The 72,089-nt window shown below is 42.0% G+C and overlaps 2 protein-coding genes across 3 annotated transcripts; one reads left to right on the forward strand and one right to left on the reverse strand.

The window, feature by feature from the left end:
• Positions 1–20,924: 20,924 nt before the first annotated feature.
• Positions 20,925–29,675, forward strand: LOC131736896 (cytochrome b5-like). Its single transcript, XM_059022541.1, has 5 exons — positions 20,925–21,162; positions 23,962–24,090; positions 24,531–24,560; positions 24,984–25,018; positions 27,736–29,675. The coding sequence occupies exons 1-5, from the start codon at positions 21,028–21,030 to the stop codon at positions 27,815–27,817; spliced, it is 411 nt and encodes a 136-aa protein (XP_058878524.1). The 5' UTR covers positions 20,925–21,027; the 3' UTR covers positions 27,818–29,675.
• Positions 29,676–45,817: 16,142 nt separating this feature from the next.
• LOC117399760 (uncharacterized) lies at positions 45,818–53,686 on the reverse strand. Of its 2 annotated transcripts, none has more exons than XM_059022540.1 (8): positions 53,668–53,686; positions 51,355–51,478; positions 50,975–51,119; positions 50,600–50,713; positions 49,515–49,659; positions 48,959–49,107; positions 47,904–48,043; positions 45,818–47,258 (listed from the first exon to the last, which is right to left on the reverse strand). In XM_059022540.1, exons 2-8 carry the CDS (start codon positions 51,458–51,460, stop codon positions 47,107–47,109), a joined length of 951 nt encoding a protein of 316 aa, XP_058878523.1. In that variant the 5' UTR covers positions 51,461–51,478; positions 53,668–53,686; the 3' UTR covers positions 45,818–47,106. The 2 variants fall into 2 exon arrangements, with proteins under 2 accessions (XP_058878523.1, XP_033855019.1); XM_033999128.3 differs by lacking the exon at positions 53,668–53,686 and adding an exon at positions 52,578–52,721.
• Positions 53,687–72,089: the final 18,403 nt, after the last annotated feature.

Here is a 72,089-nt window from a genome sequence, read left to right on the forward strand (position 1 = left end):
ACCATTAGTAATCATAGTTGTAACTCATGACCGTTAAGTGGGCCCCGAAATATAAACATATTTGTATTTTTACAGGATATAAAGCAATGACCCAATGGTTAAGTTACAAACTAAGTAATTTAATGTATTGTTTCGGCATGGTTGTGAAGGCACCAAGCCTGGTTAGGGTTAGAGACCATACCAAAACATGTTTGGTTGATTTCAGGTTACCTTGAATCAGTGTGTGTCCAGCCTTGTTCCAGTTTGTGTCCAGTTTAGCTGTGAGTGTATAGGAGAGTGTATAATGCTAATGCGGGCAGCCTTTTTTTATTATTGTTTTTTGCTGTGTCTGGTCTGTCATGTTGTATATATTTTGTGGGATTTACAGTTCTGTATAAAACCACTTATCATGAACTGTGTTATGCCCTTGTTATTGTATTAAAGCAGCTGTTTGAGAATACCCTTGTTGTAAATACTACGCTAAAGTTAAACACGAAGAGCAAGTGAGTTGCTTAAATGTAAAACAATTAATTCCCGTCCTTTTTTTGATCCCAGCTATGTTCAAAGACAACGCGTGTCTGCCTTCCACGTTAATAAATATAGTTTGTGAACTGGATGTCATAAGCCAGCCAGCTCGATCGCCCAAAACAGCGCAACAACATCCTAGTTGTTGATGCCCTCTCAGAACTGACCAAATAAAATTGCAAATGAGCGTATTGATTGTGTTTTATTTGTTTGCATCATTAACATTTAACACAACAGTAAATCCAACACAACTTGTAAGAAAGGAGAGAATCTCTGACAACACGAGCCTCAGATCGCTGCTGTCCGATTGAAACTGGCGGCTGAGGTAACTTTCCCATTTGCCAAGTCCGCTTATAATAAGTGGGATTGGGCTTGTTTTTCAGAGTCGCGGGTTGGATTTTGCATAACCACCCATACTCTAACATGGGTTGCGCTTGTTTTGGGCTTGTTTAGAAAGGCAGTGCCGCTTTGTTTTGTCGCGAGACTTGTCAACACTGTTAACCTTCCCCGTGTGTCTCACAGGCAGCCTGATTCCTGAACACCTCATTCTGTTGTTGACAGGATTTTGTGCAGGATACAGCAGGCAGTGGCAATTTTGGCAACAAACTAATGCACTTCAGTCCGTTTCATCAGTATCAAGTGCCCACTACCCGTATTTGCTCAAGCGTGATGTTGAATGCTTCCTCAGCAGCTGTCAGCCGTCCGATGGGCAGGGTTTCTAAGCCAGGGTAGTAACACAGCATCACCTGATCCCCTATATGCTGTATTGCCTGAATGAAAGGGATATATATATAATGTCTCCAACGGTTTTCAGGCATGGTGATCTGCAATACCTGTTGGTCAGTTTCATTTTATACTCATTTTCATTTTTAATGAATGAGTCGTAAGATAAATTAGTTGAAACAGTATTCACTACTAACGACATGACACCACGCTAATGACACTTGAAAAACAATTTGGGCAAGAGCAGTAAAACAAATTATTAACCAACCCGGCACCAGGTATTTTGCTTTTTGCAACTTAGATTAACTCGTGTACCAGCTCTGTGCGCATGGATTTTCACAAAATTTCACAAGTAATCTTCAAAAACAGCACGAGTTCTTTACGCATAGCTAATTTACATGTCAACCCCCACCTTTCCTATTTATTTGCATGATGTCGGGTGAAAAGCCAGGTTTACTCGAATAAAGTAAAATAAACTGAGCGAATGGAAACCCAAAAAAAGCATTTTACACGAGACATTTTTCTCGTGTAAATGTCTCGAGTTAAAAAAAAACAAAAAAAAAAACACTTGCATGGAAACCCCATGAATGATGTGCTAAACTTATTTTCTATCTTCTACTGTTTGAGGTACTGGTTTGTATCGCTATGCATTATTATCTGTGAAGTGTACTTCATCAGCAGAATAAATCGGTTCCTTACTGTAACATCAACAAAGTAATAAATACTGTATCCTCATCTCATTCTTTGTAGCCAGCTGGCGTCCATTTTTTATTTCCAGCTGTGCTATGTATGGATGGGCAGGTGTGTCAAGCACATTTCTTAGACTGCTGCCATCTGCCAGACAAAAACAAAACTGCAGACTATTATACAATAGTATTATTTATTGAGGTATGACACAGGCCCGGTTTTTGGGATGGAACCGCATAACAGTCTCGCGTTTTGATTGGTCCATGTCTGTCACATGAATATGTCGTCACACGAGTGGAAAAGCGTGCAGGCATTTTTAACATTGTGATCAGATAGAGAGAGTGATCTGCTTTCCACAACCTTACCATTAAAATATAATGTGGTATTACACTGTACTGATATAACAAACTATGAGGAATTACTTTATATAAATTATCATGTTATGCACGAATGTAAGAATTGGCTTTCTGTGGTGGTGTACTTTTTTCTTTCAAGTAGCATATATCTATAATCGTTTTTGCGATATATTTTAATATAAAACATATACGCTATTGCAGTTTTGTTACAGGATACATTAGTTTATCTCTAATGTAATCACAGTTTTACATATAGACTGCCCCTGTTTTCATTTACGTCGCAAATTCTGGGCCGCTTTACTTTTCAGATAATGTCCCAAATTCTGGGCCGATTTGGTTTGCAGATAACATCCCAAATTCTGGGCCGCTTTGGTTTTTAGATAACGTCCCAAATTCTGGGCCGCTTTGGTTTTTAGATAACATCCCAAATTCTGGGCCGCTTTGGTTTTTAGATAACGTCCCAAATTCTGGGCCGCTTTGATAACATCCCAAATTCTGGGCCGCTTTGATAACATCCCAATTTCTGGGCTGCTCTGGTTTTCAGATAACGTTCCGAATTCTGCATTTTCGAATTCAGGCCAGTTTTTGAGATATTCTGCTGAGCTGACAGCCGAGTTTCTAAGTCATGCATGCACAGTTTACCATAAACTGGACCGTTAATTCATTTAAGAGTACATGAATCAAAGTTAATGTATTTTTTACTTTCCTCAGAAAACATTTAGGAACATGGTATACCAAAAACAAAAAAAGGTCATCTCATTTGCTTATGTAATGTCCATCAATATATAGTGAGGCATAGGGGTTTATCAGAACTTCTGGGTTTAAGAGACCAGTGCCCTTCAACAACTTCAAATAAATCCTATTGTATTGTATTAGTCAGCATTTCCCTTATCTATTCCTGATCATTTATACTGTAGGTCCGGGGTTTTCAACCTTTTTTTGAAACTGTACCCCTTCTATCTGGAGGTTTCAGCTCGAGTACCCCTTTACAATTTTCGCTCAACTGAATGGTACCTCAGTTACAATAAAATGGAGAATAATCTGATGACCCCCCCCCCCCCCCCCGTTTATTTAATAAATCTGGGTGACAAACTGCTGGTTTAGGACAGAACAACAAACAGTAAGCTTAATTCTTAAAACTTTTAACTACAAGTATTTGGATGCACAGAATTAAAAAGACAAGTATTGGGTTAGGAGCACACCTATTTTTTTGTAACTTTGACGGCCTTTTGTAAAAGTTTGAAGGCCTTTTGATACCCAGCATACACTGCAATACCCAGCAAAGTTATACACTGATATTCTGATAGCACAGCAATTCAAATGAAGTTTTTAATTGGTTGTGTTCCTCAAATACACAATAAAAAGTGATATTTATAGGGTATACAGTTATACAGCGATACAGTGGTTTCGGACATCTAAGAACAGGTACTGCGAGCATCTGGATTCATACTCAGAGGTACTCTGTAGCCTCCTGGGACATTCACAGCTTGTTTGACACCCTCTTGTAGTTGCCCGTTTCTGCATATAAAGCAAAATGCTGTTTGTCAATCTCTCTTTTTTCTTATAAATCAGTCTTTGCAAGAATCATTCCAAAAACACTTGAATCAGTTAGACACTACAGGCCTTTAAATTGCAGTACCAATTTGCAAGTTGCTAAGTGGTTGCGTTCCTCAAATTTGCACTGCAAAGTGATATCTTAAAGAATAGGGTATATAGTGCTTTTTTTCGCCTCCCCTCGCTTTTGGTGCAAAACTGTGCTCCGATACACTCAGGCTGATACTATGATCACAAAACACTTGGAATGGACTTAAATTGGTGCTTCTGTACTCTTTTTAGATGCACAACAATCTTAGCTAAAGAAAATGGGTTCCTTCGAGTTCGTAAGACCCACGACCGCCATTAGCTGAGCCTTACCCCGATGGTGTTTTTATAATGGGATTTGCCATAGGGAAGGGGGTGGTCTCTTATCGTACCCGTATCTCCACGACCCCTGGGCCAACAAACTCAGAAGGACATTCTTTGCGTGCACAAGAGTCTTAGCTAAAGAAAGACATCAGCCACGAGTTCAAACGCCACCCCACCGCCAGATGGTGGGCGTTGCCCCAAAGGGGTTTTATAATGGTATTTCCCTTAGACATTTTTCAGGGTGCTGTATCTCGGGTTCCGGGGGTCCCCAAGACTTGAAAATCGGTATGGAGGTCCACCTCGGGGCCCCTGTCGATCCCTCCAAGTGACATGTCCCCAGCTAGAAAGGACACCAGTTTAGACTTTTTTTGCCAACCTGGAGCTCAAAAGCTATTGGAAATGCAACCTTGACATGCCATCATGCTGAAAATGTGAAAATTTGTTGAAAATGTAGCATTTGAAAACGGGTGGCTCCCTGTGAAAGAGGGCCCCCAGACATGACCCTAGGAAGTTCAACCCGGTTTCTAGGCCCCGGGGTCATGGAGATATGACCCCGAAAAGGGTAGTTTTTGGACATTTTTGACAGGGCGTATCTCGGGTTCTGTGGGGGTTAGGAACTTGATTTTTTTTTTTGCGTTGGGGCCCCATGGGGCCCCACACAAGGAGTCACCATTTTCATGGTTCAAATGCCAGGACGGCTTGGCAAAGTGAATTTTTTCGTCATGACATGAGTTTTTGGGTGAACCACCACACCTTTTTAGGGGGTGGTTTGGGGTGCTCCCCTGAGTCTATATCACTTTGAATGATGGTTCTACGTGCTCGGGTTCGAGAGATATGCCTGAAAATGTGTTTTATAACACTGCCATAGACATGAATGGGGCTGAATACCCGAAAATATATTTTGCAAAGAATTGCTACGGTGGGTGTATGCGTGCAGGGGTTGCATGGTGGTGTGTGCGTGCAGGGGTTGCATGGTGGTGTGTGCGTGCAGGGGTTGCATGGTGGGTGTATGCGTGCAGGGGTTGCATGGTGGGTGTATGCGTGCAGGGGTTGCATGGTGGTGTGTGCGTGCCAGGGTTGCATGGTGGTACACGTGTGTGGAGGGGAATTGGAGTGCAGGTTTTGCGCAAAAGAGGGGCGGGGAAAAGACTGGGAAGGGTAGGGTAAAAGAAAAATTACTACAATCATTTATTTTCACTTTCGACTCCCAGTCTCCTTTCCCTCACTTTATGATTTTATTTTGTGATTATTTAATTATTGTCAAAATAAACGGCCTTCATCTACTCACAGTTGCAGTCTCATTTCTGTCCAAAAAGAACCTGAAACACTACAATATATTGATGGACGTTACATAAGAAAACGAGATGTCCTTTTTTCGGAATACCATGTTCCTTCCCAAAAATGTGTTTTAATATTAGCCTTTAATAAAGGAAAACGACTGCTTAAATTAATTTTCATGTATCTATTTCAGTGCAATGTAGTTTCTTCATGTAATAAGAAATACGTTTTTTAACATTTACATTTTTGTTTTTTTCATAAAAAAAAAAAAAAAAAGATTTCTGGGGAGAGTAAAAAATACATGAACTTTGATTAATGTACTAAGGGTTACTCTCAAATGAATTCACGATCCAGTTTATGGTAAACTGTGCATGCATGACTTAGAAACTCGGCTGTCAGCTGAATTCGAAAATGCAGAATTCGGAACGTTATCTGAAAACCAGAGCAGCCCAGAAATTGGGATGTTATCAAAGCGGCCCAGAATTTGGGACGTTATCTAAAAACCAAAGCGGCCCAGAATTTGGGATGTTATCTGCAAACCAAATCGGCCCAGAATTTGGGACATTATCTGAAAAGTAAAGCGGCCCAGAATTTGCGACGTAAATGAAAACAGGGGCAGTCTATATGTAAAACTGTGATTACATTAGAGATAAACTAATGTATCCTGTAACAAAACTGCAATAGCGTATATGTTTTATATTAAAATATATCGCAAAAACGATTATAGATATATGCTACTTGAAAGAAAAAAGTACACCACCACAGAAAGCCAATTCTTACATTCGTGCATAACATGATAATTTATATAAAGTAATTCCTCATAGTTTGTTATATCAGTACAGTGTAATACCACATTATATTTTAATGGTAAGGTTGTGGAAAGCAGATCACTCTCTCTATCTGATTACAATGTTAAAAATGCCTGCACGCTTTTCCACTCGTGTGACGACATATTCATGTGACAGACATGGACCAATCAAAACGCGAGACTGTTATGCGGTTCCATCCCAAAAACCGGGCCTGTGTCATACCTCTATTTATTCACTGGAGACGTGTTAAACTTTGCAGATGCACATTACTATGGAAGGCCATCTGGGTCAAAAACGTGTGCTGTTAGTACACGTTTCAAATAAATTACTTCGTGTAGTACTGCGACACACTACACGTTCTATTTTGTTAACTACACATACTATTTTTACTACACGTACAAATGTGGTAAATATCAGCCAATTAATGTAAAGAAAATAGTATGTGTACTAAATGATCCAATGAAAAGTCGCCTCACATTTTCCATGCTCTTCCAAAAGTGATCAGGGAATCTGAGCCTTTGAATATTTTTAAAAGCCATCGCAAAACATATTTTTAACTTTTATTTGTACAATGTTTTTATATGCCTTTATCTTTTTTTTTGCACCAAACTTCCAATAAATCGCCAGGTCTTTTTTAAACGGCGAGTTATGAATAATAATACATGCGCGTTATACTGGATGTGGTTTTCTTAGTGGATTTATTGTTTTTATTGTTATTAACAGTGGTAAGATGCCGTTCAGTTTTTCAATTCAGATTCGTTCTTCTGCTTGTTCATTTTCTAACGTTCTGCATATCCTTGTTTACTTTCGCTTTATACTTTGTTGGTGTACAATACAGTGGCATTGTTATAAAATAAAACTGTTACTTAATACCCACTGATACAACCTTTTAATGATATTGCAACCACCAAGAAAAGGTGGAATGTTGCAATATAGTTATGGTAGTGCTATAAGGTTGTATGTTAGTGGCTTCTCCATGATTGCATCTGAAGTATTTGAAGATGTTAGTGCTGTTACATAATAAACTGGGTCTCAATAGTCGGCGGGACTTCTGGCAAATATTGTAAAGAAACGCCCCCGGCGCTATACATAATAATAATAATAATAATAATAATAATAATAATAATAATAATAATAATAATAACTAGAGTTGCTAGCAACTATAAAGGCTTCCAAGCAGTTATTGTGAAATGTAAGTGCATTGGTTATTATAGATGAAACGATATCATCACAACTGTGCTAACTGTGAATTTTGGCACAAATATGAGAATACTTTTGAAAATTCCCCGAAATTTTCATTAAATCTAAGATGGCTGCCACAGAAGTTATAGGCAGTTTTATAGCCAGGTGCGTATGTTGATGATGTCATACATCACCGTTTGACCTTAAGGAGAGGTCAGAGGTCACGGGTGATGACATTTTTTTCATAGAGCACATATGACTTCCTATACGTGTTATATTATAACTTTGACCCTGTCGGCACGCCCTAGGAGTTAAAATTTCAACGTAAATTCCAATATGGCCGCCACGCCGTGTGAGCAATCGGTTTCAATCTTCAGCAGTTATTACTTTCCAACGGTCTGTACAATTGTCTTGACACTGAAGAGCATAAGTGTAACAGTGTTCTTGTTATGGGTTGCAAAAGTTTTTTTACAATTATCAATATGGCCGCCAAACCGTGTGACCAAAATGTGTCATTTTCATATCACCAGTACTTTACGTGAGTCTTTATGGTCATATAAAGTTTCATGACTGTAGTTTATTGCACCTTGGATTTATGCACGAATGTATGAAAATAGAGCCGTCGTGAAACGGTTATTTGCACGCCGCAGCCATGTTTTTTAGTGAAAAAGCATGGATTTTACGAAAGGTAGAAAGGACCTAGTCATGAACATGTGTGCCAATTTAGGTGTCGATTGACGTTGTGGTTTAAGACAAGAAGATTGTTGAATATTTGGCGCCAATCCAGCGTAGTGGGCAAAGTAATTGTTTAATCGACCTTGATTGAGCATATGTTTTTTATGATTTCCATTACACGAGAGTAGATGTTAAAACTTCATGCTGATTTGAACTAGGCTCTCGCCAAGATAAGCACCAACTAAGACGTAGCTTTACAGTAAACTAATGTGATCCATATGTGTCTCCATCCATTTACCTTTCCTTCCATATGATGATGTAGATATCCTTCTGTCTGGTGTTAATGGCTGAAGTGTAATGCTGGCTCCAGGGATCAGCTTATTTTGCCTCCCTGGCTCATCAGCACACACAACGGCTGCGATGCTGGCTCCGGGGATCAACCACAGTGCGGCCTCCCCAGCGCATCAGCATGACAACCGTCTGGATTGAGCTAAGTAGGGTACATCTCTGGGGTTTTCAAGTGGGCACCTTCCATCCTCAGTGTTTCGTCGACTAGCCCACGACACCTCAAGAGGGCTCGACGGTGATTCTGGCGTCCCAGCATCACCCCCCTCCGTCCCCCACTCAACTCAGCCCAGCTTACTTACCTGTACATCAGCGTTTCTTTCTTTCTATTGTGCTTGAGATCCCCAGCCAGAATCTTTCCGTCTCAACCACAGCCAGTTGCTGCTCCTCTCTGCTGCTTCAGATAAGTTCTTCACTGTGCGACGCAACTCTTGGCCACTGAATCCGACGTCTCTGAGAAACCAGGTTGTAGAGTGTGCCACAAATCCTCGACAACCCACTTTCACTGGGTAAACCCGAACTCTCCATCCTCGCTGTTCCGCTTCAGTGGTTAGTTGAGCATACCGCAGTTTCTTCCTCTCATACGCCTCATCTACAGCATCCTCCCATGGCACTGTTAACTCTACCAGGTGAACAAGGCGTGCTGATCCAGACCACAAGACAATATCTGGTCGAAGGTTAGTGGTGGCAATCTCAGGTGGAAAAATAAGCCATTGACCAACATCTGCCAGCATTTCCCAGTCTCTAGCAGCTTCCAGTTGTCCTGGGCGAGGATTGGTTTTAACACCTTTTCTTGGTGGTTGCTCTCCTGGGCGGAGGAATGTTGTCTTTTGTGTGTAATGTTTTGATGGAACAGGTGACAACTTATTGGTCATGTTACGCTTGTCTTCCAATGCTAAGGCCAAACATCGCAACACCTGGTCATGGCGCCAAGTAAACCGTCCTTGGCTAAGAGCCACCTTACATCCTGTCAAAATGTGCCTTAATGTTGCAGGTGATGAACACAAAGGACATGAGGGATCCTCTCCTACCCAGAGGTTTAGGTTCTGTGGTGATGGGAGAACATCATATGTTGACCTGATGAGGAAACTGATCCTGCTCTGTTCCATTGACCATAGGTCTTGCCAGCCAATCTTGCGTTGTTCCACACTCTCCCATCTCATCCATTCTCCCTGCTTGGCCTGGGAAATGGCCTTTATACACCTCATCCTCTCCTCCTGCTTTTGCACCTTGTTGACTACCAGCTTCCTCCTTTGAGCTGGGGCTGCCTTGTGCCATGTAGGAGGAGCTGAACTGAAACCAAGACCCCCTCTTCCATGCTGAACTTGCCCCATGATATCACCAATTTGAAGGGCAACCTTTGCATCTTCCACAGCTTTCTTTGCCGCCCACTTTCTTCCAGTTTTCAACACAGGTGCTGCCTCCCTTACGCATTTATCGCGTGACTCTACTAATGTCATTTCCAGTCTGACCTTGGCGCACTTAAACTCCTCGGTTAGAGCAGAGACTGGTAGCTGCAGTATTCCTTTACCATAAAGTCCCACTCTGCTGAGGCAGCGTGGAACTCCCAACCATTTCCTGATGTATGAACTGATTAAAGCTTCCAGCTTCTCTACTGTTGTCAAAGAAGCCTCGTACACAGTCAGTGGCCACAGCAACCTCGGCAGTAGACCAAACTGAAAGGACCAGAGTTTTAGTTTACCTGGTAGAGCGCAGCTGTCTATGCTCTTCAACCCTTCCACTGCTTGTTGTCTAACTTCTCCCACACGAACTGTGTCCTTTAGATCCCCGTCGTACCATCTCCCAAGACTCTTCACTGGCTTCTCAGACACTGTTGGTATTGCCTCACCATTAATGAAGAATGTTTTATCTACTACTTTGCCTTTAATTATAGAGATGCTCCTTGATTTAGTGGGCTTGAATTGCATTCGTGCCCATTCAATGTTATTGGTTAATTTGCCCAATAATCCATTAGTGCAGGCTACTGTTGTAGTCATGGTTGTCATGTCATCCATGTATGCTCGAATTGGTGGTAGTCGCATTCCAGAAGCCAAGCACTCTCCTCCTACTACCCATTTTGATGCCCTAATGATTACTTCCATTGCCATGGTAAAAGCCAGTGGAGAAATGGTGCATCCTGCCATTATTCCAACCTCTAGGCATTGCCATGTAGTGCTGAATTCTGAAGTTGAAAAACTAAATTGCAAATCTCCAAAATAGGCTTTCACTAAATTTGTTATTGTCATCGGTACACTGAAAAAATCAAATGCTGCCCAAAGTAGTTCATGTGGCACTGAACCATATGCATTAGCCAAATCCAGGAATGTCACATGGAGCTCCTTCCTCTCCTTTTTAGCTGATTGAATTTGTTGCCAGATCACATTGATGTGTTCTAAGCAACCTGGGAAACCTGGAATGCCCGCTTTTTGTACTGAAGTGTCAATGAAGCAGTTCTTTAATAGGTAAGCTGACAATCTCTGAGCAATAATGCTGAAGAAAATCTTGCCTTCTACGTTTAATAGGGAAATGGGACGAAACTGACTGATGCTTGTAGAATCTTTTTCTTTAGGTATAAAGACTCCACCTGCTCGGCGCCATGCTCTTGGTACAACCTGTTTTTCCCATGCCACTTTCATCAATTTCCACAGAATTCGTAGAACTCCTGAAGCACTCTTGTACACTCTGTACGGAACTCCATTAGGCCCTGGAGATGATGAAGCCCTTGCTTTTTTCACAGCTTGCTCTTTTTCTTTCCACTTAGGTGCGCAGTCCTCCATTTGGTATTCTGGTGGATTGATAGGTGGGATGTCTGACGGAATTGACATAGGCTCCTGCCTTTTTGAATCTGTATGTGTTTCCTCCAAATATCTCTCCAGCTCAACCTTAGATGCTTTTAGTGTGCCATTCTTCTCACTGGTGAATAACTTCTTTACAAATTTGAATGGGTCTTTATAAAAGTTACCTCTCGCACGCTCCTTCTTTTTGTAGCGTTTCCGTAGGCGCTCAGCTCTGCGCAATGTTGCAAGCTTATCTTTTATGACCCTTTGTAAGAGATTGAGTCCCTCCTTCTGACTTTGTTCTGCTCTTCTCCATTGGTTCCTCAGCTGTCTCCTTTCTCTAACTAAGCGTTCAATCTCCTGCTGCCGTCCAGACTTACCAGGAATAGTTTGTACTTTTTCCTTCCTTTTTTCAACTCCAAACCTCTCACTTCCATATGCGTAGATGATGTCCCCAAATTTATCCAGCTTCTTTTCAACTGTTCCACTTAATCTTTCCAATGCAACGCAGAGATCTGTGTTTACTGTGTCCCATGCAGTTTTCTCACAAGCTCTTGGCCATTTAACTCCAGGCTTGTGCCCGTTGAGGTTCTTTTCTCTCTTATGCTGGTTTGTCTGACCGGGTTCACAAGGATCATTAGGTTAATCACTAACTGTGTCCATGCAAGTCCTCCTCACGTCTATGACAGGGGTGCTGATATCCTGCAAACTGTGGTTTGCTTCCTGTCGCTGGATTTCATTCGACTGACTTGACTGACTTCGTAAGAAGTACTGATCAATGCGAGGCCCTTGCCCTTCTCCCTCAAGCATTTCATTCTCCCTTGATGAATCTTCAAACCCCTGACCGTTGTCGCCTTGCTCCAGCCGCAGACACAAACCTGGAGTTCCATGTCTTTGTTAACTGCAGATCTTGAACTAGTCTTTTGTGAAGTACTCTCCATACTCATATCCGTTTCCGTTCCTAAGTCGTTAACCGTGTTGTCCAACGTTGAGTCATCTTCCGCCCCCGCTCCCGCTTCTCTTTAATTTCTTAGAAGCCTTGGGCGGGTGTCTCCAGCATCCTGTAAACACAGAGCTGGATACTGCCGACAAGGGTAGCTAACCCTTACCAGCCCCAATGGGGTCTCTTTCCTCCTGTCAGCTGTCTCTCCAGGCTGTCACAAGGTCTTTCCCTTGTTGCCAGCTGCACTATTCACAACAGTCACTGGACGTATCCAGATCTTCATGATTTCCATTACACGAGAGTAGATGTTAAAACTTCATGCTGATTTGAACTCGGCTCTCGCCAAGATAAGCACCAACTAAGACGTAGCTTTACAGTAAACTAATGTGATCCATATGTGTCTCCATCCATTTACCTTTCCTTCCATATGATGATGTAGATATCCTTCTGTCTGGTGTTAATGGCTGAAGTGTAATGCTGGCTCCAGGGATCAGCTTATTTTGCCTCCCTGGCTCATCAGCACACACAACGGCTGCGATGCTGGCTCCGGGGATCAACCACAGTGCGGCCTCCCCAGCGCATCAGCATGACAACCGTCTGGATTGAGCTAAGTAGGGTACATCTCTGGGGTTTTCAAGTGGGCACCTTCCATCCTCAGTGTTTCGTCGACTAGCCCACGACACCTCAAGAGGGCTCGACGGTGATTCTGGCGTCCCAGCATCACCCCCCCTCCGCCACCCACTCAACTCTGCACTATCTGCTGCCATTGTCATAGTTCCACCTTAAGTTGTTTTTAAAGACAAGAGTTTTGAAAAATTCCCCAAATTTCCTACCTATTTTCCAGAACATTCCAGATAGATTCAGTGCTGAGTAAACTTGGAGTAACTTCTAGAACTTTCTAGAACTTTCCAGTAATATAAATAGTAGTATAAATACAGGGGCCTTAAGCCCACCAGTTCAGTTTAGTTCCAGCTGCCTAAGTGGATACATATCTGCATTTTTCTGAGATGGCATCAAGAGGCTGGAATGGTGGCATTCCTGATGGGTCTCCAAGGCGGTTTTACCAAGTTTCCCTGCTATCTTTGCCTTTGGGACAGCAGGGACACCAAGGCGCACTACCACAGGCGGGACTGGCCACAGCGGACCGAGTTCTCTGTGGGGAGGAACAACGTCAAGTGGGAGCCACTGGTGGACCCCTGGAAGGTGCTGATGCCACCACTGCACATCAAATTGGGCCTTATGAAACAATTTGTCAGAGCTCTAGATAAGGAGTCGGCAGCCTTCAAGTACCTTCAAGACTTCTTCCCTAAGCTGTCTGAGGCAAAGGTCAAAGCCGGTGTCTTCGTCGGACCACAGATAAAGAAGATCCTGGAGTGCAATGAATTCCCCAAGAAGCTCAGTAGTAAGGAGAAAGCGGCTTGGAACAGCTTTGTCGCAGTGGTTCGGGGCTTCCTGGGCAATCACAAGGCCGAAAACTATGTAGAGCTGGTTGAGACTCTGGTGAAGAACTACGGCACAATGGGCTGTAGGATGTCCCTCAAAGTCCATATCCTTGATGCTCATCTTGATAAATTCAAGGAGAACATGGGAGCGTACTCGGAGGAGCAAGGCGTGCGCTTCCACCAGGATATACTGGACTTTGAACGCCGCTACCAAGGACAGTATAACGAGAACATGATGGGAGACTACATTTGGGGGCTGATTCGTGAAAGTGATTTACAGTATAATCGTAAATCTCGAAAAACTACCCACTTCTAAATCTTTTGTAGTCATTTTTGTATTACTTTAGTATAAATACATGTTAATTTGGATTCATATGTTGTTTTTTTCTGACTTTATGTGAACGAAAAGACACAAATTCGCCCGTTTTCTCATTGGAAATAGGTAAATTTCAAAATATCACTGTCCTGGTCACAAAAGCAAAGTTTGTGGGGAATAATAGCCATTTTCTATACTTTTGAGGCATAAGCAATTAGGAAATAACACTTACTACCCAGGAACAAAAATTGTGTTACATAGTGTAATAATAATAATAATAATAATAATAATAATAATAATAATAATAATAATAATAATAATAATAAACACAGCAATAACAATAGGCATCCCAGCCTTTGGCTTGGAAGCCTAATAATAAACACAGCAATAACAATAGGCTTCCCAGCCTTTGGCTTTGAAGCCTAATAATAGATTGTGATGACCCTTACTATTTTTGATGGTAAAGCAGGAGACAGAGAAAACAATTAACAAATGTATTGTAACAAGATGGGCTTGAAACTCTAGCTGGCGCCCTCTGTAGGACTGCTTCGGCACACCTGAAAAGGGACTCATTTGCATGCGCCGGAGCAAAGGGCTAGGGGAAGGTACTCGCTCAGTTGCGAGTACCCGTTCCTCTATTTCTTTATAAAAATGTGTTATTGGGTTAAAATTAAGAGTTTTGTGTCTGTTGTTGCTCCCGTTACCCCCTTATATCTGTGTGTGAAATGTAGGTCAGTCACCGTTGTTTCGCTGTTAGTCTGTGTGTGCCCCCTCCCCTCTGTGCTGCCTGTTGGTGATTGGTTTTCCCTTGTCTCAGTTCTTAGAGATGTGCTGTCCTTTTAAGGGTTGTTGGGAATTAAATAAAGCGCTCTTCTGCTTAAAATCCATTTCAGTCTCTTCCATTGAATCCATGAAGGCAGAAATGCTACAGTATTATATTTGATAAAATAAACAAGGTCCCTGTCTGGACAACGCCACGTAAAATTATTATTATTTATTTCTTAGCAGACGCCCTTATCCAGGGAGACTTACAATTGTTACAAGATACCACATTATTTATACATACAATTACATTATTTTTTAACATACAAATTACTGATTTATACAGTTGGGTTTTTACTGGAGCAATCTAGGTAAAGTACCTTGCTCAAGGGTACAGCAGCAGTATCCCCCACCTGGGATGGAACCCACAACCCTCCGGTCCAGAGCCTTAACCACTACTCCACACTGCTGCCCTAAATAACACATCCCAAACCTCAATAAGACAGCTGCACTCGAATGTATGCTTGCAGCGCAGAAGAAAATTTCTCGCCGCCATATTTGCAATATTACTTATTTTAAATGGAGGTCTTCTTGTCTAAATGATACACCAAAGGTTATTGAATACTGTGCCAATTACGCTGTGCATAAGAAGCGATTACAATGAATACGTTGTCATGACAAACTACTAATGTAAAACCACTAGACACCAACGTAGGAAATATGTAGCTCGTGTCATTTTTTAGAACATGTGCAGATTAAAATTGGTACACGTTGTCATTTCTGTGCTGATTGGTCCAAATGAGTACGTGTAGCGAATATTTCAAACGTGTACTACACAGTGTGTTTTTTTACCCAGATGACCTTCCATAATAGTGTAGTTGCTATTTGTTACATTTTACGTTCCTGACTGGACGGGTTTTGAGGAAGAAGTGGGTGGGTTTTTGTAAAAAATAGTTGGTAACCCTGGTTGGGAGGTATGACACAGGCCCGGTTTTTGGGATGGAACCGCATAACAGTCTCGCATTTTGATTGGTCCATGTCTGTCACATGAATATGTCGTCACACGAGTGGAAAAGCTTGCAGGCATTTTTAACATTGTAATCAGAGAGAGAGAGAGAGATCTGCTTTTCACAACCTTACCATTAAAATATAATGTGGTATTACGCTGTACTGATATAACAAACTATGGGCGATTACTTTATATGAATTATCATGTTATGCACGAATGTAAGAATTGGCTTTCTGTAATGGCGTACTTTTTAGCATATATCTATAATCGTTTACGCGATATATTTTAATATCAAATATATGTCTTCCACACTATTACAGTTTTGTTAGAGGATGTATTAGTTTATCTCTAATGTAATCACAGTTGTACATATAGACTGCCCATGTTTTCATTCACCTCCCAAATTCTGGCCCGCTTTGCTTTTCAGATAATGTCCCAAATTCTGGGCCGATTTGGTTTGCAGATAACGTCCCAAATTCTGGGACGATTTGGTTTGCAGATAACGTCCCAAATTCTGGGCCACTTTGGTTTGCAGATAACGTCCTAAATTCTGGGCCACTTTGGTTTGCAGATAACGTCCTAAATTCTGGACCGTTAATTCATTTAAGAGTAACCCTTAGTACATGAATCAAAGTTAATGTATTTTTTACTCTCCCAGAAAACATTTAGGAACATGGTATACCAAAAAGAAAATAAATCTCATTTGCTTATTTAATATCCATCAATATATAGTGAGGCGTAGGGGTTTATCAGAACTTCTGGGTTTAAGAGACCAGTGCCCTTCAACAACTTCAAATAAATCCTATTGTATTGTATTAGTCAACATTTCCCTTATCTATTCCTGATAGTTTATACTGTAGGTCAGGGGTTTTCAATAAAATTACAATAAAATGGAGAATAATCTGATGACCCCCCCCCCCCTCCCTCCCCTGTTTATTTAATAAATTTGGGTGACAAACTGCTGGTTTAGGACAGAACAACAAACAGTAGGCTTAATTCTTAAAACTTTTAACTACAAGTATTTGGATGCACAGAATTAAAAAGACAAATATTGGGTTAGGAGCACACTTATTTTTTTTGTAACTTTGACTGCCTTTTTAAAATTTTGACAGCCTTTTGTAAAAGTGAAGACCTTTTGATACCCAGCATACACTGCAATACCCAGCAAAGTTATACACTGATATTCTGATAGCACAGCAATTCAAATGAAGTTTGTAATTGGTTGTGTTCCTCAAATACACAATAAAAAGTGATATTTATAGGGTATACAGTTATACAGCGATACAGTGGTTTCGGACATCTAAGAACAGGTACTGCGAGCATCTGGATTCATTCACAGCTTGTTTGACACCCTCTTGTAGTTGCCTGTTTCTGCATATAAAGCAAAATGCTGTTTGTCAATCTCTCTTTTTTCTTGCAAGAATCATTCCAAAAACACTTGAATCAGTTAGGCACTACCAGTCTGACACTACAGGCCTTTAAATTGCAGTACCAATTTGCAAGTTGCTAAGTGGTTGCGTTCCTCAAATTTGCACTGCAAAGTGATATTTTAAAGAATAGGGTACAGTGCTTTTTTTCGCCTCTGCTTGATTTTGGTGCAAAACTATGCTCCGATACACTCAAGCTGATACTGTGATCACAAAACACTTGGAATGGACTTAAATTGGTGATCCTGTTGCATAAATACACTACAAAATGTGCACATTTCAGGTCTTATATATAATGGACATTTTTTGTATGTATTTTGCTATAGGAAATCGCGGTCGGGGGGGGGGGGGGGGGGGGGGGGGGGAGGTCCTCCTGTCGTACCCCATGAGTCCACAAATCCTGGGCCAACAAACTCGCTCGTACTCTCTTTAGATGCACAACAGTCTTAGCTAAAGAAAATGGGCTCCTTCGAGTTCGTACAACCCACGACCGCCATTGGCCGAGCCATACCCCAATGGTGTTTTTATAATGGGATTTGCCATAGGGAAGGGGTGGTCTCTTATCGTACTCGTATCTCCACGACCCCTGGGCCAACAAACTCAGAAGGGCACAAGAGTCTTAGCTAAAGAAAGACATCGGCCACGGGTTCATACGCCACCCCACCGCCAGATGGTAGGCGTTGCCCCAAAGGGGTTTTATAATGGGATTTCCCATAGACATTTTTCAGGGTGCTATATCTTGGGTTCGGGGGGTCCCCGAGACTTGAAAATCGGTACAGAGGTCCACCTCGGGGCCCCTGTGCCAACGTGTCCCCAGCTAAAAAGGACAATAGTTTAGACTTTTTTTGCCAACCTGGAGCTCAAAAGCTATTGGAAATGCAACCTTGACATGCCATCATGCTGAAAATGTGTAAATTTGTTGAAAATGTACCATTTGAAAACGGGTGGCTCCCTGTGAAAGAGGGCCTCCAGACATGACCCTAGGAAGTTCATCCCGGTTTCTAGGCTCCGGGGTCATGGTGATATGACCCTGAAAAGGGTAGTTTTTGGACATTTTTGACAGGGCGTATCTCGGGTTCTGTGGGGGTTAGGAACTTGATTTTTTTTTTTGCTGCGGGGCCCCATGGGCTCCGTACAAGTAGTCACCATTTTCATGGCTCAGATGCCAGGACGGCTTGACAAAGTGGATTTTTTCGTCATGACATGAGTTTTTGGGTGAACCACTACACCGTAGTTGCATGGTAGTGTGTGCATGTAGGGGTTGCATGGTGGTGTGTGCACGCAGGGGTTACATATTGGTGTGTGCATGTAGAGGTTGCGTGGTGGTGTGTGCATGTAGGGGTTGCATGGTGGTGTGTGCGTGCAGGGGTTGCATGGTGGTGTGTGCGTGCAGGGATTGCATGGTGGTGTGTGCGTGCAGGGGTTGCATGGTGGTGTGTGCATGTAGGGGTTGCATGGTGGTGTGTGCATGTAGGGGTTGCATGGTAGTGTGTGCATGTAGGGGTTGCATGGTGGTGTGTGCACACAGGGGTTGCATATTGGTGTGTGCATGTAGGGGTTGCATGGTGGTGTGTGCATATAGGGGTTGCATGGTGGTGTGTGCACGCAGGTGTTGCATGGTGGTGTGCATGCAGGGGTTGCATATTGGTGTGTGCATGTAGGGGTTGCATGGTGGTGTGTGCATGTAGAGGTTGCATGGTGGCGTGTGTGTGCAGGGGTTGCATGGTGGTGTGTGTGTGCAGGGGTCTTATGGTGGTGTGAGTGCAGGGGTTGCATGGTGGGTGTATGCGTGCAGGGGTTGCATGGTGGTGTGTGCGTGCCGGGGTTGCATGGTGGTACACGTGTGAGGAGGGGAATTGGAGTGCAGGTTTTGCGCAAAAGAGGGGCGGGGAAAAGACTGGGAAGGGTACAGTAATAGAAAAATTACTACAATCATTTATTTTCACTTTTGACTCCCAGTCTCATTTCCCTCCTTTATGATTTTATTTTGTGATTATTTAATTATTGTCAAAATAAACGGCCTTCATCTACTCACAGTTGCAGTCTCATTTCTGTCCAAAATGAACCTGAAACACTACAATATATTGATGGACGTTACACAAGAAAATGAGATGTCCTTTTTTCGGAATACCATGTTCCTTCCCGAAATTGTGTTTTAATATTAGCCTTTAATAAAGGAAAACGACTGCTTTAATTAATTTTCATGTATCTATTTCAGTGCAATGTAGTTTCTTCACGTAATAAAAAATACATTTTTTTTTTTAACATTTACATTTTATTTCTGTTTTTCATAAAAAAAAAAAAGATTTCTGGGGGGAGTAAAAAATACATTTACTTTGATTCATGTGCTAAGGGTTACTCTCAAATGAATTCACGATCCAGTTTATGGTAAACTGTGCATGGATGACTTAGAAACTCGCTGTCAGCTGAGTCCCCAAAACTGGGCTGAATTCGAAAATGCAAAGCGGCCCAGAATTTGGGACGTTATCTAAAAACCAAGGCGGCCCAGAATTTGGGACGTTATCTAAAAACCAAAGCAGCGATAAACTAATGTATCCTGTAACAAAACTGCAATAGTGTATACATTTTATATTAAAATATAACGCAAAAAACGATTATAGATATATGCTACTTGAAAGAAAAACGTACACCACCACAGAAGGCCAATTCTTACATTCGTGCATAACGTGATAATTCATATAAAGTAATTACCCATAGTTTGTTATATCAGTACAGCGTAATATCACATTATATTTGAATGGCAAGGTTGTGGAAAGCAGATCACTCTCTGATTACATGTTAAAAATGCCTGCAAGCTTTTCCACTCGTGTGACAACATATTCATGTGACAGACATGGACCAATCAAAACACGAGACTGTTATGCGGTTCCATCCCAAAAACCGGGCCTGTGTCATACCTCGCTTTGACAGTTGTGCTTATTTGCTTGGTGCTGGCCAAGGTTGCCCCAGTGGTTTCTTGAAACTTGGCTTGTGGTTTTGACATTTCCACTTTAAATGGCTGGGCACTTTTGATAACTTGATGTTTTTTCACATTTCCAATGTGTTTTTGTTTCAGATATACATATGTGTGGATAAAACTGGCTGGGGTTGCAATGTGTGTAGCTAGACCATTTTAAAATATCACTAAATTGTTTAATATAAATGATACAGACGTCAAAATAAACACGTTCCCCAGCAGATTTCCATGTTGACAAAACAAGTTTATTGTCATTAAACTCAGATGTCCTGTAATATACATATGCGTGGATAAAAGTGCCTGGGGTCTGACATTTTTACCTTACTTTGGGGACTTAATTCTCTTAGTGTATGACAGGTATTGATCCCCCCCCCCCCCCCCCCCCCCCCCATTTCACCTAAGAGTGTTGGTAACTACAAATTAAAAGTGAAATGGTGCTTTTGGCTGATTTGCTTTCGTGGCGCATATACCCAGAAAACATGTAAACTATCCTTGCTGTTAGAGTGGCAGTTCTCGGGCTTTGCTGATAACTTGGCGCGAAGAACTACCCTTCCTGTCAATCAACAAACATACTGTATTTTATTCCTTGTAGAGCACAATGTACTCCATGTACTCCAATTACTCTTATAGCATTCTTATTTTTCCTTTCTTAACTTTCACCCACTAAATCTATTCCCCCACTGCTCATTGTCTCATTACGTCACTACTGGTCACTTAGAATGGCATCTTTATTAACCAATAGAGCGTTTGGTTAAACAAGCAAGACCAATTATCAGCAGTATGTGTAAGGTTCTCTAGGCGGGACTTCATCAAATGTTTGTCTGCAAGGAAGTTCTCTGACAAGTGACAGAGCAAGCCTACTGCGACGCAGACTGAGTACAGAAAAGCAAGTCTTTTTTTTTGTTGTTAAATGGGCAAAAAGGAAGAAAGCGAAAACCAAGTGAAATACTACCGCTTGGAAGAAATACAGCAACATAATTCTTATAAGAGCACATGGCTTATTATTCATAACAAGATATATGATGTCACGAAATTCTTGGAAGAGGTAAGACAAGTTTTTAGGACTTTTAAACCGAACATGGTTTTCTTACAACTGTGTACACGGAGCGTAAACAGTACAACTTCGCAACAATTCTCGATTTGATATATCTAAAAGTACTTACATGCTAAACAGGTTAGTAAGTGTGTTTAAAATGTGTGCCGTGCACTATGGTACTGCTAAATACAATGTCTCAGTAGACGGCATTGGGACAGAGATATTGCAACATGCAGACTTTACATTTTCGTGGTCTTCGCTACACTTTACCGGTTCCTGTGTAACAGCCAGTATAATTTTCAGTTGTACAACGTAACGAAATCCTTACTGTACCGTACAAGTACATTTAGTGTTTTAAGCTTTAGGCTTTTTATATTAAATTGATTGCTGCTTAGAGAGAGAAGTGGATCATTAGATACCCCGGTACTCGCATTCCACCGCCATGGGGCTTCACTTACGGCGATTCTCGGTGGGAATTCAGAATTGTTATATAATTCATTATAGGTTCTTAAACATAATTGATCGACAAAGAAACAGTTAAAATATGTCACTTTCTTTTTTATAGGTACAGGTAACGGTACAACCCTCCGAAATGAACACCAGGGGTGAAAGTCATGAAATGTCATATATAAAACGTTTTTGATAAACTGTGTTTTATGTGTATCGATTTATTTCTATATATTTTTTGTATTCAAACACTGTAAGAAATTACTATATGTAGAGAGAAAAAACAGGCAAGATTTGACTGGATTTTATGTAGGCGACCTAGCATTAAAAACTACAGAAATTGTAAATATTTAATATTCATATATAGTACAAGAATCATCATTGGTACAAACATTTAATAGTACCCTCCGCAATTAATAACTGACATACCACTTGGTGGATGACTGTTCATGGATCACATTTCAAATTATATTTTAATTGATAAGTAACTGCAAATCACACACCCTAATTACAGGCTATCTAGTTATTTGTTATCTGATGTTCTCCTTCATAGTGTTGCCATTCATAATCCATAAATTTAAACACACAATGATAAGCAATTAAATAATTTAAATGGCCTCTGTCTGCAGAAGAGAGAAAGATTCAAATGTATTTTCCTGGGCAGTAGGGAATGGACTTATGTACTTGTTTATCAGTGTTGCTGATGTGTATGTCACATAAGTGTTATATGGAAATAGGGCAAATGGTATCTGCTCCAGAAACAAGAATCATGTGCCAAGAGAGCTTTTATTTAAGAGAACCAGGATAGAAAGGAAAGATCAAACATAAATCAGTACTTTTCTGTGATAAAGGGTATATTTCAAGTTACCTAAAATAATCCTATATATCATATATGTAGGGCTTCTGATTTTCGGTTTTAACTGATAAAACCCAATAAAACACCCCCGATATAAAAAAAATGAAATCGTTGGATAGCCAATAAACACCAGAAAACACCGGAAAAGCTGTGGAAATGGTTAATCAATTCACGTTGACTTTACCCTATTCACTTAAAAAAAATAAAACCTACTACAAAAAAAATAATAAATACTTTTCCCAGTGCTGCTGGGCAATGTCCCGCCTTCCTTACTTGCATCTATCATTGATTCGTTCTCAATACTTTAAACCTGCCCCAACTACTGAATGACAGCACATTCCTACATTTCTATTGGAGACTCCACTTGAGAGATTTAAAATGAGATTACAAACAGGATGGAGACTTGTTAGCGGGATTTCAAGCTGTATTACAGTTAAGGTGGAGGATTTAAAACAGAATTGTGGTGAAATGTACACGCACAAAAACCCCAGAAGAATGTGCCCGTGACCGTAGGGATTTCATTGTGGAAGACAGCAAAGGAAAGAAGGTACAACTTAAGTGTGCAAGTACTGTCAAGTTACTACTATACATAATATTTTGACAAAAAAAAAAAAACGCTCAAGCATTTTGAAAAGTAACCGAAAACACTAATTTCATACAGTATATCAAAAACAAAAGCCCTGAAAAAAAACGATTTACATAAATCTCGAAGATAGCCAAAAATAAGAACTGAAAAATACAATTAATAAAACCCGAAAAACAGAAGCCCTGCATATATGTGATGCATTTAATCATCAAGAATACTTACACACACGTCATATTTTCCCAACTTTAAGGACACTGCAGTAATGACCAAGAGTTTTGCATCACCTAGAATTCTAGGACTGAGACAAATCTACTGGAAGCCATAATAGTAGTACAGTATTTCATGTTAGATTTTGAAATGTCACATTTTTTCAGTTTATCAGTTTTTCGTTAAGTATATGGAAAACTACAAGCAGTGTGTAATTCAATATGTTACCTAACATTATTCCGCAGAGGTTTCATTCGACTTTATGAAGCAAAATTAGCCTGATCAGATGAAAGGGTGGTCATGTGAACGTTGCTGCCTCCAGGGCATTGCATACACACATTGTGTACTTGCTTCTGTCACCCAGGTCGACCCTGCTTCTTCAAAAAGCAGTGGGAAATCGCTTAGCCGACCTGCACGATACCGGGTCACGACCCGGTACAGCATGCCGGTGTGAAAGGGGCTTTAAATTGGTATGGTATAGTAGGTGTGGTGTCACTGATGACAATTTATGAAAATTCAGAAAAGTTATTCAAACTGCCTCTGTTGACAAAACAAATCAGACCCATGCCTGCTGTGGATTTGTATTGGCAAGCAAAACCTTCCATTCACTTTACAGTAAAGCTGGCCAGTTTAGTAATAGACATGCCTGGGGTTTGGATAGCTCAATTTTAGCAAACTTGTGTCCCATCTTTCCTTTTCAACCTACTTGCAGCATCCAGGAGGAGAGGAAGTACTCGGGGAGCAGGCTGGAGGTGATGCTACAGAGAGCTTTGAAGATGTTGGTCATTCTACAGATGCTCGAGAAATGACCAGCACGTACCTGATAGGTGAACTTCATCCTGTAAGTATTATTTTATGCTTGTTTAACTGAAAACTAGGCTGTAACTGGATGCAGGAAGTCTACCAAACAAACACACAATAGTGTCATTTTAATGAGAGCACCCTTCTGAATTGCTTTTTTAACAATTTGGGAACAGAGCCACGAGAAGCAAAAAAAGCAATAGGCAAAATGGCAGTTTTGCAAAGTTCACAATGGTTCCTGCAATTTTCAGTTTTCCCATATTGAACAATATCTGAAGGGTGTGGGCTAGTTTTGTTTCGTGCGTTTTTCCCTTTTTTTTTTGTTTTGAAAACTTGCACGCAATACAGCACTTGATAAAAATCTCTTGACTTTTGCCAACGCCTGAATTGTAATGACAGAGGCCAGCAGCAGAGCAGAAGTTGTGAGAAAGGAATGTGGTTTGCGTGTTATACTTGTTTATTTTATTTTTTTACCCACAGGAAGATAGACCCAAAATTCAGAGACCTGGGGTAAGTTGCCACTTTTAATAAATTAGCTGAAAAAACATTTTAATTTAGTGTATTACTTTGTTTAGCATGTTGATTTTTAAAAAAGCCTAGTACTGGAGACTAGCCATATACAATTATTCTTTGCTATCCTTGTCCTTGGCTTAGCCCAGCACATTGCTATCTGTTTGGGAAGCGATATCGCTCTTTAAAAAAATAAACACAAGGTTACTGTAGAAGCCACCCTAAAGCATATTTCATAACAAAATGTATGTAAAAGACTACAAATATTAAGCATTCTTTAATCACAGGTTGTCTGAATGACTGGCAAGTTTATTTGATGTTTATCTGCTGATATATACATTGAGATTTTATTTAAATTAATACATTTCGGTTGCAACCCTTGAATGCATTGTGTTCAGTAAGTTTGATAATATTATATTTCAGGAAACATTTATTACAACAGCAAGTGAGACTTCAAGGTATGTATTCCACCCCCCCCAAAAAAAAAAAAAAATATAGATATAGATAGATAGAATATCAGTATGACCAGAATGTCAGTATGTGATTGAAACTCAATACAAAAAAAAATGCAGATAAATTATACAGACTTGTCAGATGCTCAGTGTTAGTTTATAGTTTATGGATGTTCAGAACTTTTAGTAGTAAACTAAACAGGAGTTTAAAGGTGGCAGCTTGTATCTTCATAACAGAATGTTATTGTAGTTTAGAAGTTGAAATGTCTATATATATATATATATATATATATATATATATATATATATATATATATATATATATATATACAGTACTGTGCAAAAGTTTTAGGTAGTGTGAAACGATTGCACTCACTTGCGTTCGTTGCCCCTTTAAGAATCTGACCCAGCACACAGAAATTGGATTTTCAGCGCTGACGCGCAATTTTTTTAATAAACACAAACGTAACACAAAGCACACAAAATAAACACCTAGCTCTTTCTGAGCACTAACTACACACGCAGGAACCTAACTATCACAGGACGGCTAAGCCGTTTCCCTGTTCCACAAAACTTAACCACACAGGTTTGCACTGTACCTTTTTCCTCGGGACTGCCAGGAAGCAGAGCACTCCTTTCTGCCTCCTTCTCTTTAGCAGCCCCCGAGCAGACTGCTTGCTCTCCTTTTAAACCCCGCACCTGGGCCTAATTTCCTAATAGCCCAGGTGCGGATGATAATTAATAAAACAATTAAACAAAACAATAAGACAATTAAGAAATCAATTAGAAAATCAAATGAAACAATAAAGCAACACAAATCAAAACGGTGCATTTCTATTGCAGGGAGGTTTTAACCCCCTCCCTGCTGTCTCTCACAACCCTCTATCTCACAGTAGGTGTGAAAAAATGCTGTAAAGTAAGAATGCTTTCAAAAATAGACATGTTAATAGTTTATATTTATCAATTAACAAAATGCAAAGTGAGTGAACAGAAGAAAAATCTACATCAAATCAATACTTGGTGTGACCACCCTTTGCCTTCAAAACAGCATCAATTCTTCTAGGTACACTTGCACACAGTTTTTGAAGGAACTCGGCAGGTAGGTTGGCCCAAACATCTTGGAGAACTAACCACAGTTCTTCTGTGGATTTAGGCAGCCTCAGTTGCTTCTCTCTCTTCATGTAATCCCAGACAGACTCGATGATGTTGAGATCAGGGCTCTGTGGGGGCCATACCATCACTTCCAGGACTCCTTGTTCTTCTTTACGCTGAAGATAGTTCTTAATGACTTTCGCTGTATGTTTGGGGTCGTTGTCATGCTGCAGAATAAATTTGGGGCCAATCAGATGCCTCCCTGATGGTATTGCATGATGGATAAGTATCTGCCTGTACTTCTTAGCATTGAGGAGACCATTAATTCTGACCAAATCCCCAACTCCATTTGCAGAAATGCAGCCCCAAACTTTCAAGGAACCTCCACCATGCTTCACGGTTGCCTGCAGACACTCATTCGTGTACCGCTCTCCAGCCCTTCGGCGAACAAACTGCCTTCTGCTACAGCCAAATATTTCAAATTTTGACTCATCAGTCCAGAGCACCTGCTGCCATTTTTCTGCACCCCAGTTCCTGTATTTTCATGCATAGTTGAGTCGCTTGGCCTTGTTTCCACGTCGGAGGTATGGCTTTTTGGCCGCAAGTCTTCCATGAAGGCCACTTCTGACCAGACTTCTCCGGACAGTAGATGGGTGTACCAGGGTCCCACTGTTTTCTGCCAATTCTGAGCTGATGGCACTGCTGGACATCTTCCGATTGTGAAGGGAAGTAAGCATGATGTGTCTTTCATCTGCTGCAGTAAGTTTCCTTGGCCGACCACTGCGTCTACGGTCCTCAACGTTGCCCGTTTCTTTGTGCTTCTTCAAAAGAGCTTGGACAGCACATCTGGAAACCCCTGTCTGCCTTGAAATGTCTGCCTGGGAGAGACCTTGCTAATGCAGTATAACTACCTTGTGTCTTGTTGCTGTGCTCAGTCTTGCCATGGTGTATGACTTTTGACAGTAAACTGTCTTCAGCAACCTCACCTTGTTAGCTGAGTTTGGCTGTTCCTCACCCAGTTTTATTCCTCCTACACAGCTGTTTCTGTTTCAGTTAATGATTGTGTTTCAACCTACATATTGAATTGATGATCATTAGCAGCAGTTTGGTATAATTGTTTAATCATACACCTGACTATATGCCTACAAAATCCCTGACTTTGTGGAAGTGTACCTAGAAGAACTGATGCTGTTTTGAAGGTAAAGGGTGGTCACACCAAATATGGATTTGATTTAGATTTTTCTTCTGTTCACTCACTTTGCATTTTGTTAATTGATAATTATAAACTATTAACATGTCTATTTTTGAAAGCATTCTTACAGCATTTTTTCACACCTGCCTAAAACTTTTGCACAGTACTGTATATAATCATTTATTTTTTTTACTTTTGATTTCTTATCTGTTAAGTTGATTTTACTTGAGTTAAGGAGCAGCTGTTCAGTTGACAGATGTGCCCAGGCTAGGTCAACCATGTCATTATAGAAGAATGGGTAGCACGGATCAAGTTTCTCGGTGTATATCTGGCAATACAAAGCTTAGCTCTGCCATCAGAATGACTGTGAACACCATAAAAAAATAAATAAAACAAAATGAAGCTACTTTCTTACATTGACTCCTTTTATCTGTTTCAGCTGGTGGACCAATTGGGTAATTCCAGGAATAGCAGCAATCATTGTTACTTTGATGTATCGCTTATACATGACTGAAGAATAACCAGTGTAGGAATTTGCATATTAATAAGATTGAGCTACTGTAGATCTCTGTAGCAATTCAACTGTATGAACGTCTGATTCTGAATCAATTAATTCCTTAAATTCCTTATATATATATATATATATATATATATATATATATACACACACACACACACACACAGTGCTCCCTCACTATACCGCGGGTCTCAGGGGACATACAATATGAGCGCTACAACCGGAGAGTGTTACAAATGGGGGAGGAGGTGGGGGGTGCTGCAGGACACATAACAACACACATCTGACTAAAATACAAAATAAAATAACTCCCTCTCTATAATGCACATACAGTGAAGCAAAAATGTAACTTTCCATGAATTAACCATGCATAAAGCACCATGTAATCAATGCTGTACTTTTTACAAAAAAAAAAAAAGACGGTAACATTCTCACTCGTGGATCATTTTAATTAGCAGTTTTTAAACTATAAGTAGCCTGGGTAAACTGTGGTTGAAGCGACAGACAAGCAAAACAAGTGCGAGAAGGAGAGCGGGTCGGGCAGGGGGAAGAAGGAATGAGCTGAAATGAATCTGAAGCGTCTCGTCTCCCGGAGAAAGCTGCAGCTCCTCTCGCAGCTAAAAAGTAAATACATTAGGATAGATAACCACATAATAGGCCTAATAGTTATTTAGTTATAAAATGAATGCTGAATAAGATGTCTGTGTTATAAAGTGCCAGTGCAGCTTTTCTTCAGTTCAGATACTGTATCAAAAGGGAGAGACAGCAATAGAAGTTACACTGAAAAGTTGTTTACAGTTTGAACAACACCGGTACTGTATTTACTGTAGAAATATTGCATGAATCGCTAGTATTGGGAATTGAGGGACATGCTGTAGGAGCATTGTATCCGAGGCGCTTTGTAATCGAGAGCCTTATAGCGAGGGAGCACTGTGTATATATATATATATATATATATTATATATATATATATATATATATATATATATATATATATATATATATATATATATAGACACACACACACACACTGCTGTGCAAAAGTCTTAGACATGTTGCATTTTTCTACTCTGATGCATTATGAGAATCCACAATTTAAACCTTGACTTGCATAAAGAAGGAAAAACAATAGTGAAATAGCTTGCATCATTCGATTTTAAAGGTGTGGTATCCAAAGCATAATCAGCAAGTACAGAGAAACATCATCTGTAATTGACAAACCCAGGACTGGAAGACCCAAAAAGCTGTCTAACAAGGATGAGCATGTCGTCGTCCATCAAATCAACAAATTATGATTTAAAGGAAGTGCTGCAGTAAGAATACCTCTGTTAAGAAAGGGGAACAAGACTAAAAGGCTAAAATACGCACAACACAGAAATTGGACTATGGAACAATGATGAAAGGTGCTTTGGACTGTTGATGGGTGGACAACGACACCTGTGCCTTCTGCCCATTATATATATATATATATATATATATATATATATATATATATATATATATATATATATATATATATATATAAATGAATGTGCGTGTGTGTGTTTTTACATCATGGCATATTTTGAAATGTATGTATGGAAAATATAATCAGTACTGATTTTTTTTTTTTTTTTTAGCACAACATAAAAGCTTTGTCAAAATGATTTATCATAAATATTCTACACACTACTCTATTCTTAGTCTCTGTTAGTGTCTGGCACTTCCCCTCCAATTCCATTCCATAGTGTGGGGCTGTAGAAATGTTTTATTTTTTCTGTGTATGTATCTAACCTGAGCACCCTGTAGACTGTAACACCCTGTAATATAATCTGTCCTGGCCTATACCAATCAAAAATAAATAAACTAATTGTTATTTTAAATGTTGTTGATGTTATGACAAGAAGGGTTTGTGAGGGGGGAATGTGTGCTGTCCACTCGTATGGAACAAACTAAAAATCAGTCTGGTTTCTTACAAAGCAGAGTGCAGAAAAGGTCTAATTATGGAATAGTGCAGCAAATGTTCATCAGAGAATTGCATTTTAATTAGAAACTGGATGGAGACGGAATAGCCACACCTTTTGCAATGATATCTCCCTTCTGGGGTTCCATGGTTAGGGCCCTCTGTTTTTCACAACTTGTTTTTCAACCTATAATTTAGTCCTCTAGCCACTTGATTTCGATATAGCCTCCACAGTAAGCCACATAATGAGCAATCAATAAACAATAATCCCACTACGTTACTTTAACCATTTGAACGACTCATCCCATTACTACAAAGTACGTATTAACAGATTAATAAACAGAACGCTATAGATGGCTACTGGCATTTATTTAACCCTTACATCCCTGTGAATATATAGCAGGATTTTAAAAGGATTTTTTTTTCAATATTTCAGAGAACTCATAAGTATAAATAAATTATTTCGGTCTCGCTTTATTTTAAGGGCCGTTTTTTAGTTTATTAACTGTTAACAAACATTGTTAATTTTTAGTTTAGGGTTAATAAAAACTAAACATTACTACAGTACTACATGCTAAACATTACTACAGTAACAATTTGAACAGATTTTAAGCATATGATCGATTGGGTATTGATCATCCATAGGGCTCTGGTGTTTGATTGATCATCTATAGGGCTCTGGTGTTTGATTGATCATCCATAGGGCTCTGGTGTTTGCAGTTTTAGCTGGCCTATTATATGTTATTAACTAACAGTTAACAGAAAATACATAATATACATTAACATGTTTATTAGCTGTTTGTTAACAGAAAAAAGGCCCTTAAAATAAAGCGTGACCATTATTTCTAGGTTTTAATTTACTAGTACAATTTTACGCTAATCATTTGTTAAAAAAAATAATTAAATTCCCTTGATATCTGGATCTCACCGGGCACAAACATGTAATTCGTCAACAGGAGAGGAGATATTATTTTTTATGGATTTCCTGTTTCTGGCACCGATCTGTGAACAGTATAGTTAATATAGCAATTTATTGGAATCTGGGCATTTGATAGATTATGTAACATATATAAGATGTTTTTTCTCTTTTATTGGTTTTGTTTTGTTCTTTGAATATAATGTAAAAAAGGTTGTTCATAATGAGCCCAAAAGTGTTACTTATGTTTGCATGAAAGACAAAAAAAAAAAAATCCATTCTCAGTTTTTGTGTATTATATTTTGCTGTTAAACTTAAGCATCGTCAGTTGATTAAGCTGGTCTACTTTCATGGATTGACGTTGTTTTGTTCCATATGAAAAAACACTTCTTTCAGCATCCACAGAATTGGTAACAACTGACAAATATCCTTTAGCCTTTCTTGCTAAATTGGGAAATAGTTAATTCTTCATTTCTCCAAAATTCGGTCAGTGAAATAATTCCACTACAGTTTCCTTTTGCATATAGCTGATATCCCTCTATTTCTGATGTACAGTAAGCATCAAATCCTGGAATAGAATAACAGGAGGCTTTCTTTATCCAAACTACAAACTACAAAAGGTCGAAAATCCTTACTGCCTTCAGAAACTGAGCTGGTTAAATAAAACATTTATTCTGCATTGATCAGGGTTGTTGTAGCACATCAAATTTTCATAAACTTTGTGGAAAGTTTTAGCACACTGTTTATACTGGCATCTGTGCTGTGCAACTCTTGTGCCATTGCTCGGTGTGTGTTTACTAATTCTGGAACTCTCAAGTCTTGAGGTAAACTTTTTTCTTTAAACGCATCAATTTCTAGAATGTCCATTGTCACTTGTAATTAAGGGATATTTTCTAATTATCCTGAATTTAATGTGTTGATTATTTATTCTTTAGATCAGTTTAGCTGGACACGGCCACCTGGAGGTTTAGGACTGAATTGCAGGTTAGTCCTGTTTTAATTCTTCCATGAATTTCGCAGTGCCCTATCCATGGTTCCATCACCTAGCCTTGAATGGCCTCTGTTGCACGTATTTAGAGGGTGTCTTCCTTTAGAACAGGGGTGTCAAACTCAGTTCCTGGAGGGCCACAGTGTCTTCTGGCTTTCGTTCCACCCAAGCTCTCAATTACTTAATTAATCTAATTATTTGATTAATTGGACAGCTTTAACACAAACCTCAGAATGTTTCATAGGTCATGTACCTTGAATCAAGTGCATTTTTTAAATCATCAACTGTAAAAGGCCTTGAAAAAAATATGAAATATGTCAAATTAAACAAATAATGATTTCCATTACACGAGAGTAGATGTTAAAACTTCATGCTGATTTGAACTCGGCTCTCGCCAAGATAAGCACCAACTAAGACGTAGCTTTACAGTAAACTAATGTGATCCATATGTGTCTCCATCCATTTACGTTTCCTTCCATATGATGATGTAGATATCCTGTCTGGTGTTAATGGCTGAAGTGTAATGCTGGCTCCAGGGATCAGCTTATTTTGCCTCCCTGGCGCATCAGCACACACAACGGCTGCGATGCTGGCTCCGGGGATCAACCACAGTGCGGCCTCCCCAGCGCATCAGCATGACAACCGTCTGGATTGAGCTAAGTAGGGTACATCTCTGGGGTTTTCAAGTGGGCACCTTCCATCCTCAGTGTTTCGTCGACTAGCCCACGACACCTCAAGAGGGCTTGACGGTGATTCTGGCGTCCCAGCATCACCCCCCTCCGTCCCCCACTCAACTCAGCCCAGCTTACTTACCTGTACATCAGCGTTTCTTTCTTTCTATTGTGCTTGAGATCCCCAGCCAGAATCTTTCCGTCTCAACCACAGCCAGTTGCTGCTCCTCTCTGCTGCTTCAGATAAGTTCTTCACTGTGCGACGCAACTCTTGGCCACTGAATCCGACGTCTCTGAGAAACCGGGTTGTAGAGTGTGCCACAAATCCTCGACAACCCACTTCCACTGGGTAAACCCGGACTCTCCATCCTCGCTGTTCCGCTTCAGTGGCTAGTTGAGCATACCGCAGTTTCTTCCTCTCATACGCCTCATCTACAGCATCCTCCCATGGCACTGTTAACTCTACCAGGTGAACAAGGCGTGCTGATCCAGACCACAAGACAATATCTGGTCAAAGGTTAGTGGTGGCAATCTCAGGTGGAAAAATAAGCCGTTGACCAACATCTGCCAGCATTTCCCAGTCTCTAGCAGCTTCCAGTTGTCCTGGGCGAGGATTGGTTTTAACACCTTTTCTTGGTGGTTGCTCTCCTGGGCGGAGGAATGTTGTCTTTTGTGTGTAATGTTTTGATGGAACAGGTGACAACTTATTGGTCATGTTACGCTTGTCTTCCAACGCTAAGGCCAAACATCGCAACACCTGGTCATGGCGCCAAGTAAACCGTCCTTGGCTAAGAGCCACCTTACATCCTGTCAAAATGTGCCTTAATGTTGCAGGTGATGAACACAAAGGACATGAGGGATCCTCTCCTACCCAGAGGTTTAGGTTCTGTGGTGATGGGAGAACATCATATGTTGACCTGATGAGGAAACTGATCCTGCTCTGTTCCATTGACCATAGGTCTTGCCAGCCAATCTTGCGTTGTTCCACACTCTCCCATCTCATCCATTCTCCCTGCTTGGCCTGGGAAATGGCCTTTATACACCTCATCCTCTCCTCCTGCTTTTGCACCTCGTTGCCTTGTGCCATGTAGGAGGAGCTGAACTGAAACCAAGACCCCCTCTTCCATGCTGAACTTGCCCCATGATATCACCAATTCGAAGGGCAGCCTTTGCATCTTCCACGGCTTTCTTTGCCGCCCACTTTCTTCCAGTTTTCAACACAGGTGCTGCCTCCCTTACGCATTTATCGCGTGACTCTACTAATGTCATTTCCAGTCTGACCTTGGCGCACTTAAACTCCTCGGTTAGAGCAGAGACTGGTAGCTGCAGTATTCCTTTACCATAAAGTCCCACTCTGCTGAGGCAGCGTGGAACTCCCAACCATTTCCTGATGTATGAACTGATTAAAGCTTCCAGCTTCTCTACTGTTGTCAAAGAAACCTCGTACACAGTCAGTGGCCACAGCAACCTCGGCAGTAGACCAAACTGAAATGAGATCAATTAAGTTAATTGAGAGATTAAGTTGGAATGAAAACCAGAAGACCCTGCGGCCCTTGAGGACTGGAGTTTGACACCCATGCTTTAGAACATTTTTCTGTTCTTTTATGCATAAATTAATTTTATTTTAATCGTGTCTCATTCTGTGCAAAGTGAATATAAAGTCAAGAAAACAAAACAAATAAATACCACTCTCACATAACAACTTTTTTTTTTTTGGCAGAGTGCCACAAAACGGGGTGAAGGATAGGTCACAACTGCCTGTTGTGAAATCAAGACTTGATAAGTGTTCCCTTTTATTGTTTAACATCTTAAGGATGTATTTAAACTATTAACTATTGAGCCAGAACTTTAAATGATTCAGTAAAAAATGCATATAGGGTCATATTTATTTTGTTTCTAACATTTTAAATGGGCATGCATTCAGACTTTGTACAATTATATTTCAGTTTATATATTTCAGTTGGGAGATATCAGGAAAACTAGGCTTTTGAGCACTGGTTATTTATAATTCAAAATTTTCTATCCAGATCTCGTTTCACTGCAGGGAAACTAGCTGTAGATGCAAAGTCTTCATCAAAAGGAGAGGAGCTGGCTTTATTCTCATCATAGAAGCAAGAAAGAATATTGCAGTTTTAAAGCACTTGCTGCACACTTATTTAAGAATTAAACTAAAGATTTAAACAAACTCAATACAAAACAATACAGGACAGAGAGCACAAAGTGCTGCTCTCAGCCCTTCTCCTAAGCAAACTCACCCCTCTCTCTATACTGTTACCAAAAGCTGCAGTTATCCCAGTCTACACAGGGTGGTGATGTTGATAGTACGTTTTCCCACGTGTGGTAGCTCACCCTGGTTGGGCACACAGTCATGAGGATTCATGCCAATCCATCTCCAGCTTGCAGAATAAAGGAATTGTCTTTCCAGCTCCCCTTTTATAGCATGTGGCCAGGGCTAACTCGTAATCAATAAGTCCAATAACACCTTGCAACATTGCACACCTGTTTTATCAGGGAGGGGATTCTAACCCCAGCCCAGCCATATACAGTACATACTTTTAAAACAAACTTTATTTACAAAACTAGAAGAAACTCCTTACATATGCCTTAGCCCTGCAGTAAAGTAATGAATCATTTTGTTTTAATTGGTTAGTATAGTGTAAGCCTACCAGTTAGATAAAATATATCTGTGAGATACCAAACAAACCATTAAAAATATATATTATATCTAAAAGTTACATTTCATTAATACTAGAACCAGTGGCGACTCGTGGCTTGAAAAACTGGAGGGGGACCCTCCCCCCCCCCCCCCAAAAAAAAATAACAAAGCGAAACTGCTCTCAAACCCGATGCCCGATTTTAACCATTTTTATGTGAATATTAAGATAGCTTTCTAACATTACCAGATATTTCATCATAAACAGTTCTACGCCAGATTGTCACAATCAAGAGAGCTGCAAACAACACTTTACAAGCAAGGGTCTCTTATCGACAGCTGCACCTGCACTAACCTGTGCGTTTGAAATGGAAGTATCGTCACACTCTCGTGCTGTTAATAACATTCTGAACTACAGAAGAGTCAGGTTCGGTTTCTGTTGATGTCTCTGGCGTTGGTGGTTTAGCTTTTGTATTATAGAAAAACTCCAAACGTAGCTGTCCTTTTGCCAATTTAACAGGGCTACATCAAATTCACTCAGTTTTTAGCACATTTTTGCTGACTGAAAAAGTGAAAGTCTCACACGAGAACAAATATAATGGTGAAGGGTCTCAGACTCTCTTTGGTTTTGTTATTAAGGTTTGAAAGTTTGAAATAAACTGCGCACTTATATATTCTCTACCCACTTACGAAAAACATAAAAATATATATATTTTTATTTTTAAATAATAAACCCTGACAGCAATGTCGTAGCCAGGATTTTTTTACTGGGAGGGGATGAAAATGGTAACTTTTTTAAGGTGAGTAATCACAGTGGTGCAATTGGCAAACCGATTTCTTTTTTTTAACATTAGATCCAGTAACCAAATACACTGTTGTGCAAAATAGTGGGGCTGCCTTTTGCCATGTAGGAGGAGCTGAACTGAGACCAAGACCCCCTCTTCCATGCTGAACTTGCCCCATGATATCACCGATTCGAAAGGCAGCCTTTGCAACTTTCTTCCAGTTCTCAACACAGGTGCTACCTCCCTTACGCATTTGTCTACTAATGTAATTTCCAGTCAGACCTTGGCGCACTTAAACTCCTCGGTTAGAGTGGAGACTAGCAGCTGCAGTATTCCTTTACCATAAAGTCTCACACTGCTGAGGCAGCGTGGAACCCCCAACCATTTCCTGATGTATGAACTGATTAAAGCTTCCAGCTTCTCTTCTGTTGTCAAAGAAACCTCATACACAGTCAGTGGCCACAGCAGTCTTGGCATAGACCAAACTGAAAGCACCAGAGTTTTAGTTTGCCTGGTAAAGTGCTGCTATCTATGCTCTTCAACCCTTCCACTGCTTGTTGTCTAACTTCTCCCACACGAACTCTGTCCTTTAGATCCCCCGTCGTACCATCTCCCAAGACTCTTCACTGGCTTCTCAGACACTGTTGGTATTGCCTCACCATTAATGTGGAACATTTTATCCACTACTTTACCTTTAATTATAGAGATGCTCCTTGATTTAGTGGGCTTGAATTGCATTCGTGCCCATTCAATGTTATTGGTTAATTTGCCCAATAATCGATTAGTGCAGGCTACTGTTGTAGTCATCCATGTATGCTCGAATTGGTGGTAGTCGCATTCCAGAAGCCAAGCGCTCTCCTCCCACTACCCATTTTGATGCCCTAATGATTACTTCCATTGCCATGGTAAAAGCCAGTGGAGAAATGGTGCATCCTGCCATTATTCCAACTTCTAGGCATTGCCATGTAGTGCTGAATTCTGAAGTTGAAAAACTAAATTGCAAATCTCCAAAGTTGGCTTTCACTAAATTTGTTATTGTCATCGGTACACTGAAAAAATCAAATGCTGCCCAAAGAAGTCAATGTGGCACTGAACCATATGCATTAGCCAAATCCATTAATGTTACATGGAGCTCCTTCCTCTCCTTTTTAGCCAATTGAATTTGTTGCCAGATCACATTGATGTGTTCTAAGCATCCTGGGAAACCTGGAATGCCTGCATTTATACTGAAGTGTCAATGAAGCAGTTCTTTAATAGGTAAGTTGACAATCTCTGAGCGATAATGCTGAAGAAAATCTTGCCTTCTGTGTTTAATAGGGAAATAGTGCGAAACTGACTGATGCTTGTCGAATCTTTTTCTTTCTTAAAGACCCCACCTGCTTGGCGTCATGCATAATTCAAATTTATGTAGGACACCTGTAATTCAATGCAAATTCTGTGGATGGTATTTTAAAGTTATTATTAAACATTCACATAATTTGTAAGCTATCCAGCTGTCTACTTGGGGTGCTATGCTTTTGCGGTCATTTACCATTTTTCATGTTTCAACATAAGCACATAATTTAAACATCATTTTATTGACTGGTTTCACAGACCCCGATTAGCATGAATCATGGCAGTAAACAAAAACATCAGAGGAGTGCTACCTTCTGAACAGAGTGATGAAAACATAGATAAGCCAGAGCCTATTCCACGCATTAATCATTGTCCATATTGATACAAGCCAGGCATCTGGAGTGATTTGCAGTACAAACCTTTCAGTAATATTCTGATGTGTTAAAAACAAACCTGTGTGTATAGATATTCATTTGAGTTACAGATTTATAAAGATGAAATCATTTTCAATATAATGATTGTCAGGTTCATAGTAGCTGATTGAGCTCAAAACTTTACCTTAGCTTTTTTAAAGGATCCCAATGATTCATGATCAACAGCATAAACCAGGTAACCCATTCCATTTCGTCACCACTCTCTGTGTAAAGAAATGTCTCCTACCCTTTGTCCAAGTCTATCTCCCCTGATGGCCTAGGGTTAGGGTTAGGGCCTATTGAATATGCCTAGTAATTCTTGGAGGATTGTAACATTTTGAGACCTGTAGTCACTATTATTATTATTATTATTATTATTATTATTATTCACCTTAATTCATTTTTTAGTTTTAACAATGAAATTAAAAAATGAATAGAATGACTTACCATTAAAGGATGATGTAAATGCTGCAACATGAATGGATAAAGAAATACTAAAACTCAGCATTGAAAGAACAATGGGGGGAAGCATGCAGACTCAGAGAAATTGAACCAGCCATCACTTACTCCTTTTTTCTACCAATGATTTTTAATAATCTGATGTGGTTTGTGATGCAATAGGATGTGTTGTAGCAATGAATCTGCAAACTGATGTATTCTGACAACCTGGGTATCTTTATGAAAGGCTTATCATGAAGACTTTGGTCCTACTGTGGCGGGTGGTGACCTCTCAAGCTGTACTTTTAACTAAGATGTTTATCATGTGTAAGGTTAAGGTGACTGTGCCCCCAATTGACTTGTCTCAAAATGTCAACTAAAGTTGGCAGCACCCAGTGCATGACGTGTTTATAATGAACATGCTTTATTTTGGTTTGTCACCTGAGCGCTATCTAGTGTCCACAGCTCTGAATTCCTGGTTCTTGAAAGGTAAAAAATGCTTCCATTGAATAAAGTCAGACATAAATAAAGGTAGAAACAATTATTCTTCCTGCATACAAATGTTTTTTTATTACGTGTTCACTTCTGTTTAGTTCACAGTATATGACTTGGTATATGTTATATGTGTGGTGCAGTGCATGCAGTGCAGTGCATGAAATGAGTCTTTGACAAACACAAGAGGTCGTCCAACTGCAAGTTATGTTAATAAAAACAGCACTATTTGGATGCAGTACCTTTGTAATGCAGTGCAATATCATTTTATGGGCACTACTTTTCCTGCCTCACCTTTTAATCTTTGAACAAACTTCCCACACAATTTAAAATTGTTACTGTGATTGCCACAGAATACCTAGGTTTAAGAAGGACATACAAGTCTGTCTTCTTGGAGCTTTAAGTCATAGTTTGTATGTGCTTAGAATCCGGGGAATACAGAAAACCCAAGATCCCTATTCTGCAGCTATGTTTAAAATGAACTTGTAGCTAAGAAGCATTAAGGTTGATCCAATTTTTTTTTTATGGAGACAAACAACAGATGTATTGAAAAGCCCATTCTTGGCAGCATGTGAATTACTGTGGGGGACGCTGCACTAATGGAGAACGTCAGTGTATTCCATGAACATACCTAGGAGTTTATGTTGACTCAGAAATGTCTTCATCTAGACAATGTGGGGAAGCTATAAAAAAGGCCAACAAGATGCTCGGATATATTGTGAAAAGTGTTGAATTTAAATCAAGGGAAGTAATGTTAAAACTTTACAATGCATTAGTAAGACCTCATCTAGAATATTGTGTTCAGTTCTGGTCACCTTGTTACAAAAAGGATATTGCTGCTGTAGAAAGAGTGCAAAGAAGAGCGACCAGAATTATCCCGGGTTTAAAAGGCATGCCCTATGCACACAGGCTAAAAGAATTGAATCTATTCAGTTTTGAACTAAGAAGACTACGCGGTGATCTGATTTAAGCATTCAAAATTCTAAAAGGTATAGACAATGTCAACCCAAGGGACTTTTTCGACCTGAAAAAGAAACAAGGACCAGGGGTCACAAATGGAGATTAGATAAAGGGAAATTCAGAACAGAAAATAGGAGGCAAATGGGCCGAATGGCCTCCTCTCGTTTGTAAACTTTTTTATGTTCTTATGTTCTTAACATTGACATGTTCATAATGTCTGTGGGAACCTGTCGACAGGAGATACTTGACTGTATGCTGTGTCTATTCCATTGCATACTTGACACGATAAAGATATCTTCCTTTTTTTCTTAAGAGTGGGCAGAATAAAATGTACACACATATAACTTGTTTTGAGAAAAAAGATCTGAATTTGTAATTTCACATTCGGTTTCTTACAATCTAAGTAGATGATGGAGGTCAATGTCACACAGGTGAACTAGGTCACATATATGGATTGAAACATCAATATCCAAGTCAGAGTTTTAGAATACTAGTCCAATCCTGTTTAAATTTTCTCAGGACGGGTAGAACCGATGATATATTACAGAGCTGAGTACTTGCTTGCTATTGCTTTGAAGAATATATGTGAAATGGAATAGGTCATGACAGGTAGAGCCGAAGATCTACATTGAATACAACTTATAAAAAACACATTTGTTCATATTTTTTTCCTGTCCTTAAATTAACTACAGCTCTTGAATTCGTCTGCAACTAATATCTGCTTCATGTTTTTCTCAAAAACATCTGTTTTACAGTGATAACACATTGATATATCAGCTGTGTAACTGTAAATCTTAATTTGGTTCTTATCTTATCATAAAAACTTAACATTTGACAGTTTACTATTACTATTACACAGTGCAGACTAGAGAAAATAACTCAAACTGGCAGTTAGGTGCAAAATTTTGGCCACGTACCCAATTTTGCCATGTTGAAACTCCAACATTTCTGAAGCAGAGCTCTCCCTTACAGCCCCAGACCCACGGGGGCTGTGCAAGTCCAATAACTACCCTCCTTCTTGCCAAACAGCTTTTTAATTACTATTTTTTTAATTTATTTTTTAATCAGCCAGAACTTTGGACAAAAGAAATTTGGAACCCTAAAATGGGAATAGCAGATAAATTTATATTTTTTCTTTTACCCTATCGTAACCAACATTTTTGGTAGAACTTAAGCAGGAGTAGCCGAAATAGCCCCCAGGCTTATTCTAGAATGACAGAGTAAGGCAGCTTTCACTTGGGCTGTTGGTAGGAACCATTTGCGGTGGATACACTGATCTGGCCCATGCATACAAAATCGTTGATTCCCCAGAGAGATCATGCCCTCTCGAATGAGGGTCAGGATGCAGGGCCCAGTTTACCCTGTGCATACTGTAGTTACACTGTAGCACATGGCCACCATAAGCCCTTGATTCATGATATCCTGTACCTTTGGCCAACCTCATCACATCCACCATCTCCATGTGTATGTGACGACACATAACCAGCTCTTGCAGACGACACATTGCAGTCCTCAGCTCAGCTCTTACAGGCATCCTGCAGGTGCAGCTCTGACACGGTCAAGCATCATGGCCTTTTGCTCTTCAAAATGCCGGGTGAACGTTGTCCATGACCCTAGAAGCAGCCTTAGAACAGAGCTGACATTAACAGCTGTAGGGAAGCTTTCTGCTGTCTGTGCAGCCCTGCCATCAGCACCTGTATAAAAGGTATTCACTGCAAGCAGGTAAGATTGATTTAGAAGGCAGGCCCAAACAGAGCAGATTTCAAGGAATCAAAAACAAATTGCTTAAGCACAGGTCTTACAAAATGAAAATGCCCAACAGTCAGGACACACATAAAACAGTCAATAAAGTATTGCTTCTGATTCAGCTCACAAACCCCGGAGGGAGATCAATTGAGGATTCTCTGCATGCCATTTGGATGGTTTAGAGTTGCAGCACCTCTCACTGGACACCCAATTAGAACAGCGCCAAGTGTAAGGCACAGATGTCTGGAGGGGACTGCCAGCTAGGTGAAAGAGGAGACTAAATAAAGAGCATATGCAAGGTAATTGGCTGCACCATCAACCTGCATGTGGAATGCAGAAAAAACAAGAAGTTTCAAGGACCTATTCATTAAAAAGGCCAGCCCTGTCAAATTTAGTTAATGGCTGCGGACACCACAATACCTACCGATAATTGCATGTACATTTTTTTACCAAATTGCTTTGGCAACTGACTGTTATCACAACTTGTTATCACAAACATGCACAACTCTAGCCTATACAGAACAAAAGCTTCAGTTGTTATAAGACACTAATCATACACAAAGGAATATATACAAAAGTTATTTGATAGAGAAATGTCACCTAAAACCTGATGCTGTACCTCTAGTTTTGTATTTACAGCCATGGTGGGAGAATAATGTCACTGACATGCTTGTTAATTTTAAATACGTGAGAGTTATCAAATACCTGTCTGAAGATGCTTTAATGCATTTATTTATGTATTTACATTTAGGGGATGTGTGATACGAGTGCAAGGCACAATGCAAACTTACCATATGCAGCAGAGCACTAGAGCACTAGAGAACCGATGTGTTTAAGTCACATCAAAGTTTGCATGCATCTGCCTAAATAATAAGGTTACTATTTCAAAGGGCAAGTACCTACACCAGACTTCAATAATTTATTGAGATATGATTTCAGTTTATCATATACATATGTAATACAGCTGTTTGGTGTGTGCTAAAGGTGTAGACTTCTAAAACTATACTAAATAACAGCTGAGTTAGTGTGTGATTAGTACCAGGTGAGTGGTTAAATTGATTAGAAGTTGATTTGCTATTTGATTGGTTTCCACACAGTTTAGTTGGTTCTTTTGCCACGCAGTAATATTAATCAAGCAGCCTATTTCCGTGCCAGCAAACAGAAGAGCCTCAACAAAAGAGCCGGGAGTCTAGCTGTGGGAGTTCAGCGAGGGGAGGCCTGCGCCGAGACGCTGTTCGAATAGATCCGAACCTAACAGCGCTCTGGAAGAAGCCATCTACTAGTCAGGTCTGTACCATCCACCCCACTGCTCCCACTGTGCCTATTTGTCTTGCCTGTCCTGCTATGACTGTCTCTCACATCCCTGTTCTGTCCTCTCGCCCTCGTCCTCTGCCCTCTCTCCGCTGCTGCTCCTCCAACCCCTCTAACCTCATCCCTCTGCCTTTCCCCCCCTCCCGCACACTCTCTGGTGCACTCTTCTGCTAACAAAGCTGATTTCATCTCTGCCTTTGCCTCCCACCTCTCTCTCGATTTCCTTGCTCTCACTGAAACCTGGCTGTCCCCTGATATCACTGTAACTCCTGCTGCTGTCCTCTCTCTACGTCCTGTCCCATACCCCGCGTCTCACTGGACGGGGAGGTGGGACTGGTCTTCTCCTCTCTCCCTCCTTACTCTTTTCTGTCCCCTCCGATCTCACCTCACTCTCTGTTAATACCTTTGAATTTCATGCAGTCCAACTAACCTCTCCCTGTCAACTCCTGCTAATTGTACTGTACCGTCCCCCTGGGCCTCTCGCTCACTTTCTAGATGAACTCGACTATCTACTCTCCTCCCTCCCCTCTCTGTCTACCCCAACTGTCCTGTTAGGTGACTTCAACATCCATCTCTCCAACCCCAGCCACTCTGCTGGATTCCTCCCTCTCCTTCACTCCTTCTACTTCTGTCTCTCTCCATCCCCTCCTACCCACAAAGCTAGCCGTCAACTGGACCTCACCTTCTCCAGGGCCTGCTGCCTCTGTCACCCCCCTGGACCTCTCTGATCACTATTTCATCTCTTTTTCTCTGTCTCTCCCCTCTCTCCCTGCTCCTCCTACCCCCACTGTCACCTCTCGTCGTAACCTCCGCTCTCTCTCCCCCTCTCTCCTTGCCTCCACTGCTCTCTCTCACCTCCCTCCTATCGACTCTTTTTTCACAACTCTCCGTAGACTCTGCTACTCCACCCTCTTCTCCTCCCTCACCTCCCGACCTGCTCACCCCTCCCCTCCCCAACCCTGGCTCTCCTCTGTGCTCCGCTCAGCAAGAATCACACTGCAATCTGCTGAAAAGAAATGGAAGAGAACCAAACTCCCTGCTGCCCTAGACCTTTACCGCACTCTCCTCTCCTCCTGCTCCTCTACTCTCTCCTCTGCTAAATGTACTTATTTCCAATCTGTAATCCAAGCCTCCACTAACAACCCACGTAAACTATTCTCTACCTTCTCCTCCCTCCTAAACCCCACCCCCTCCTCCTCCCTCCTCTATCTCCCCTGATGACTTTGCCTCCTTCTTCTCTCCTAAAATCTCAGATATCCGCAAACTCTTTAACATCTCTCCCTCCCCCACACCCCCTCCTGCTCCAACCCCTACACCCACTGCATCCCCTACTAACTCACCCTCCTTCTCCACCTTCTCGCCCCTCTCAGACTCTGACCTCTCCTCCCTGCTCCAGGGTCACAAACCCACCACCTGTGCCCTGGACCCCCTCCCCACTCACCTCTTTCAAGCTGCTGCTCCTGCTCTACTTCCCTTCATCTCCTCCCTTCTCAACACCTCTCTCCTTTCTGGTCTCTTTCCCTCTGCCTTCAAAAAAGCCTCTATCACTCCCCTCCTCAAAAAACCTACCCTCGACCCCACCTCCCTCCAGAGCTACCATCCTGTCTCCCTCCTACCCTTCCTCTCCAAAACCCTTGAGTGGACTGTACACCGCCAGCTCTCTGCTTTCCTGTCCAACCACTCTCTGCTCGACCCTCTCCAATCTGGCTTCCGCTCTGCTCACTCCACTGAAACCGCCCTCCTGTCTGTCACCAACTCACGAAACTCTGCCCGAGCTGCCTCTCTCTCCTCTGTCCTAATTCTCCTCGACCTCTCTGCTGCCTTTGACACTGTTGATCACTCTATTCTACTATCATCTCTCGCTGACCTGGGGATCTCTGGCACTGCTGTGGCCTGGTTCCCCTCCTACCTCTCCAACCGTACTTACCAGGTAACCTGGCGTGGAGCAACCTCCACACCTCGCCCTCTCTTAACAGGAGTCCCCCAAGGGTCAGTCTTGGGTCCTCTCCTGTTCTCTCTCTACACCCACTCCCTGGGCCCCCTCATCACATCCTGTGGTTTCTCATACCATTTCTATGCTGATGATGCTGATTTTCCTCTCCTTCCCCACCTCTGACTCCACCATCCCCTCCCGTATCTCTACCTGTCTGTCTGCTATCTCCTCCTGGATGCACTCGCATCACCTCAAACTCAACCTCTCTAAATCTGACCTCCTTTTCTTTCCCTCCTCCTCCTCCCCCTCCTCTGATCTCTCTATCTTTGTTCCTCTGGAATCTACCACACTCTCTCCCTCTTCCTCCGCTAAGAACCTCGGAGTCACCCTGGACCCCTGCCTCTCTTATTCCCAGCACATCTCCACTCTGGCACGCACTTGCCGATTCTTCCTGAGCAACATTCAAAGAATCCGACCCTTCCTCACCAACTACGCCACCCAGCTCCTGGTCCAGGCCTTGGTACTCTCCCACCTAGACTACTGCAACTCCCTCCTGGCTGGCCTCCCTGCGTCCGCCACCCGTCCGCTCCAGCTCATCCAGAACTCCACTGCCCGCCTGGTGTTCTCTCTGCCTCGCTTCTCCCACGTCAACTCCACTACTCCGCTCACTCCACTGGCTCCCGATCACCGCTCGCATCCAGTTCAAGACTCTTGTACTAGCCTACAGATGCCTTGACCAGACTGCACCTAGCTACCTCCAGACCCTCATCTCTCCCTACACCCCCACTCGACCTCTCTGCTCCTCCTGCACTAGAAGACTGGCTCTACCTCCTCTACGCTCCCCTGCCTCCAGAGCCCGCTCCTTCTCCACCCTTGCTCCGCAGTGGTGGAATGACCTTCCTACAGATGTCAGGACTGCCCAGTCCCTGACAACCTTCTGGCGCCTCCTCAAGACTCACCTCTTCAGAAAGCACCTGTAGAACTCCTCTGTTTTTCCCCTGGGACACTTATCACCCTTCCTTAAATGCGCTTTACTTGCTCTTATCTGCCCCCTATTTTACTGCATTTAATCCTGTACTTCAGAGTACTGTAATCTGCCAAGTGTTTAATCTGTAGTATTTTGTACTTAATCATATCCTGATGTAACTATCACTAACACTGTTATCTGCTGTATTATTGAATTGTATTTTGTCACACTTGTACTTGCTTGAACCAAAGTCATTGTATTTATCTTGCTCTTAATTGTATTATTACTTGTACTGTAATACTTGAAATGTATTTGCTTACAATTGTAAGTCGTCCTGGATAAGGGCGTCTGCTAAGAAATAAATAATAATAATAATAATAATAATAATAATAATAATAATAATAATAATAATAAATAAGAATTTGACTAAAAAAAATTAAACCTGCACCGGGAGAACAACTTAACATTTTATTGTATCATTGTGAGTTTAATAATCTAATACAAAAAGAATCTACAAAAACATTGCACATATTATATAACGTGACAAGTTAAGAGTTATATAAGGAATATATGTTAGTCTCAGGTTGAGAAGAGCATTCCCCACACAGTGAAATAGTGTTACTATAACAGCCAGCAATCCCAGCGAATGGCCACTAGAGGTCAGTGGTCGGCCAAAATCTAGCACTCTAAACTCAACACGTGTGTAACAAGGAAATTATTATTAGTGAATGGAAGCAATTAAAGAGGTAATTGCTTAATAGTTAAAAACTCAATTTTGAAGAAACTTTGTGAAGGGTGTAGTGGAGAAAAGGTGTGCAGATGGTGGTGTGAAAAAAAAACAAACAAACAAAATAATGGGGGGGGGGGGGGGGGGGCGGGTTTGGTTGGTGAATTAAACATCTTTAGAGTGAAACAGCTCAACTGTCCTGTTATAGTTATGGAATTACTCAAAGAAAGTTTGTTTAGTTCTCTGTGGGATTTTTTGTTTGCATTTGTTTGTAAATAACACTACTGGAAAACGTGAACTGCTTCATCGACTTCAGTTCAAGGCCACACAATACTGAGCGGGTTTGTTTCCTGATACCAGTAGTACTTGAGTTTGAAGATGATTTTTATGGTTTACTGCAGCGGCTTTTGATCGATTTTGACAAGCGTTTCCCAATACACCACGTGAAACTAAAACTTATCTAGGTATCTTGAAATTACTTGCAAAGCACTGTTGGTGTCTCAGCTCTTCTGGTCAGAGGACAGAGTGTATTTGATATCATTACACACAGTTTGGCATACAAATGATGCTGAACAATGGATTTCAGATTAAATGTACAAAAGTCCACTGTCTAATTCAATATGATACAGGGTTAAATCAGACTAAATATTTAAGCAATACCACTTCTAAGTTAAGAAAATGTGAGACTCTTTAGTGTATTTCTGCCTGTAAAAATACCTACAATGCTGGGAAGGGTCATGTTTACACCCACCACGTTCAGATCAATTGAATAAAATAATATGTTCTGTATCAATTTAAATTAATCTTTCAGGGCCTAAAGGCACAAAACTCTCACGTAATTGCCCATACTTGATCTGCAGTGTCCAGTACAGCCCTACACATACTGACTTGAATAAGATACCCTGCTGAAAACAAGTATCTATCATGGCACACATGACTGGATTGTGCCTTTGTTAGTATTCAGAGTACACGAAAGCAAGTATTACCAGAGCAGGACAAACCAATACACATCAGTTTTAAACAAATATCCGCTTCTTCTTTTCAGAGATTTCCTTGGGTGACATTGGTATTGAGTCTGAGACCTGGTGTACGTCATGTTTCAAATGCCTCCACACCACCAACAGAACTCGTACTGCGAAAATTAAACAGGAAATTGCCAGCAGCACAGCTAATAAAAGAAGAGAAAATAATACTTTTTTATAACACAATTCATACAAACATGCTTAACAATAAACTGCCAAACATAGTATATATGCAACATGGTTTTGTAAGCTTAACTGGACTTAATCAAAACCATTTTGCATGTACAAAACAGCCAAGTTAAAATAAAGGGATCAGCTGTATGAAGAAGTCATATCTCTCCAAATGTGTATTTAAACTCTGCAACTGGCAACAAAAATAAAAAAGGAAGCGGGTATAAATAGCCAAACCTTTCAGTGGAGAGCACATCTTTACAGTATCTTTGGCTGTTTTTGTACATGATAAAATATTCAGATATTGTTTTGGGTTTCGAACCCATGCTTCCAGCACACAGTAATTTATAAAGCTACGCCATGCTGACATTCCAGTTTTCTGTTTTACTTTATCCTCGGTTGAGTGACTCATTTGGATATAGCCACTCAATAGACCCGTAGGGGCCATGGTGGTAACTAAACATTCATAGTTGTGGCGATACTTTGAGTATATTTGTTTTTCATATTTAATAGAAAAAAGAATACACATTTGTACTTTTTCAAGGTTAGGATTCCCCAAAAAACATCTGAATTGAATGCATAAAATAGGGTGATTATGATCATTTCTGCATATGACTCACCAATAAAAATTCCATTTCGGCTAGGTGATTCAGCATTGAAGTTCTTAGTCATATTTCCACATAAAGCCACTATGACAACAGGGTAGACTGTCAGGGTGTATCTCACATACTTATCCAAGAAGAAGTTTTCTGCAACAAACCTGTCCAACAAAATTACATGTTTTTTTGTATTTCTTTTTTATTGGCTTCTTCAACTTTGACATGCTTGTCCTAATATAATATAATTGAAGTTCTCTGAAAACAATTCTAAACACCTGCCATAATACTGTCAGTAGAGCAGAGGATCGCCGGGGACTATATTGATCATTTCTGCGTGAAAAAATTACTTCATTTGTTGGTAAGCATTAAGTTTAAAATTGTTGCACGCATAATTAAATCCTGATTTATCAATCTTGCCTAAGTTACTCATGTGCATTTCTAAGTAATAGGTGTTAATAAATCTCAATGTCACTAAAAATGTTCACAAGTGGAAATTTGCATTTAAAACGCCCCTATATAGCCATATATGGTAAATGTAGCCACCTGTAATTGCTCCATTTTCTATGCATGCCCACGCTGCTGTTTTGAAGAGTAAATGAATCGTGGGTTCCGCTTGGCCATTTAGCCACAACATTTAGTAGACAGAGACAGGCATCAGATTTAACCTGCACATTAATTGAATGCTGTTTTCTGTTCTGTTGTCCTTTTGAAAAACAGGACCACCAACAAACTGAATGTCTACTTTAAGACTTCTATCATATTCTGTTAGTTGTGTTGCAACAAGGAAATCAAGGCCTATATTTTTCCCAATGAGAAAATGGCCCCCTCCATAATAAATGTATAAATGGGCAATTTGCCCACAGTGGAAAATTGGGCCCTCAGTTTATGTAACACAGAATACATGCCAGAGTTACTAAGTATATTATAGACTGTAAAGTGAAACTGAATCAACTGGTCACCAAAGGGACAGAACGTTTTGTAGTTGCTTTAAGCAAGCAGCCAAAAAACCATCAATCCAATAATGGCTTGTTAAAAGCAATTGATGGAGAATAACAGGTTCATTTTGAAAGACCTACCATAGAATGACCTCGACCAAGAGAATTGACAGGACTACAGTTCCAGCTGTCTCTCTAGACACCCCTCCATTGTATGTTAAAACAACAGCAAAATTAAGAAGCGTTGCTATCGTTGTCCAGGTTGTATAGACAGCCACTCCATTTTGTACCTGTACACAAAACAAAGATATGGAAACATTTTAATCAATATAATATTTTTTATTATTATTATTATTATTAATAATAATAATAATAATAATAATAATAATAATAATAATAATAATACATGGTGGACAACACTGTTTAAATGTTTTTTTTTTTTTTGTATGGCTGCACTCACCAAAAGATTCTGGATACAACTACAATGTTTTCCAAATTCCAGAGACTTTTTTAAATACTGTTTAACACCATACCAGTTACTGCTCTTCCAAAATGAAGATTAAACATACAAGGCAGTGGCGATAATCACACCCTAAACAGGCTGTCTCAAAAGTTCTGGCCCACAGTGATTTTATGTTCCTTATTTTAAGTTTGTCAAGGAGAAAAAAAAAGTCTGCAGTCCATATACACATCTTACCAGTATTCGGATAAGCCAAAGATCCACTTTGTAGTACTTATTTAGCCAGGAAAAATAAGTATTTAGGCCATGGTAAGAGAAGAACAGAACAATGTAATTGGTAAAAGTAATCAGTGCCAGGATAATAACCCCTGCTACCATATACCTGTAGTAAAATAAAAAGAAAGAAGTAAAATAAATATATTCAGCCAAACTCATTCGTAAAAATGGTGTACACTCTACATATACAGTACAGCTATAGTGGTAACCATACAGTCTTCCACAGCAGAAAAGATCCAATATATATATATATATATATATATATATATATATATATATATATATATATATATATATATGTACATTGTAGCAGTGGGTGCAAGCAGATCGGTTTTGTCTGTGGTTGCACCATGCTCAGGGACTGTTGCACGCTGTTTGCGGGGGACCATGTAAAAGGTTGTTTGTGGGTCTTAATTGGTGCCAAGGAACTGCACATAAGGAACTTGCTACTCGAGATGGGACTTTTGCAGCCGACCCGGTTCTGACTGGCTGAAGGCTCGGCTGCAATTATAAATTGTAGTCTGTGGGTCATGTTGTGTGGTGAAAGTCTGTGGGTGCTGATTGGGTGGTGGGTTGCAACTATGTGTTTCTGTGTCTGGGTCTGAGGGAGGATTAGAGAGGGTGCATCAGGCTGTGTGGGGGGTGGATTCAAGAGAGTGGAGTATTGTGTGCTGTGAGCTGTGTTACTGGCGGGGTACTGGAAACCAGTTCCTGCAAATAAAGAGCCTGCCGGCTATTGAACTGCAATCTGTTGTCGAGACTGCCTTCTTCTTCATCGTCTTCTTCTTCGTCTTCTTCTGATAGCACTCTTATCCTGTGCTACAATATATTATTCCGCTTTAGGCAACATTTTAATTTTAAGGTAAGGATTGTATATAAAAGAATGAAAAAAAGATGATGCCTTTATGTATGTTTTGATAAATAAAATTAATAACATCACTATAATACCATTGCTGTTGAAAAGTAAACATATGGAAATATTCTGGATCACTTGCAACTGTGTTAAGTGATAGTAAGTTGAATTATTTTAAGAAATTTCAACATACTCTCTGTCCCACAGGAATAGCCAGATGATATTAAAGATGTTGTTTATAATCCAGGTGATATAGAACCCATAGGGTAAGATGGCAGGTTCGCAGTACATCCAGCCATCTGTATTCCTAACAAAATGATTTGAAAAGAAGCAATTAATATGAAACAAAAATCATTTACAGATATAAGGTTGCATATTGTTAGTATTAAACTTCACCCATAGTATGTTATTATGGAAGAGCTGCTAGTTGTGCAACATGCATACAATTTAAATGTTACATATATAAATAGGAAATTAAAAATACAAGTACCCCCCCCCCCAAAAAAGGACATTTTTGAAAAACGCACCTAATTAAAGGCTATGCAATTTTAGTCAAATTAAAATTTACCTTCTGCAAAAGCCAGAAAAAACATAGACAAACCAAAGTGTTTGCCAGGTATAGATGACTCCCCAAATGGAGAAAGTCCAACCTGAAGGTGTAATATCAGTTTCATACTTGGCAGAAACATTCCCTGTATTTTGCAAAAAAGGACCTGAAAAGTGTGAATAACAGAACTCTGGTTAATACAGTAATAATTTGAGATCATAAAACACAAACTCGAGGAATAGCCTAGAATGAATTAAATAGATTAAACAGTGGGTTTAATAAAATGCCTGTAAGATTATGTTTCTTAGTCTTGTGGTTACCTATCTGTATGGTTATATATTGTTACTCTGTTAAGATTTTTTTTCTGTCACAAATGCATTCACTCATTAGCTCCAACTTACCACCAGAACGACCCGCCCCTGCCACTGCATTGAAACCCAACATAATAATGAAGGCCACCAAAGCAAGGATCATTACAATAATACGCCAAGGGTCATGCTTTGCCATTGTAGGTTGTTAGATTACCTTTAAAAAAATTAAAAAAGTTTAATTTAAAAATTTGCATCTATTTCAAATTTTAATTGTCCCAGGTTCCCTACATAACACAAGGATCCACCCGCACCATATGCATTACGAATTGCTGGCCCTGCCAGTCCCTGAAAGCCAATTAAGAAGCACAGCATATCATTAATTGTCAGGGCTCTTAATTTTCGGTTTTTATTTTTGATCACGTGATGTCCATTTTATTTTTAGACGACTCCGTTCAATTAAACTCTTGGGAAAGTGTTGATTGTTAAATAAACTCACCTTATGTTTTTTTACCCCGTAACTTTATTGAGATTATGATTCTGTTTCATTGATAATGTTAAAAAAGACAGCTCCTTATTTTTAATTCAAACTGAATGCAAACAGTAAGTGAAGTTAAATTGATTTAATTAAACCGTAATTATGAAGAAACTTGTTTGCAAAACATGTTCGAACATTTTTGCAGCGTCATTAAAATTTTAAATCCGGGAAAAGCAATTTATCTGAACTCGCTTTTTGTGTTCGGTTTCAATTAAAAATAAGAAGCATGCCTGTTTTTTTTTACATTATCAATGAAACAATGAATCAATTAATCAGTCTCATTCAAGTTACGGGAGAAAAAACGAAAGTGATCTTGTCTCACAATCAACGCTTTTCCAAGAGTTTAATTAAGAAGCAGTCTGCTCAATATAACTTTAAAGGGACAAGTGACCACAAATAAAAAAACGAAAACAAAGAGCCGTATCTGTGCATTCAGTATTACTTGCTATTTCAATATCACTGATCAGCTGATTCCATTTCCTGACCCTCTCTCAGACTGTTTTTAAAAATATAAATGTTTTATAGTTTTGGTTAAATCACTATGATTTATTTGATTTTGTAGAAATAAAAACACATGACGAATTTAAGCGCCCAACGTTATGCCTATCTCCACAAAAAAGACGTTATGTGGTCACATCAATTCGAATATTAATATGAATCGTGAGAACAAATTAAGTACAGGTTTGTAGGTAACTTTGATTTTTTTACTTTAATTACCAACAGAAACACAAAATAATTGGATCAAAATCAGTTTATTTACATGAGAAGCATTTCTTACCAGGCTGAGATATGTAACGACTGGGAGAGGCACAACTCCTTTCTTCGGTAAATTACGTAAATGCCAGTGTATGTGTAGTATTTATATAGTATTAAACTTGCATAACAGAGTGGGAGGTGCTTCCAGAATGTTATACAAACTGGAGTTTATGGTCACACATGTATTTTGAACTTAGCAACACATGAGTGATTGAAAATATGTACCTGTGTAAAAAAAAAAAAAAAAAAGTGTCCACGCATTCAAATTTGTCAAGGTAGCATCCCCACAACTGTATATGTAGGATTTATATTATTAATCTTGCATAACACAGAGTGGGAGGTGCTTCCAGTGTTATACAAACTGGAGTTTATGATCACACTTGTATTTTGAACTTACCAACACATGAGTAACTGTGTAAAAAAAAAATTAAAAAAAATATCCACACACACACACAAATTTGTCAAGGTCGCACCCCCACTTTACCAAAAGAGAATATAGTCTGTAGCCGTTATGTATGCACTGGTATGAGCAATTGAACAGGAAAGGTTATTGTACGGTGTCCATATTAGGACATCTCGTGCATATGCGCCTGCATTTGTAGAAAGGAGTGCTGTTTTATGTTTCTTGTTTTATACCATTACATTTATTTCTACCTGTGATAGATTGTCTCTGCCTTGTTTGTGTTTGCTTCTAAATTGGGACCATTGAGTTAAAAGGCATAGTTTTCCCATAATAAAATACGTTTTCTTAAACCAATAATGTAACTGCTGCTAGTTACAACTTGGTGCAAGTTGTACACGTTCTTCAGATTGGGGACACTATTTGATATATGTGACTGACACTGCTCAGAACGACTTCAGGTATGTGCCTTTAAAATGACACTAGCTGCGAAAGAAGGACTGTGATTTTATACACAATTGAGAGGAACGGTAGTTCCTCGACTACAGGTTAGAAAAATTTGTTTGAAGCTACCGAGAGTCTCTATTACAGCTCAAAGAGTTTAGCTGTTTTTACCATGTTGCAGCGGCAAAACTATCACTTAGAATTACCATCTGTATCAGTAAACTTTCTGAAACTTTCTTACCTCAAATGTGAAAAAAAGCGTACATACCTCTTATACACAATGAGATATTAGTCGTCAAACTAAGGTAAAATTGTTACTCTTCTTACGTCTACTTTTTAAGGGTGTGTAGCGACTACTCAAACAGAAAAACTAAATAACCGGACATCATGTGATTCCACATGTTGGTCAATGTCAAAACATACCAGGGTGTGCAAGCAGTTTGATATCCGCACCATTTATATTAAACAAATTATTTATGTTTTAAAACAGCACATATCGCAGGAGGAACAAAAAAAATATACCGTGCTTTGAACTTGATACATGACGTTCTTGAAAAGCACACGACCTTAGCCCGCTGCGCCACTGCGCAGTTGTTGAAATGCGTTTATTTTTTAAGATTACATCCAAGCCTGACCAGCTTTCGCTGAAAACCTGAATGCTGCTCAATTCTAGAAATTTTCGATCTGTTTGAAAATTTCTAGTTTCCTGTTTGTTTGGTAGATACCATAGAATGGAATTGCACACAATAGTGGCATGTAGCTTCCTTGTCTAAATCACTGAACTCTGATAAATTGTAGTTCCTCGTTTAATTAAAAATAAATAAAATAATAATTTATTTGGTAGAAATAAATAAATGATTTAAACAAATGCATAGAGGAATAAATACATTTAGAAATAAATATTTTAAATAAATAAATGTAGAAATTAATACATGTTTATATTAGAAATGTATAAATAGCAAGCTAGAAAACTACATGTCATATTAATTGATTTGGCTGATGCGTTTATCCACAGCAATTGACTCTATATATATATATATATATGTATATATGTAAGTGCAACAAACTCAGCAATGCATTGATCATTAATACATTTTAAAAACAAAACATCAAAGCCACAGCATACATTATATTCGGGCCGGGACATTTCAATTTGATGAGAATAAGCAGAGTGTGACATTAACAGAAGTGACATTAAATTTGACTGTATTATGGCTACGTCTGTCTTCTTTTCATACATTTACTCTGTAAAACACAAGGCTGAAGTTGGCTTATTCGCCAGCTTCTTATTCGCAAGCTTTTAAGTGCATAAATGTATTTGTCTACACTGAATAAGTAGCCTTGCATTTAAAGGGTTCAATCACTTTGGGCTGCCAATTTCTTTGCAGGTACCTGAAGAGGGGCAACCCTCCTACAAGCCTCACTTGTATTTAGCCTGGCCCAATGTGGTTTACTGGGGCAGAACAGAGGGCAAACATGCCACATACACCAGTTGCACAGCTTCTTCACTGGAAAAAGCCTTGCATTTAAAGGGTTAAATCACTTTGGGCCGCTGATTTCTCTGCAGGTACCCAGCAAGGGGCACCCCCTCTGCAAGCTACACCTGTATTTAGCCCGACCCAACGTGGTTTACTGGGGCAGAACAGTGGGTACACTTCCCACATATGCCAATCGCTCAGCATCTTATTCGCTTTATGTATCTATGTTGAATAAGTAGCCTTGCATTTAACGGGTTAAATCACGTTGGATCGCTGATTTCTCTGCAGGCACCCAGCGAGGGGCACCCCCTCTGCAAGCTACACCTGTATTTAGCTCGGCCCAACGTGGTTTACTGGGGCAGAACAGCAGGCAATCATGTCATATATGCCAATCGCTCAGCTTGTTATTCGCTCTTTATGTATCTACATTGAATAAGTAGCCTTGCATTTAACGGGTTAAATCACGTTGGGCCGCCAATTTCTCTGCAGGTACCTGAAGAGGGGCAACCCTCCTGCAAGCCCCACTTGTATTTAGCCTGGCCCAACGTGGTTTACTTGGGCAGAACAGAGGGCAAACATGCCACATATACCAATTGCACAGCTTCTTCACTGGAAAAAGCCTTACATTTAAAGGGTTAAATCACTTTGGGCCGCCAATTTCTCTGCCGGTCCCTGACAAGGGGCAACCCCTCTGCAAGCCCCACTTGTATTTAGCCCGGCCCAACGTGGTTTACTGGGAAAGAATAGCGGGTAAATATGCCACATATGCTAATCGCTCAGCTTCTTATTCGCTTTATGAATCTATGTTTAATAAATAGCCTTGCATTTAACGGGTTAAATAATGTTGGGCCACTGATTTCTCTGCAGCTACCTGGCGAAGGGCACCCTCTCCGTAAACTACACCTGTATATAGGCTGGCCCAATGTGGTTTACTGGGGCAGAACAGCAGGCAAACATGCCATATATGCCAATCGCTCAGCATCCTATTCACTATGTATCTGTGTTGAATAAATACAGAAATCAGTGGCACAAAGTGATTTAACCCTTTAAATGCAAGGCTTTTTCCAGCGAAGAAGCTGTGCAATTGGCATATGCACTAACGCCAGTAGGACCAGGAACAGCGGGGAACGAATACAAGGCGGGAGCCTGCAGGGCGAAACAGAACGAAGAGCCAAGATGGCAGAGGCTGTGGTCGGGAGATCTGCCACACACACAGGGGATCAGTGTGTCATCAGCGTCGATAGCGAAGACGGAGCTGCGGAGGAAGCATCACAGTGGGGCGGAAGTGGGGCAGAGCACAGGGCATTGAGCGTCCATGGAGAAAAAATTGTCCAGGAGGAAGTGACGTCATCAAGGTGTGCAGGAGTAACATCAGAGCTGCTGGGTCAAAACAAAGGGGCCTGCATCAACAAACCCACCTATGATGGTAAGGCCGATTGGCGAATGTTCCTATTAATGTTTGAATTTATGGCGAAATTAGAAGGATGGACTGATAAGGAAAAAACTGTAGGCATTATCACCAGCCGGTGATGCCTTACCATACCTCCGGTTTATTGATGTAGCTCACGGTGACAGCTACGAAAGTGTGTTGGCACAATTAACTGTGACTGTTTTGTGGGGGTGGGCCCTGCGCCGACCAGGGGAGTGGAAATAGAGCAAGTGTGAGAGACAGGATGCAGGGGGCAGGCCGAAGTACGGTAAAAGCAGGCCGCTGTGACGGGACATCGCCATGGGTGGCGTACCAGGCCAAATTCAAGATGGCAGCGCTCAACAATGCCTGGAGCCCGACAGAGAAAGATGGCCAGCTAGCGGCAGCCCTGGACGGGAAAGCGCTGCAGGTGCTGCTAGACCTGGGCACAGACGAGCTGGACAGCTATGATGTTATCCCCACGGCCCTGGACCGCCTCTTTGGGAGAGTAGAGTCTGCTGTCGGCCTGCGCCAACGCCTGCCCACATGGATCAGAGACCCCAGAGAGAAGTTGGGTGTGCTTGCATCAGATGCCCTGTACTTGGCCCGACGGGGGTACCCCGACTACCCACCAGCCACGCAAGGGGACTTGGCCATGGAGGCCTTTGTTCGTGGCCTGACCCCTAATGCCCTGCGCCAGCAGGTCTGGTTCGCTGCCCCAACCTCCTTAGAGCTCGCCTTGGCCCACGCAGAACGTGTTGAGGCTGTGCTCGAGGAGGGTGAGCGTGACTGGGCCTCTGGGGGAAACCAGCGAGAGGGGAGAGAATGGACCGACCGCCCCAGGCCCACTGCATGTCAAGCCCAAGCAGAAGAGGAGGAGACTGCAGACAGCCACGCTGCTCCTCCCTGGATCTCTGACCTGGCCACCCTGATCCGAACCGTATCCACACAGGCACCCCACACGCGCCTGTGCTGGAACTGTGGCAAACCTGGGCACCTACAGCGGTGATGCCCCTCCGTTGCAGCCCCACCCACTCATCGTCGGGAAACACCAAGGGGCCCGCGTAAGTGGGACAACGTCTTGTCTCCCATACTTACAACCGTCCACCTGCACCACACACAGCTGGGGTCCGACCGCCAAGCAGGGAGAGGGTGACCCCCCACTCTCCTGAAGCCACTGACAGCAATCCACACAGACCAGCTGTGGTAGTCGGGAGAACCACCGCAGGGGACTTCTGTCATGTTCCTGTCCGGATAGAGGGGGTCCCCTGTACCGCCCTGGTGGACACCAGCTCCATGGTGATCCTGGTCCACCCCGATGTGCTCCCAGAGGGGGTCTGGCTGGAACCGACAACTGTCCAACTTCTCACAGTCACTGGGGAGCTGACGCCTATGAAAGGGAGAGGCAACCTGGCCATAGAAGTGGCTGGGCGGACAGTACACCACCCTGTCTGGGTAGCAGCTGTCCAGGACCCCTGCATACTGGGTCTGGACTTCCTGCGCTACACAGGCGGGCAACTGGACCTCTGAACAGGGACATTGCACTTACAAGGGGGCCCGGCCCTGGCCTTGGCCTATCCAGAGGGACTAGCCTTCCCCCTGGGCCCCTTTGCTCATCAGGGCCAGACGGCCATCAGAGGGGAGCCAATGAGCCAGCCATACCCACTGTTACACCGCCATGGCCCACGCCACTCCACGCTGGGCCAGGGGACCTCAGCCCTCTCCCGGACCCCACCACGCCAGTGCGTACTGACCCCATCACCTACCTCTGCCCCCAGGGGCAACGCAGCCTTCCGATGGGCCCAGCATTCCATCGACACAGGCGAGGCCCGGCCCATCAAGCTCCGGCCCTGCCACCAACCACTGGCCCGCCAGGAGGCTACAGAGGAGGCACTGAAGGAGATGCAGGAGGCTGGAATCATTGAGCCCTCAGACAGTCCCTGGACATCCCCAGTGGTCATGGCTCCGAAGAAAGATGGCAAGTGGCGCTTCTGTGTCGACTACAGGCGCCTAAATGATGTCACGGAGAAGGACTCCTACCACCTCCCCCGCATCGACGAGTCACTGGACCTGGTGGCCGGGTCGAAGTGGTTCTCCTCCCTTGACCTAAGGAGTGGCTACTGGCAGGTGGCCCTGTCCCCGGCTGCCCGACCCAAGACTGCCTTCTCCACTGGCCGAGGGCTCTGGCAGTTCACCGTGATGCCGTTCGGACTTTGCATTGCCCCCGGACCTGCTGGTCCATGGGAAGACCTTCCAGGCGGCCCTGGCCTCCCTGCGAGAAGTGCTCCGACGAGTCACAGGGGCCGGAGTGAAGCTACACCCTGAAAAGTGCCAGTTCTTGTGCAAGGAGGTTACCTTCTTGGGTCATCGAGTTGGAGAGGATGGCATCAGTACGGAGCCCTGCAAGGTCACAGCAGTCAGAGACTGGCCTACCCCATCAACCTCCGCCAGCTGAAAGGCTTCCTTGGACTCGCGTCCTACTATAGGAGGTTTGTGCAGGGCTTTGCCACCATCATTGCTCCCTTACACTGCCTCCTGTGTAAGGGTGAGCCCTTTGAATGGACCCCGGAACTCCGGGAGGCATTCAACAGCCTGAAGATGGTCCTGTGTCAGTCCCCTGTGTTGGCACCCCAGACCCCCACTCCACCTTCTTGCTGGACATTGACGCATGCGACGAGGGAATTTGAGCTGTCCTGTCGCAGCCTGGGTCAGACTGTGAGCAGGTAGTTGCATACTACAGCCGGTCGCTCAGCAAGACCGAGCGCCGGGTAGAACAACTACAAGCGTTAACTATTCCATCCAGCATCGGGCAGGGGAGAAGCACGCTAATACGGACGCCCTGTCCCGCCGACCCTGTGCCCAGGAGGGCTGCGCGCACTGCGACCGGAGGGAACAGAAGGAGGCCGAGCTGTCCTCAGGAAGTACGGAGCAGTGCTGTACGCTGGTGCCAGTGGAGAGGTTGGAGTGGAGGAGGCACCAGGAGGCTGACCCAGACCTCTGTCCTGTGCTGCAGTGGCTGGAGGGCCAGTGGAGACCACCCTGGGAAGATATAGCAAGACACTCTACTGCCACCCGGGGGCTCTGGTCGCAGTGGACAGGGCTGGGTTTGAAGGATGGCGTCCTCCAACGGCAGTGGAAGGAGCCAGCAACAGGGGAGGTGAGATGGCAGGTGGTCGTCCTACAAGCGTTGCGCCTGGAGGTGCTCAAGGCCCACCATGGGACCCCAGGCACTAGCCACTTCGGGGTCACGAAGACGCTCCGGTGGCTCCGACAGTCCTTCTACTGGGGACAGTGCAGACAGGACGTTGAGGACCACTGCTGGTGCTGTGACACCTGCACTGCTCGAAAAGGACCCCCAGGCCGGTCGCACGCCCCCCTCCAGCAGTACCAGGTCGGCGGACCCATGGAGAGGGTCGTCGTGGATGTCTTAGGCCTCTTTCCGCGCTCAGAGAAGGGGAACCGGTTCGTCCTGGTGGCCATTGACTACTTCACCAAGTGGCCGGAGGTGTACGCTCTGCCAGACCAGGAGGCAGAGACGGTCGCTGAAGCACTGCTGGAGGAGTTCTTCAGCCAGTTCAGGATCCCCCAGGAGCTCCATTCAGACCTGGGGCGCAACTTCGAGTCCTGGGTCTTTGCGGAGATGTGTCAGCGCCTGGGGATCCAGAAGACCCGGACCACCCCCTCCACCCGCAGAGTGATGGATTGGTTGAGCATTTCAGCCGTATGCTGGCCGTACAGCTGGCTGTGACCACCGCAAGCCACCAAAAAGACTGGGACACCCACCTGCCTCTTGTGTTGATGGCCTGCCGTTCAACTGTGCAGGACTCCACTGCCTGCACTCCAGCTCTGCTCATGCTGGGTCGTGAGCTCTGCACGCCAGTGGAGATGATCTTCGGCCGCCCCTCAGACACCCCCAGTGTGCCCCCAGGTCCTGAGTATGCCAGGAGGCTGCAGGACCGGCTGGAGGTAGCCCACCGCTTTCCCCGGGACCAATTGCAGGCTGCTGGTGTCAGGGAGAAGCGGAACTATGACCTCAGGGCTCGGGGCCGCCACTTCATCGCCGGGGAGATTGTTTGGATCTTCAGCCCTAACAGAAATTCGAGGCCGTTGCCCCAAGCTGGACAGCCACTGGCTTGGGCCCTGCCAGGTCCTTGAGCAGATCGGGGAGGTAGTGTACCGGGTGCAGCTTCCACCTAGAGGGTGCAAAGTGGTCCTGCACCGGGACCAGCTGGCTCCCTACCTGGGAGAGAAGCCAGCACATACTGACACAGCGGCCCCTGACAGTCCCCTCTTGCCTCCTGCTGATTCACCCTGTCCTGCTAGTCCCTCACCTTCTACCCCTGTTCCTGACAGCCCCTTGCCTGGGTGCTCCACACCCTTGGACTCTGTCAGTCCATCCGCTGTGACTGACGGGGGACCGACGCCTGTGAGGAGACCACGGCCGCAACGACATCGTTTTCGAGATTTTGCCCTCCCTCGGGGATGAGGGACTAAGGGGGGGGGGGGGGGGGGGGGCTGTGTAAAGACCCGGACAATTGTATCGTTGCAGGACTTGTTGTCTGTCCCGTTTGTCCTGTCTATCTTTTATGTTACGTGTATTGTAAGTGGAACGGGTCACGCCGTTAGTTAGCAGCGGGAAAAGGGGGACTGCAGACCATGGGTCGATTGGTTGAGCCGGACAGCGGCGGGAGATGAGGAGAGGATATATAAGGTGGTGCATGAGTGACAGAGAGGGGAGAGACTGAGAGTGAGAGAGAGTGACAGCGACTTGAGAGAAAGCAAGAGAGATAGCAATAGAGGATAAATAAGGGTTTGTTGTTTTGGTGGCGTGAATTCTGGCTCCTGACATGAAATCTCTGTTTATTTCAATAAAAATTCGAGACAGAGAATTCCACACTGTCTCTGTGAGTCCTGCTTCATAAAACTGTCAAAATGCTACAATATTGTTATTTCTGAATCTCTCCTTTAAGATGCTTGAAGGTAACAAGATATTCCTTAAAATGGAAAGGACCTTGTTAAAACTTGTTAACTGCAAGGTTCCTGCCTTTATGATTATAATCAATCCACGTATTTTCAGTTCCAATGATTATGAGTTATTTTACGTATGATCATTTTTGTTAGTCAGACCTGGAGTTTAGTTTTTGACATCTACAGAAAAACTTAAGGCAGATATCAAGCTATGTGCTTATAGGAAGATTAAATTGTTTTCTTTTTTCTGATCAAATTAAAACTTTGCATTTGTGAAATGTTAGCAGTGTCGCTGTAAACAATAAAAAAAAAAAATACTGTATATGATTATTTTAACAGCCACATTAACCCTATATATATATATATATATATATATATATATATATATATATATATATAACTATTCTCTACCTTCTCCTCCCTCCTAAACCCTCCCCCCCCTCCTCCTCCCTCCTCTATCTCCCCTGACGACTTTGCCTCCTTCTTCTCTTCTAAAATCTCAGATATCCGCAAACTCTTTAACCCCTCTCCCTCCACCACACCCCCTCCTGCTCTAACCCCTTCACCCACTGCATCCCCTACTAACTCACCCTCCTTCTCCACCTTCTCACCTCTCAAACTCTGACCTCTCCTTCCTGCTCCAGGGTCACAAACCCACCACGTGTGCCCTGGACCCCCTCCCCACTCACTTTTTTCAAGCTGCTGCTCCTGCTCTACTCCCCTTCATCTCCTCCCTCCTCAACACCTCTCTACTTTCTGGCATCTTCCCCTCTGCCTTCAAAAAAGCCTCTATCACTCCCCTCCTCAAAAAACCTACCCTCGACCCCACCTCCCTCCAGAGCTACCGTCCTGTCTCCCTCCTACCCTTCCTCTCCAAAACCCTCGAGCGGACTGTACACCGCCAGCTCTCTGCTTTCCTGTCCAACCACTCTCTGCTTGACCCTCTCCAATCTGGCTTCCGCTCTGCTCACTCCACTGAAACCGCCCTTCTGTCTGTCACCAACTCACTTAAGTGTGCCCGAGCTGCCTCTCTCTCCTCTGTCCTAATTCTCCTCGACCTCTCTGCTGCCTTTGACACTGTTGATCACTCTATTCTACTATCATCTCTTGCTGACCTGGGGATCTCTGGCACTGCTCTGGCCTGGTTCTCCTCCTACCTCTCCAACCGCACTTACCAGGTAACCTGGCGTGGAGCAACCTCCACACCTCACCCTCTCTTAACTGGAGTCCCCCAAGGGTCAGTCTTGGGTCCTCTCCTGTTCTCTCTACACCCGCTCCCTGGGCCCCCTCATCGCATCCTATGGTTTCTCATACCATTTCTATGCTGATGATGCTCAGATTTTCCTCTCCTTCCCCACCTCTGACTCCACCATCTCCTCCCGTATCTCTACCTGTCTGTCTGCTATTTCCTCCTGGATGCACTCGCATCACCTCAAACTCAACCTCTCTAAATCTGACCTCCTTTTCTTTCCCTCCTCCTCCCCCTCCTCTGATCTCTCTATCTCTGTTCCTCTGGAATCTACCACACTCTCTCCCTCTTCCTCAGCTAAGAACCTTGGAGTCACCCTGGACCCCTGCCTCTCTTATTCCCAGCACATCTCCACTCTGGCACGCACTTGCAGATTCTTCCTGAGCAACATCCGAAGAATCCGACCCTTCCTCACCAACTATGCTACCCAGCTCCTGGTCCAGGCCCTGGTACTCTCCCGCCTAGACTACTGCAACTCCCTCCTGGCTGGCCTCCCTGCGTCCGCCACCCGTCCGCTCCAGCTCATCCAGAACTCTGCTGCTCGCCTGGTGTTCTCTCTACCTCGCTTCGCCCACGCTACTCCACTACTCCGCTCGCTCCACTGGCTGCCGATCACCGCTCGCATCCAGTTCAAGACTCTTGTACTAGCCTACAGATGCCTTGATCAGACTGCACCCAGCTACCTCCAGACCCTCATCTCTCCCTACACCCCCACTCGACCTCTCCGCTCCGCCTGCACTAGAAGACTCGCTCTACCTCCGCTACGCTCCCCTGCCTCCCGAGCCCGCTCCTTCTCCACCCTTGCTCCGCAGTGGTGGAACGACCTTCCTACAGATGTCAGGACTGCCCAGTCCCTGACCACATTCCGGCGCCTCCTTAAGACTCACCTCTTCAAACAGCACCTGTAGAACTCCTCTGTTGTATCCTGGGACACTATCACCCTTCATTTAAATATGCTTTATTTTGCTCTTATCTGCCCCCTATTTTACTGCATTTAATCCTGTACCTCAGAATATTGTAATCTGCCAAGTGTTTAATCTGTAGTATTTTGTACTTAATCATATCCTGATGTAACTATCACTATTTAATCATATCCTGATGTAACTTTCACTATTATCTGCTGTATTATTGAATTGTGGTTTGTCACACTTGAGAATTATTGTATTTCTTGTTCTTATTGTATGACTTATATTGTAACACTTGAATGTATTTGTATTTGCTTGCGATTGTAAGTCGCCCTGGATAAGGGCGTCTGCTAAGAAATAAATAATAATATATATATATATATATATATATATATATATATATATATATATATGTATATATATATATATATATATATATATATATATATATATATATATATATATATATATATATATATTGGAACAAGAGTGGGTGGTGTTGCACCTCTAGGGTGTATCTTTTTTTTTTTTTTTTACAGATAGCGACGTATATACTGGATTACAAGGTGAATAACTTTTATTTACAATATTTACAATTGATTGTCGTTCTTATGTTATTGACACGCCCTGTGCGGGCAACTGATTAACTCACTTCTTCCGCCCTGACTAAGCTAAACAAGTAGTAATAGGTGCTCAGGTAAGTCCCAGAAGTTGGCGCCTCTGCCTAGACGTCGCCCGTAACACAGTTAGGTACTGGGTATTGGTTCCCTCAACTGGTGGACACCGGGAGTGCAGGTAAGTGGTGGTCGGGCTCCCTCTACTGGAGAGCACCAGGAATGCAGGTAGGTGACGGTGGGGCTCCCTCTGCTGGGGAGCACCAGGAATGCATGTAGGTTATGGTTGGGGCTCCCTCTGCTAGAGAAAAGTGTAAAGTATTGCATGCAGGCAATAAAAATGTGCATTATAAATATCAGAAACAATGTTAGGTGGAGGACGGAGCCTCCAACTACTGGAATCCGCCGGGAGGAACAGTAATTAGAACAATGGTATAATATGCAGTTCTCAACTTGTGTCCTGCCTCTGTATCCGCGGTATGTCCCAGCACATAGACTTACAGCCCCTTTGTAAGAGCTCGCTGAAGAGGCAGACCAGTCCACAATGCACGCTCAAGGGCAGTACAATGGTGTTCAAATAAACAAATAAAACTTCAACTTCTTCAGAATTCACTGCTAACTGTACTCGGCAGCTAACACTAACAAAGTGTTCCAAGTACAAGAAAACTACATGTCCCAGAATGCTCAGTGCCACCGTTAGGTAGTGGGTGGGGCTGAGCAGTATAAAAGGCAGCTGAGCAGAACAGTCAGGGTGTTGTTTTGGGAACACCGCCTGACTGCTCTGACGTGTGCAAGGTACCGGGATTTCTACTGTGTCTTTACTTTGTTTTCAAAGAGTTTTTGTAAGTACTTGGAACACTTTGTTAGTGTTAGCTGCCGAGAGGTGGCACCTAGTTGAAAATAGTAGTTGCCATGGCAATTATTTTTCTAACCAAGTAGGATGTACCTACTCTCTGGATAGATCAAAGGCCAACCTGTCTCTAGAGTGATTATATAAGATTTTCGTGTAGTCTGATTCAGTTGAAACCAAGCACCAGGCTGCCACTCTCAAATGAATGTTAACTGATAAAAAGTTTAATATAATATAGTGTTGTCTGTGACTACATAACTGATCACTGGTGGAAAGGCTTAGAGTGGAAATCCCAGCAGCTGTTAATGCTAGAGTTAGGATTTGAAATCATTTTGCTTTAATTCCTTTCATTGGGAAAGCATTGTCTTGAAAATTTAGCTTCCGTTGCCAAACATTTATATTATGTTCTCAACCAATGGATCAAATGTTGTGTACTGATGACCAGGCTCAGCTGCTCCAATGGAAGACATTATTAAAAGAAGTCATCTAATCAACCAAGACTAATCCTATAACAGTTCTTGCATAATAATCATTATAGTCTGAGGAGGCATCCATCAAGAAGGAGGACGGAATTGATGTCTTTAACATCCTTCTGCTCAGCTTGCTGTATGCAAGGCACTGGGTATTGTTTTTTTACTTGAGAGTAGCTCTGTTATTTACTTTATGCTAATATTGTATTCCGCTTTCGCCAAGGTAAAATGAGATAGTAATGGTGGGGACCAACCAAGATGTAGCTTTGCTGTTATATAGGAGCCTCTGCCAGGTGACACAGATTTCCTATTGGCCCAGTGTTGATGGATGTAGTGTAATGCCTCTACATGGCAACTGGGCTGGGTGGGGCACTTCACAGGTGTCATCAGGTGGGCACCTCCCATAATGTGTTTCATCGAATAGCCCATGACACCTCGGGAAAGCTCGACAGTGATGCTGGCGTCCCAGCACCACTACACGCCATCCTCCACACAACCTAACCTAGTTTACTTACCTTAGCCATCTATTCCTTTTCACTGATGTTAACTTCCTCCATCACCTCTCTTTTGAGTTCCCCAATCAGTCTCTTTCCTTCTCAGCCAGAGCCAGTTGTTTCTTCTCTCTGCCACCTCGGAGAGAGCCTTCACTATACGCCTTAATTCCTGTCGACTGAATCCAGTATCTCTGAATAGCCAGGTCATGAAGTGTTCAATGAATCCCTGACAATCCACCTCTACTAGATAAACCTGGGCTGTATGCCCCTGCTGTTAGCGACTAGCTCAGCATACCAGAGCTTTTTCCTCTCATATGCCTCATCCACAGAATCCTCCCATAGCACTATTAACTCCACCAGGTTTGCTGAGACTGACCACCGGACGATGTCAAGTTGAAGGTTAGTTGTAGCAATCTCGGGAGGGAAAATAAGGCGCTGGCCAACATCTGTCTGCACTCTATCAGCCTCCAATTGTCCCAGGTGAATCTTAGTTCTAACAACCTTTCCTGTTGGTTGCTCTCCTGGAGGGAGGAATGTCATTCTCTGTGTACCAGCCATTGCTGATATTGGCGGTGAACTGTTGATCTTATTACACCGTTCTTCCAGTGCTAGTGCCAAGCATCACATGACCTGGTCATGACACCAAGTGAAGCGACACAGGTTCAGAGCCACATTACATTCCTACCCTGCTAAGCCATTGTGGAACTCCCAGCCATTTCATAATGTATGACAATGAAATCTCATACACAGTGAGCAGCCACAGCAACCCTGGGAGAAAACCAAACTGAAAGCCCTTGCACTGCCTGCTGTCTCCCCTCTCCCACTCAGACTCAGACTTTTAAATCACCATCGTACTACCTCCCAAGACTGTTTAAGGGCTTTTCTGACATGTTGGAATGGCCTCACCATCAATGTAGAACACCTTAGCCACTGCTTTGTTCCTCAACTTGGGGGCCTTGAACTGCATACGTGCCCATCTGATGTTGTCTGCTAGTTTGACAACCAGTTGGTGCAGGCTACCATTGTTGTGACGGTGGTCATGTCGTCCATGTATGCAGTTCTCCTCCCACTACCCATTTCGAGGCCCAAATAATTACTTTAAGATCAGTAGAGAAATGGTGTACCCTGTCATTATTCTGACATCAAGAAACATATGAACGATGATGTAATGGTGAAGTTAGACACCCATTTTAAGCCGTTTTAAACAATCAGGGATGGTTTTATATACTTTCATAATGAAAGTAAAGATAGGTAGACAGAAAGCTAGACGAGTGAGTTTTTTTTTTCTGTTGGGAGTTTCAGCGATCAAGTACAAGCTTACCAAAAAATCATATGAAATCATCCAAAAGGTTTATAAACGGTTAAAAAAAAAAAAAAATTACAAAATTTATTGGGGATGGACAGGTGCCATTCCTTAAAGCGCCCATTACTATTTCCCTCACAATATTATATATATATATATATATATATATATATATATATATATATATATATATATATACAGACGTGCTCAAATTTGTTGGTACCCCTCCACAAAAAACGAAGAATGCACAATTTTCTCTGAAATAACTTGAAACTGACAAAAGTAATTGGCATCCACCATTGTTTATTCCATATTTAATAGAAATCAGACTTTGCTTTTGATTTTTTATTCAACATAATATTGTAAATAATAAAACAAATGAAAATGGCATGGACAAAAATGATGGGACCGCTAACCTAATATTTTGTTGCACAACCTTTAGAGGCAATCACTGCAATCAAACGTTTTCTGTAGCTCTCAATGAGACTTCTGCACCTGTTAACAGGTAGTTTGGCCCACTCTTCCTGAGCAAACTGCTCCAGCTGTCTCAGGTTTGATGGGTGCCTTCTCCAGACTGCAAGTTTCAGCTCTTTCCATAGATGTTCGATAGAATTCAGATCAGGACTCATAGAAGGCCACTTCAGAATAGTCCAATGTTTTGTTCTTATCCATTCTTGGGTGCTTTTAGCTGTGTGTTTTGGGTCATTATCCTGTTGGAGGACCCATGACCCGTGACTGAGACAGAGCTTTCTGACACTGGGCAGTGCGTTTCGCTCCAGAATGCCTTGATAGTCTTGAGATTTCATTGTACCCTGCACAGATTCAAGGCACCCTGTGCCAGGCGCAGCAAAGCAGCCCCAAAACATAACCGAGCCTCCTCCATGTTTCACTGTAGGTATGGTGTTCTTTTCTTTGAAAGCTTCATTTTTTTCATCTGTGAACATAGAGCTGATGTGACTTGCCAAAAAGCTCCAGTTTTGACTCATCTGTCCAAAGGACATTCTCCCAGAAGGATTGTGGCTTGTCAATATGCATTTTAGCAAATTCCAGTCTGGCTTTTTTATGTTTTTCTTTCAAAAGTGGTCCTCCTGGGTCTTCTTCCATGGAGCCCACTTTCGCTCAAAAAGCGACGGATGGTGCGATCAGAAACTGACGTACCTTCACCTTGGAGTTCAGCTTGTATCTCTTTGGCAGTTATCCTTGGTTTCTATCATTCGCACTATCCTTCTGTTCACTCTGGGGTCGATTTTCATCTTGCGGCCGCGCCCAGGGACGTTGGCTACAGTTCCATGGACCTAAACTTCTTAATAATATTTGCAACTGTTGTCACAGGAACATCAAGCTGCTTGGAGATGGTCTTGTAGCCTTTACCTTTACCATGCTTGTCTATTATTTTCTTTCTGATCTCCTCAGACAACTCTCTCCTTTGCTTTCTCTGGTCCATGTTCAGTGTGGTGCACACAATGATACCAAACAGCACAGTGACTACTTTTCTCCATTTAAATAGGCTGAATGACTGATTACAAGATTGGAGACATGTGTGATACTAATTAAATAAACTAATTAGTTTGAAATATCACTATAATCCAATTATTTATTATCTTTTCTAAGGGGTACCAACAAATGTGTCCAGGCCATTTTAGAATATCTTTGTAGAATAAGCAATAATTCATCTCTTTTCACAGCTTCTTTGCTTTATTCTATGACATACCAAAGGCATGCAAGTATACATGATAAAATAGCTTTTAATTTCATCACTTTTCAGGAGGAATGAAGCATTATTTCAATGAGCTGTAAGGGTACCAACAAATTTGAGCACGTCTGTATATATATATATATATATATATATATATATATATATATATATATATATATACACAGTATATATTATGACAGGCACTTCTTTCACTATATGTATGTACAATCATTTCTTACATTTTGTTCATTTCAGTCTATCACTAAAATGATTTTAACTTTAAAAAACCATAGGAGTCAGTACAAAAAAAGATTAACAAAAGGTAAAGAGCAAATACAAAACACAGTACAATTTGATATCGGGGCAGTTCAAGAGCAGGTAACAGTGTTGTAGTTACATCCGGGTTATTAGGGATATGAGTGCAGGGGAAATACAAAATAGTACAGATTGGATTAAGTGCAGGATTAAATACAGTAAAACAGGGAGCAGATAAGTGCAAGTTAAAGTGCATTAAAGGCAGCGTGCAATATTCTCCAGAAGGGAAGAAGTGTGTCTTGAGGAGGCGCCGGAAGGTGGTCAGGGACTGGGCAGTCCTGACATCCATAGGAAGGTCGTTCCACCACTGCGGGGCGAGGGTGGAGAAGGAGCGGGCTCTGGAGGCAGGGGAGCGTAGAGGAGGTACAGCCAGTCTTCTAGTGCAGGAGGAGCGGAGAGGTCGAGTGGGGGTGTAGGGAAAGATGAAGGTCTGGAGGTAGCTAGGTGCAGTCTGGTCAAGGCATCTGTAGGCTAGTACAAGAGTCTTGAACTGGATGCGAGCGGTGATCGGGAGCCAGTGGAGTGAGCGGAGTAGTGGAGTTGCATGGGAGAAGCGAGGCAGAGAGAACACCAGGCGGGCAGTGGAGTTCTGGATGAGCTGGAGAGGATGGGTGGCGGACACAAAGAGGCCGGCCAGGAGGGAGTTGCAGTAGTCTAGGCGGGAAGAGTGCCAGGGCCTGGACGAGGAGTTGCGTGGAGTAGTTGGTGAGGAAGGGACAGATTATTCGTATGTTGCTCAGGAAGAATCGGCAGGTGCGTGCTAGAGTGGAGATGTGCTGGGAGTAGGAGAGGCAGGGGTCCAGGGTTATTCCAAGGTTTTTGGCTGAGGAGGAGGGAGAGCGTGGTAGATTCCAGAGCATAGTAACGCAGTGTTATTAACACCTGTAGTGCTGGGTCGATGGGTTTGTAGACAGGATGGTAACGCCTGGATATCGTAGTAACTATACATCTTCGCAATTGTGCAGAAACTGTGTAAGTGCACTTTATGATAATTAGTGGAACACTTTGCATATTTAATTATTTCAAATTGCTACATGGTGATGATATACCTAGCCCATTAATTTCTACAATGCTATTCTCAAGTATTTGTGGATTGTCACGTTTGATAAAGGAATGTGTTTTCAACTACAAACCAGAAAAGGAGAGCCATTTCATCTTCTGGTTTTCATTCCAGCTGAGCTCTGACTGCATTGGATCATTCTGTTGCTTAATTAGGAGGAGTTCAGCTGCTTCCCAGATCTCTGCTCGTTGTCAATTTAAAACTGCCAATAAGTGAACATGTAGAATGAAGAACTGTAAAATGTATTGCTAAGTATTCATTAATTAGGTTTATGATTAAACAATGACCGTGCTATAGTAATTGTCCTTTTTTTGATGTCCTTTTGATTTGTGATGTCCTTTTTTTGAGCTTACTCCTTTCATTTAAACTTGGAAAAGTGTTGATTTTCCAACTAAAGTTCACTTTAGTTTTTCTCTCATAAGTTGATTGAGACTATGATTCTGTTCATTGAATTATTTTTTTAATTCAAACCGAACGCAAAAAGTGAGTGAAGTTAAATTGATTGAATTAAATCGTAATTAAGAGGAAACTATTATTTGCAAAACAGGTTATAACATTTTTGCAACGAGTCATTAAGATTAAATCAAGAAAAAAACAATTTAACTGAACTCTTTTGTGTTTGGTTTAAATTAAAGATAAGGAGCTGTTTTTATTTTTATTTTTTTACATTATGAAACAGAATCATAATCTCATTCAAGTTACGGGAGAAAAAAACAAAGTGATCTTGTTGCACAATCAACGCTTTTCCAAGAGTTTAATTAAGAAACTGAGCTCAATATAACTTTAAAGGGGCATCACATGGACAAAAATAAAAAAAAACGAAGAGCCCTACAGATACTCAACAACGGATTGTATAAAAACAATCAGTCTTTAAAAAAATGACATGCTTTTGGGATTATTTTTTTTCCCCGCTTATGAGTTGCATTGAATTCATTTGTACTATGGGCCAAGTTACTAATGAAATAGATTAATCTTGTTACATAATTGATTTGTTAAAATGTTTGGATATGCTGTTACTTGATTGATTACTGTCTTGTTAACAGTAATCTTAAAATAACATTAGAATATGTTTTGTTTGACCGATTCAGATTTTGCTGCTGATGTATTCATTTTCTTTAGGTTGTGCTGCAGTTATGTTGCACGTTTTTTTCTTTTTCTTTTTTTTTTTTTTTTTTGGGAAGGGGAGTGGCTGGTCTACTTCACAGTCTTGCATCAGGGCCCAGTAAATCCGAGCGCCGGCCCTGATCATGAGAGCCGAAGCGAGAAGTTATTATAGTGTAGCACAAGATAAGATTGCTATCGGAAGAAGGCAGTCTTGACAACAGACTGCAGTTCAATAGCCTGCAGGCTCTTTATTTGCAGCAACAGGTTTCCAGTACACCGCAAGTGATGCAGCTCACAGTACACGATTCTCCACTCTCTTGAATACACCCCCCACACAGCCTGATGCACCATCTTTGATCCCCCCTCAGACCCAGACACAGAAACGCATAGTTGCAACCCATCACCCAATCGGCGCCCACAGACCTTCACCTCACAACACTATTACATTCTCAGCACCCACTGACTACAATGAAATTGAAGCTGAGCCTTCGGCCAATCAGAACTGGGTCGGCTGCAAAAGTCTCGTCTCGAGTAGCGAGTTCCTTATGTGCACCTGCACATCCTCACAGCTGGGCCCCCTGCTCCTGGCATTTCACGTGGCACCATTTAAGACTCCCAACAACCCTTTACATGGTCCCCTGCAAACAGCGTGTAACAGTCCCCGGTGCAGCCACAGACAAAACCGGTCTGCCCCCCCTGCCCCCCCCTCCACACTTCTCGTCTCTGTGGAGGCAAGCAAAGTCCCGGAGGTGGCGAGGTGGACATCTGTGACATTG

This window comes from Acipenser ruthenus, chromosome 4 (genome assembly GCF_902713425.1).
Source record: "Acipenser ruthenus chromosome 4, fAciRut3.2 maternal haplotype, whole genome shotgun sequence".
Classification (NCBI taxonomy): Eukaryota; Metazoa; Chordata; class Actinopteri; order Acipenseriformes; family Acipenseridae; genus Acipenser; species Acipenser ruthenus.

Bases quoted from the DNA above. Each gene is read 5' to 3' on its own strand.
- LOC131736896 (XM_059022541.1), top strand. From the start codon at position 21,028: ATGGGCAAAAAGGAAGAAAGCGAAAACCAAGTGAAATACTACCGCTTG. The intron at 21,163-23,961 runs GTAAGACAAGTT...ACCTACTTGCAG, and splicing joins TCACGAAATTCTTGGAAGAG to CATCCAGGAGGAGAGGAAGT. The intron at 24,091-24,530 runs GTAAGTATTATT...TTTTACCCACAG, and splicing joins TGATAGGTGAACTTCATCCT to GAAGATAGACCCAAAATTCA.
- LOC117399760 (XM_059022540.1), bottom strand. From the start codon at position 51,460: ATGGCAAAGCATGACCCTTGGCGTATTATTGTAATGATCCTTGCTTTG. The intron at 50,714-50,974 runs GTAAATTTTAAT...TCATTTTGTTAG, and splicing joins TTTTCTGGCTTTTGCAGAAG to GAATACAGATGGCTGGATGT. The intron at 47,259-47,903 runs GTGAGTCATATG...TTCTTTTATTAG, and splicing joins CCGAAATGGAATTTTTATTG to CTGTGCTGCTGGCAATTTCC.